Raw genomic sequence first — 71,910 nt, forward strand, 5'->3', positions numbered from 1 at the left:
GTGGACATTGAGGATTTGTACTTGACTGTGTATGAGCTTAAAGTGTGTTGGGTGGATCATGGTAGTATGTTAAAGAAGACTATAGCTCACACTGTCAGCCTGTGATCATGGAGCTCATTACACGTTCGACTGCTCTACCTATTGATCCACTGGGAAAGACAGGAAGAGGGAGAAGAGGCAGAGAGGAGAGAGAGACAGAGAAAGAGAGACACAGAGAGAGAGAGCAAGAGACAGCGAAAGAGAGAGAGACAGAGAGAGAGGGGGGGTACCAGATGAAGGGAGCAGTGGGAGCTGTGGGAGGGAGTGCACACTGTGCAATTGTGAGTGTTAATTTCATTCTGAAAGTGTGCAAATGGACCTGAAAAACGTCTCTCCGGTCCATTCAGAGTTACAATAACACTCAGCATTTTACTGTGCAGGGGCTTTCCTGATATGCTGGATGACTCATTCAGGGTTTCAGAGTCTTACACTAGGATCCCCACCCCCACATCTACACTAATCTAAAGCAGCAATATATACCGTCTACAGAACGGGTGACCAAATGGATGGACCCATCCATCCATGGATGGATGGAGGATAGATGGACGGACGGACGGATGGACATGCAAATCTACTGATGTAACCTACAGTAGATGTACTTTTCTTGGACACCACCATGCACAAAAGTCATCTTGAAGTTACATTGATGTTGTTCCCCTGGGTATAAGTTTTCTCTATTTTGTAAAATAAAGCTTGTCTAACAAGTAACAACAGACTAATAGAATAGCCAAGATGTTGCTCTTAGAAAGTGTACTGCTGCTTCCTGCTTGATAGGGGGATGTATGTATATACATTCAGAAAACCATTTGTTAAATAGTACTGTAATGTTGATAGAATCCACAGATGCTCTGTGTTGAATTAAATTCTCACATTCCCTTGAATTACTCTGAATTGATGTCTTTGTCATGTAGTAGCCTGATTTATTCACACTTATTCATATATTTAACAAATGCTGATGTGTCAGTAAATGTGTTTTTTGCAAACATAAATTAAGGAATGTATGAATGAATTAAATACGGTGTTAATTTATCCACCGTAACTCACACATTTGTACATTCAGAGTTAAATGAACTCTGAAGATATTTTGCCTACTGTAAGGATAACAAAGCATAAAGGGAAGTGACATAGGTGTTCAATGATAAAAACAGGATAACTTAACATCACTGTCTTAAAACCGGGAAAGCATCTGTATCATTTTTAGATGTTTGCGTTGGCTATTCAAAAATAGCAGATCTGCAAGCTCACATTGCATCACTTTGTGCCACGCTGCGAGCTTGTACATCTGCTACATTTTTTAAAGATTGAGAACTACTGATTTAGATGGCATTTGTAGAATTGGCCTCAGCTGGTGGGTTAAGATAAAGAACAATTACAAAAAGTAATAAAATTACAACTTAATTAACAACTTTATCGAACCCCATCATGGAACCTACCTGGTCTGCCAGCCTTGGAGCATGTTAGTGTACTTGCTCAGTACTCCTTCCAGATGCCGCTTACTGCGGACCTGGTGCTGCTGCTGTGTGGGGCTCGACCCTACGCTGCCGCTGCCTCCTCCTCCCGCCCCGGCGGAGGTCCCCCCCCTCCGGTACCCACCTGCAGCCGCCGCGCTGCCTGTGGAGTCTGGAGCCGGACTCTGATGTGACGGAGCCGGACTCTGATGTGACAGCGCGCCGTGCAGGTTCCCGTGACGGTTGGAACGATTCATACCTGCTGCTGGCTGCTCAGGAGGAGGCTGATGCTGCTGCTGTTTACGAGCAATCGATTATCTTTATCAGATCTTCAGTGGCAAACTAGAATATTAGGGCAAGCTTAATGGAAGACGACGATTTCCAAGATCAGTGTTCATTCAATGCAGATCTTCAGCAGTAGTGGTGGTGGTGGTGCAGCATGGGGGACATTAACATTATCACCACCACACTGACAAGCAAGAAACAAATCGTCTGGTCTGTGACTCTCTGTGCCTGGCAGAGCAGAGAGAGTACGTTTCCAGGCTACTAACAGCTTGGTGCTGGAGGAGTGTTGACAGATACCAGGGATACTCCGACTCTTCTCTGCTGCGTCTCTCTCTCTCTCTCTCTCTCTCTCTCTCTCTCTCTCTCTCTCTCTCTCTCTCTCTCTCTCTCTCTCTCTCTCTCTCTCTCTCTCTCTCTCTCTCTCTCTCTCTCTCTCTCTCTCTGACGTTATTGCGTTTTTGTTTTGGAAATCCCGGGATGGTCACTCCCCCACCCCCTCCCCCCTCAGTGAGGATACACCCCCTCATAGCAGCAGGCAGGCAGGCAGGAGGAATGCAGTAGATTCTATCATGGTGTGGTCTGTACTATTAGCACAATGTAGGTCCTGTCTGTCCCACACTTGTATCTCCTTACCTTTAAATCAGCGTTATTATGGTAAAGGAACAGAAACATGTTGCCTTTGTCTGGGGAGTGGGAAGCCACTTCAGTTCACACTCACAGGCTCATCAATTAAGCTCCACCAATTAGCCAAACACCTGCAGTTACATCAACTGAAGTTTAAAAAAAGAGAGAGAGACAGTAGGGGGGAGAGAGAGAGAGAGAGAGAGAAAATACTTATTAATGTATTGCTACAAAATGTACAAATAGCAACATTGCTGCTAGCTACAACAACGAATAACGCGGCCCAAACTGGTTACATAAGTATGTGGTACATGGTATGAATGAATCGACATTAAATGACTACAATTCCCAACATTTTAGTGCGACGCTTTTGGTGACGTCATATTCAATAGACGATCATCCTGCTTGCCGCTTGTCATGTAGCACCGCTCTCTGCTTCTGCCTCTCCATCTCTATCAGTTCCTAATATATTGTATTGTGTGTACATTACAGTAGTTTAGACTTACTACTCGTTGTTCTAACTGTACATCCACTGCATTCCCCGGGAAACGATGGCCTCTCCGTTGAAAGTGTGCATAGTGGGCTCTGGGAACTGGTGAGATGTCAAGTGTTTTTGGCACAATGCTGTGAGGATGTGCACTATTGCATTGAATGGAATCCTTTTGAAAAGCCAGTCAGTCGTCGTGGCTTTCATGAGGTTATGTCGTAGCTACATCTTTTGCCTGTGTGTTCATGTATAATTATCTCAGCAAAGTAGGCTAAATGCACCATTTACGAAATTAAAGGGATAGTTCACCCCCCCCAAAAAATCATTTTTTCTATCGATTAGTCACCCCATGGAGACTTGAATTCATGGATGTTCTTTTGTTTTGTCGGATTCCTAAACCAATCATTTGATGAATAATTTGATTAATTCAAGTCTCCATGGGGTGACTAATCGATAGGAAAAAAAGTCATTTTGGGGGTGAACTATCCCTTTAATCCAATTCAGCTAATTAGGTTACTACAGTTATCTTAATGTCTAGACATCTTGTCGTGACTACGGTAGCCTAATCAAATTAAACTGTAATAAAGGCTCGAAAATGATAATATGTAGGATAATCTAAATATTTATTCTAGAACAGAGGATCTGTGGATGAATGAAATCTTATGGATGAATGAAATCTTATGACCCCCCCCCCACCCCCAACTATTTACTGTGCATGTCTTTATTTGTTATTACTACTCGTATATATGATGTTTTTGCATATTACTGTATATTATTGTTTGTCTTTACTCTATAAATGTCCCGATTAATTGAATACACAGGACCTTAATGGAAACAAGCCCTGGGCTCATTTGGGTTATCCTTTTAGCATTCTTTTTTATAAATCTGTGCCACCATGCCTTTTTTTTTGGGAAACTGTTAATAAAGTATTTCAATCAATCAATCAAAAAAAAAAAAAAAACATTCACACACAGCACCTATAGTGTGGCTATTTGTATAATGCCTTTGGGCTTAATTCATGCATAGAGAGCATGCATGCAGTATGCAGGCAGGGAGGCCACAATAAAAATAAAAATAGATGGTACTTTTGTTGCAGGGGCTCAGCCATTGCTAGGATTATTGGCAATAACGCCCGGTCCATGCAGCGCTTTGCAACCACAGTGAAGATGTGGGTGTTTGAAGAGGACATCAATGGCAGGAAGCTCTCTGACATCATCAACACTGATCATGAGAATGTCAAGTACCTGCCGGGATACAAACTACCAGAAAATGTGGTAAGTGTCTGCCGTCCATCATACTAGGGCTACAACAGTTAATCGAACCAATCAATTTGGGGTTCTCAACCTTTTCTGGATCAGGGCCCACTTGAAAATCTCAAAAGATTGGTAGAGGTTTCGGTTGTGTAGTTACCTTTCCATGACGTAACTGCAAAGGTGGACAAGAAGTCAAAAATAATTGCTCCATTTATTAGAAATTGATCATTCTAAATATGCTCGTCATTGACTTACATTGTATGATGAAACAGCGTCACTCTTTTAGCCCGTAAACGAACATATACAAAGTTGATTCAGACAATATAGAACATCACCAAACCCAGTACTGTTTTTTTTTTTTTTTTATAAAAATGTTAACTTCCTGTTCCTGGATCCGGTTCTTCAAATAGTAAAATCAACAGGAAGTTGACACTTGAGATCTGTCTATCCTGTTCATTATTTTGACCTTTTTGAGATACTCTGTTGACTTGCTTCAGTAATTACTGCATTACTTGTGAGTATGTAAAAAACAAAAACTAATAAACAAAACGTTTAAAAAATAAATTGAAAAAAAACAGTACTGGGTTTGGTGATGTTCTATATTCAGCTTTGTTTGTGTTCGTTTACGGGCTAAAATAGTGACTTTAAAGAGCTGTTTCACTGTACAATGTAAGTCAATGAGGAGCATATTTTGAATGATCAATTTCTAATCAATGGATTTATTTTTGCAATTATTTTTGATTTCTTGTCAACCTTTGGAGTTACATCATGGCAAGGTAACTACACAACACAAACCTAAAGTGGTCTTTCCCTTTAAGTGTTTTGTCAATTATTTGGCCCCGGGCCTCAGGTTGAGGACCAGTGAGTTAGAGGAAGTCACCATTGTCCCCTCCATGTCTCCTTCACCCCACCCTCCTCTAGGTTGCCATCCCCAAGCTGAGTGACGCTGCAGCAGAAGCTGACCTGCTGGTGTTTGTCGTCCCGCACCAGTTCATCAGGAAACTGTGTGACGAGATGGTGGGCTGTGTTTCCTCCACGGCCCGCGGGATCACACTCATAAAGGTTAGCACACCACCTTATCTCGGGGTCACCCAGGGGTCTATACTTGGTCCCCTTCTTTTTTTCACCCCTCTACACCAAATCTCTTTGCAGAAAATAACAGATCTACAAGCTCACAATGCGACACATTGTGAGCTTGTAGATCTGCTATTTTCGCCTAATTCTGCGGAATGTTCATCTATTATGGCGTGCCCAGAATAGGGACTCTACCAGCTAGGGTTCAAGTGGTTGAGCATTAATATGTTTTTTTTTATCAAAATGTGGTTTTCAGTTAGCCACTCACTGAAAACTGGTGTGACGTAGTGCATGCAACTCAGGCAACGTCACTCCAATCAAATCCTCCTGAAAGAAATGCATAAACACCTGTGTGTGTGTGTGTGTGTGTGTGTGTGTGTGTGTGTGTGTGTGTGTGTGTGTGTGTGTGTGTGTGTGTGTGTGTGTGTGTGTGAGTGTGAGTGTGAGTGATGCTGCTGCGCGAATTTCCTCTATGAGAGAGGACACAAAACCTTTATGGGGCTGCTTGATTGCTCATCCGTGCATGCGTGTCACGGTGGAGTTGAACCGACCTTATTGATGCGCACATTAGAAGCAGGTATACGCAATTGCCGATATAACAACGTATATGACAGCCGTTTATCCATTCATCCTGTCTTCTCCACATCAGGCTGTTTACACTACGCTTAATGTTTGCACAGAACATATTCTGTAATTGCCTACATCGTGTTGTCGACATAACATTATGGCAAATACTAGGTTACTATATTACATTTTACAATTTAACTTGGTCATTCCAGATATATTAAACAAAATGTTAACATATGTGAACAAATAAAAACCACAGTTGAAGATGTTATTGTAATCAGTGTAAACTAGAGGTTCTCCTCTGGAGACATTGTTGCAGGGGCGTGGAGCATGTTGATTCTAGGGGTGTGTCATAGTGTCACATTAATGAGGGCTTGATTCTACAGGCATGGCATATTGGCATAATTAATAGGTCCTGGAACGCTAAATGAGGGAAAAGATAAAGCCAAGTTTGAGGTACTATAAAACAGCTTTATGAACGTTTTTGGATTCATCTTTTTTTGACATGAACATTAATTGATCAGAGATTGATTTTGAGGATTTAAACCACACTTTTGGGTGTGGACTGTGACTTAAAAGGCTTTTTTTGTTTTTATTGTTACAAAACAAAAACCTACAAAACAGTTTGAGATCTGCGATAGTTGGTTTAAGTCATTCCCAGAGAAAAAGCTATTTAGTTGTCCAATTTGGTTCTTACAGAACGACTTCACCCATTTTCAATCTTTCTTCATATAATTGGTCCTCACTAATGCTCATGATAAAATGGTACCATATTGTAATGAGCATTAGTGAAGTCAATTATATGAAGATAGGTTGAAAATGGGTGAAGGTGTCCTTTTTAATGAATTCTGCCTAAGGGCCCACATTTATCTGTCTCCAGTGTCTGGAATCCAGGTACATTAAACACAGAGAAGTAATACTCATTTTGGGGACCTTTTAATTATAACAGCCTGAGACTAATTTTGGCACCTAACCCTTATGAGTGATTCATGCTTGATCCATTGCCTCCATATGGATGGCATGGTACTTGGTAGCATAGGCCATTAGGTAGTGGGTGAGGCAGAGGATTGGGAAATCTAATATTTGACCAACTAGAAAATAATAGCTGGAATTTACAATCATGGAGGACAACGTTATTATGTTCATAACAGCCATTCTATGCACTGGCCGCACAACAATAGCACACAGCTAATAATGCGCTGTGCAAAACACTGTAAAAGTAGACTGACTTCTAAAGTTAAATGTGTAGTCATATCAGGAAATTGAGCTTTAATCTCACCAGGATGAAGTAACTGATCCTCATGAAATACAATGAATTGATTTAACTACACAGTAGCCTTGGGTACTCATGCGTTGTTTTTTTTAACCACGCAGTAGCCTCAGATAGGCTAAATAAAGAACAACCTAGGTCTACTGTTCAAAATTAAAGAATACAACATATTAATCAGAGCACTTGAATTCATGAATGATTCCCTGTCAGGGGTATACGCGTAGAAACAGCTGGTGCAGCATGCAGCTCTCTCTCTTCCAGTGTTGCTCTTCTGTCCGTGGGTTGCTATAGTGGGAAAAGAATGGAATTGGGGCCGAAAGTTCAATTTACAACCACAAAAAGCAAGCAGGCTAAGAAAGAAACTGAACTAACCGACCTAAGGGGCGTCTGTTTGTCGTTCGATCTCCGCTATGTTTCAGTAGCCTACTGTACTTTTCTGTATCATCTGGAGTGAGGCGCACACACCACTCTTGTATGGCAGTGGTTCTCAAACATTTTCATGTCAAGGACCCACATCTGGGCATTTTGTGCCAGGGACTCTCAGAAGAGAAGTTTTCCATCATTTCTTTTTCTTATTTTCAAAAAGGTTTTGTGTAAACTTTTTAATACATTTTTTCAAAAACAAATTCAAAAACGTTCAAAAATTGCGGATCTACAGGCTCGCAATTCGGCTATTTTTGAATATCTTAAGTATGAAATAAAGTAATTAAACTGATTGTAGTGTTATATTAACTAATTTAGCTGGGGACCCATTGGAACCCTGTCAAAGGACCCCTGGGGGTCCCTGGACAGCACTTTGAGAACCACTGCTGTGTAGAATTCAGGACCATGGACAGCGCAGTGCTGTCCATGGTCCTGAATTCCATACAGTACACATTTTTCACCTGATTTTCACCAGGTGGTTGCAGCAACAATAACACAATAGTACCATCAACCAGGCATACATTATTATCAGTATCGATGTGCACAGCACAGTGGCCTTTTAGTTAACTCATTCAGTGCCCAGCTTATTTATGGAATTTTGGCTCAGAGTGCCACAGCCAAAATTCATTGTAAAAAAAAAGTGCTTAGGAAGCGAGATACAGCCTTTTTAAGTTATAGGTTAAACAAGGAGTGGATGGAGCAGCAAATCTTCAAATCATCATATCTTGGGTTCTGAACATGTTTTTCCAAAAAAAAACAAAAAAACTTTTATTTTTATTTTTTTTAATTTATTTTTAATTTTTTTATGACGGATTTGACGGATTGTGGCGCACGCGGTGTCAGGCCACGTGACGGATTTGACGGATTGTGGCACAGAATGAGTTAAGTGTATCTGCCTAGAGACTAAGAGGTCGGGTTTCAATCTCTGGCCAAGTCATACCAACGAAGAAGACTATACTAATGGTACCCAATGCCTCCTTGCTTGGCACTCATCATCAAGGGTTGGAGTAATTAGGGGGAAGTCCCTACAAGATACTAGCATCGTGTCAAGGAGTTGTACGTACTTGTACATCAAGCTGTCTCATGCTCCAGAAACATGAGATAGGTTCCTGACCTATGGACAGGGGTGCACATAACTTTTTTGGTCTAGTTCTCAGGGGAGCACCTGGATATGTTACTTGGTGCTCAACAAATAAAGGAATTAATTAATTTAAAAAAAAAATCTGCGACACGTCTCGCAGGATGGATAAAAGAGCGATACATGGATAACTTATAGTAAAACAACATTTATTTATAGATCAAGATGAATTAACAAATTATGGTGTGTGTGTGTTAGTCTGTAGAATCAAAATAATTACTTAATGGGGCTTGCTTCTTGGACATTTTGACGAGTGCCTGTAATGCAGCCAGCAGCTTGCTGTGTGCGACTGACTGTCAGGATTCGAGGCCACACTCATACATTCACGTGCAGCATGCGTCCCCTCCCCCTCCGCCTCCACCCCATGGGTGTGTATGGGGCGCACATGGGGCGGACACGTGCTTCACCGTGAATGTGTGAGTGTGGCTTCAGGAAGTAAATTCCTGTCCCAGCGGTCACAGCTGTTGGTACGCGATAGCGCCTCCCTTTGTTTGATGTGCCGCGCAGCATGCATTTTGACGACGCATGCGCACTTGCGCACCAGTTATGTGCACCCCTGCCTATGGACCACATGGCCTGGGAACCGTCAGTTTCCAAGTCTACTTACTTCATGTGCACAATAGACAGCAATACATTTAGGGAAGGCCTTATGTATGCTGGCCCTGCATGGTAGTTCTAGAAACTCACAGGCCTGGCGGTCCGTATGAAGCCATCTTTACATTTGCAACAGAAGAAAGCTATTTCATCCTCTATAGCGCACACTGCTGTCTGTAACAGAATGGAACAATTGGAACCATGAACGGTTAAGGCACCCACATACGGAGGCTGCTGGACAAAGCATAAATCAGGCCTTAATTTAAGAAACATTGTTTCTGACTCAAACACCTGCAGAATCACTCTAACTCTCTGCTTTGCTTTAATTACTGCATTAATTGGATTTCAGCAAACCCCTCATGCCATAATGAAAAAGACAGAATGATGTAGAGGTTAACTATGTGATTACACTAGGGCACCATTCTGTACTGTGGGTAACATTGACATGGTTCTGCACCTAATTCCATCAGTGTAATAATTCCTGAGAAACTCCCCAAACAGGCTAGGTTGTTTTAAAACTATTACTATTGTTACTATAGCAGTAATTATACTGTACTACCGATCATTTAATTATTGCCAGCTCCGGGTTATGGAGTACCATCTGGATTGAAGAACAGCGCCCCTTGGCACTAGCTGTGCGCAACTCTCCTGCCTTAAATGAAATGACTGGTATAATAATATCCTACATTATGACATGGATGTTTGAATTTCTGTGCCATTGTGATACTTCACATTATTGTCATTAGCTGCCCGTTAGGGCCATTAATGGCAGTATTTTGTGTTTCCCTCCTTGTTACACTTAAGCCCTACTTCGCCGTACAACAAATAGTGAAAATAGCCTACCTACAAGCTCACAAGCCGTCGTGATACGATGCATTGTGAGCTTGTACATCTGCTAAAGTATTTAAGGTATTTTTGAAACATATTTTTTTCTGCCCACAATGACATGGCCAAAATAGGGACACATGTTGAAAGAGGTTAAATAGGCAGGCTTGGTCACCTTACATCTGCCACCTGCTTCTAGATTCTAGAATGTAGAATGTCAATTATAGAATTCTATACATTCGAGATTCTAGAGTCAGTAGAGTTTTAGTGTCACACACAGTCCAAATACATTTTCAGTCACAGACTGTTCTTATTTCCGCCAGTAAAAACTGGTATATTCTTTGCTGAACCGATAAGATCTATAAATAGAGATGAATGTTGAGTTTGTTCAGTACACTGCAGTTTTCTATTCCCTAAGGTGTGTCAGCACAGCTGGTTACCATATGGGCTGTAATATTGTGTAAGGCATTCCCTCTGGGATGTTTATGTGATTATGGGATTTTATTCGACAAAATGCTCGATTTTGTGATGACTCTTATAAAGAATGTGAGGCAGTTTGTATTTTCACAGTATAAGTATGACAGCATGGGGAAGGCAAAAGTAAGACTATTTACTTTGGAGAAAGTGCAATGCTTAGATGAATTGTATTAAAATGTAAAACCTACACATCAAAAAGAGTGTACAAATGGACACATAAGGGGCCATCTTTATACTGCAATTCTTTGAAAGTAATTGAAAATCGTGATTTCATGTTTTACAATAATGGAATTGTGAAATATGGCAATTAATTGAAACCATTAAACCAAACATATGGGACTGATAAACACAATGAGCAACAAAGACATTAGAAAAATTATAACATATTTTCCTGCCAAAATGTATCATAATCAATAATCGTGCAGTTTTAGGCAAAATAATCAAGATGATCATTTTAGCCATAAAAGTACGGTAATTATATTATATTATATTATTATGGAAAACACAGTTCGAGTAACGGTAAAAAAGCAAAAGGAAGTGAATCTCCACCATCTAAAATGGTGTTGTTAGTAGAACGTCTATTTAGCTAATACGCCATGTCTCAGGCCTTGATACTGTCCAATTTTAGTTATTATGTAAGAGACCTTGGGTACTCCGGGCCATAAACCCCATTGATATAACATAATAGTACACTAATGGATGGACTGCTTCTGCTCTGGTCATTTGGGCTTGTTTGGGGTGTTATTACCAAGAAGCAGAATGCAGCTTAGATGAAAGCATGACAACACAGAGCTTGACTCTTACTGTGTGTGTTACTTTAGTTTAGTTTTATTATTATTATATTTTTGGATACCTTTTTCATCCCGCAGGGGAACTTCAGTTTTCTGGCCACAGAGAAGCACAGAGAGGGGAGCAGTTAGGGGTTTAGTAATCTCTCAAGACAGATTCTGCTAACAGCAGAATCTGTGGTGGCCCCAGAGGCAAAAACAAAGATTTTCTTTTTTTTTATCGAATGGGTTCCCAGATTAGGGATTAAGTGTGTTGCTCAGGGACCCTTTGACACATTGCTAAGGCTTGGAATCGAACCTGGGACCTCCGGCTTTCCAGGCGGGCTCTCTAACCATTAGCCCCCATAGTTGAAATGCAGCAAATATCTTGTAGATTGGTTATTTTCAAATAGTTGACATAGGTTACATTTTTATGCTACTGTATATTAACAATTTAGCTTTGGACCCCCTGGAACCCCCTCACAGGACCTCTGGGGTTCCCCGGACTCCACTTTGAGAACCACTGATGTAATTGACTGCACCTCTTCCTGTCATTATCTGACTCATTGTCTCATTCCCTGTTTGTTTGTTTGCTCTGCTCTCTGACTCACACTTCTTCTCTCTCCTCTCAGGGTATAGACGAGGGTCCGGAAGGCCTGAAGCTCATCTCTGACATCATCAGAGAGAAAATGGCCATTGACGTCAGTGTCCTCATGGGGGCCAACATTGCCAACGAAGTGGCTGACGAGAAGTTCTGTGAGACTACCATTGGTGAGATACTGCATGGTGGATGTATATATACTAATGTACATGAATTTATTCATATGTACATTATGTTAATGTACGATGTATGTATGTAGCTAAATGTGTGGATGGGTGACTGGATATACTGTATGTATTCATGTCTGAAGTGAGGCATGTGTGTACAAGATGTGGAAATTATTTTCCTATCTGGATTTTTTTTATAGGACCACAATGGAAACAAGTCCCCTGGACTTTTTTGTGCTATCCTTTTAGCCTAAATGTCTGACCTTGTGCTGTTTACATTTCTGTCTAATAAAGTATTAAATCAATCAATCAAGTCACTGACCAGTGATCTAATTAAACTAGACAGACACCGGCCTACTCGGGAACGATGCAAGTCAGTAATGATGCAAGTTGGAAATGCACGCCCCACCCAATTATGCAATACCTGTTGTCAGAGTATCCTTTGTACCCATCAGTCTGTGTGTGCCCCTTTTACGCCCATATATGGAGTTCTGTGTCAAGCATGCCAAAATGTGGAGTCTAGGACAGTCTATGACGTCATATTGATGACATCAGCAGCTTGGAAATATAACCATTATTTTGAATGTATGGGGATAAAGGACGCTAAACATATTACAGTCAAATGTAAACTGAGTGCAGGACAGAAAACATTGTCCACATCGAGTAACAGCAATGCTAATCTCCTGAAGCACCTAACTAAAGTACATTATTATAAAACTAGTCGCCAAAGACCCCTCCGTCTCTACCACCGGCAGTGACCCAGATGGAGCTACTCCATCTAAACAGCCGATTGTTTTTTAAATCGCCAGAACATGTCACCCAGACTCAACTAAACAGATTGATTGCCAGGTATGATGTTGAGGACATGCTTCCTATCGCAACGGTTGAGTCTGTTGCCTTCAGAGAACTAATCAGCTAAATCCCAGTGAAAGCAGCAGGGCCACTACAGTGCAGAAAGACGTTTAATTATTCCACTACATTTCATAATGACAATTGCTACAATGGTCTTTTCTCTCACTGTGACACAGAGCAACACTAAAACTGTGTGTGTGTGTGTGTGTGTGTGTGTGTGTGTGTGTGTGTGTGTGTGTGTGTGTGTGTGTGTGTGTGTGTGTGTGTGTGTGTGTGTGTGTGTGTGTGTGTGTGTGTGTGTGTGTGTGTATTTTCTTTTTAAGTAACTAGTTACTAGGCTATCGGAATAACACTAATGTTGTGTGCATATAGCACATTACAGGTGGATTGCGGTCGGAGTACTTAAGTTAATTTACCTGTTTTGGAGCTCAGAGCATACCTAGAGCCAGAGATCAGATGAAAGTGACGATAACACACAACCTGACTGTGTTTTTGTTTGTGTTTGTGTGTGCATGTCTTAGAGAGTAGATAAACCCCTGGACTGACTGAGACATTCTAGAGAGACAGGGTATATGTAATATCAGCGTGCCAGAGGATTGAGTGTGTTTGGCAGTGGTGGTAATGTACACACCCAGAGAGAGGCTAATGTTCCTGAATGTGAAATGTGGTGCTTTTAGGAAGCAAGGTTGTGGAGAACGGGCTGTTGTTTAAGGAGCTGCTGCAGACTCCCAACTTCAGAATCACAGTAGTGGATGATGCTGACACAGTAGAGCTGTGTGGAGCACTCAAGGTAAGGAGTGTCTCATTGTACCTTTTTAGAATTAGGGAAAATATGAACATAGCTGTTTTTAAATATGACCCACCTATACCCATATACTTAACCAGTGTCCCCCAGGTGTCTATAATGTGTCCCCTCCCTTTTACCGTCTACGCCAAAGATCTTGGCCAGAAATAGCCGAACTGCGACACATTTTGAGCTTGTAGATGTTGAATGTTCGCCCGAGAATAGGGCTGCTTGGGTTCATTTGGTCAAGTAGCATAAATTGTACCTTTTTTGTTCTATGCCTTTCACATAAATGGCAGCATTGTTTGAGAACCACTGTACCACATATGAATCTGTCCATCTCCTTCCGGCCTTATTTGGTACTCCTCCTCATCAGAACATTGTGGCGGTGGGTGCTGGCTTCTGTGACGGGTTGCGGTGCGGAGACAACACCAAGGCAGCCGTGATTCGTCTGGGGTTGATGGAGATGATCGCCTTCGCCAAGCTCTTCTCTAAGGATGGCGTCGTCTCCTCGGCCACCTTCCTGGAGAGCTGCGGCGTGGCAGACCTCATCACCACCTGCTACGGCGGACGCAACCGACGGGTTGCTGAGGCCTTCGCCAAGACTGGAAAGGTAGGAGATGTTGGATGCCATGAATGACTGGATAATCTGGGATGGACACAGTAGCCGTTACAAAACCTATAGGATCACATTCAACGAGGACTTTGGGCTGTTGATATGAGTTTATTATTAGAAGGACAGTAGCCAGTAGCCAGTATAGCAATGTCTGCTAATCATTCTGGTGTCCACAAACAAGTTAGAATATTAATATTAATAAATGTAAACATTGTTAGCAGGTCAAGTGGAAGTGGTAGAATTGGAACTCATTATCGTGCTGCCAAGACCTTGTCTATTTTTCTGTATTACTTTATCTATATTGTACTAGGACGCATGCTGGTGGTGGTAAGGGGAATGCTGCAATTGGTAGGGTTACACAAATGGAAGGAATAACCGTTAGTAAGGTATTGCTCTGTTGGCTATTATCGTTCACTGCCATGTTGGCTATTTTTATTTGCTGCCACATCTTGAGAAAATGCTGCTACCTGTGTTCTTAATATTGAGCATACGTTGCTGTGTAGGTAATTGCTTGTCTGGTAAATCTGTGATGATGCCATGACCCTAAAATATGTCTTTGATAATAATTACACTGTATGTGGAATGGACATACGCAATTTAACCACTTAAAAACTATACTTTGTTGACCGGTGTCCCCCAGGGGTCTATACTAGTTCCCCTCCTTTTACCCTCTACACCAAATCTCTTCGCTGGAAAAATTGATTTGTTTGCCCTAGAATAGGGACGCTAGGCTTCATGGGTTAATCCATTGATTTATTTTCTTTCCGGTGTGTTTATGACCCTGGCCTGTTTGTCCCACCCATTGTCAGAGCATAGAGGAGCTGGAGAAGGAGATGTTGAACGGTCAGAAGCTCCAGGGTCCTGCTACCTCCAATGAAGTCCACCACATCCTCAAACAGAAGGGCCTTGTCGACAAGTCAGTATTGATGAGTCTCTCTCTCTCTTTAAAATAAATGAATAAATACATTCATTAACTTTCTTAATCCCAGTGACATTGTAGGGGTTCCCAAGTGGAAACCACCATTGTGTGTTTAAGAAATGGTGGTTATTATGGGGGTGGCTGACTGTTCCACTGAGTTTCAGCCTCACTTTTACATAACCTCGTCTTTCCATAACGTTTTAATAGTCTTTTGTTTGCCCTCAAATTGCACCATTGACACCATCTTCCATTTCTTTATAGGTTTCCTCTTTTCACAGCGGTGTATCAGATTTGTTTTGAGGGGAAACCTGTCCAAGAGATGATCTCCTGCCTGCAGAGCCACCCCGAGCACATGTGAGCAGGTTTCTGGAGGTCCAGACGGAGGCTGCCATGGAGATCCATACAGAGTTGTTGTTTCCCCTAAAATATCTCAGCAGTAACACTTGTTTTCTATTACTGTAGCTTTTACTGTCAGAGCCTCACATCTAAAAAAAAACTCAAAGTCAGCTTTTTAGAACGACTGCCTTATTTTTTGACTTACACAGGTTGAGTAAAAATAAAAGAGATAAATCCAAAATCACAAACATTGAAATAAGGGGATTTGGCAGAGATGACTTTACCAGCTTACAGTGGATGAAAAATGGTCTTACACATGAGATGAATGAGGAATTCATATCTATTTGGATGTCCTGACAGACCCTCCTAACACTGAGAATGAATCCAAAGCATTTGCAGTGCATAGAAGTGTAACATCGCAGAGTTATTGTGCTACACATTCTATTTGCAAGAGTGCCACTGCGCTCTGTCTGGTGTGTTATCCTTAGAAACTTACATCAGTGCATTTAATTGCATTACATCGATTGCTCTTAATTCAATTACAAAAAAATTTGGCCATCCGGCCTTCATCAGTGTAAAATGTTTTGTTGTTGAATTAATAGCAATTGAAAATGAGAGAAATCTGAGTGTGACCCTCTTTTAATGCATTATTGTGCTACTCAGCCATGAACTGAAATGTTACTGGCTCTTTAGTCTTGCGTTGTCAGACGGTCGGAGAACTCCACGTAGTTGCTAGAACAGCGGCGAAAACAGCCACTAACAAACCTACGCCTAATTCTTTGGACACCAATCCTGTCACCGCCCTAATATGCATTTTTGATTATTTCTGCAATGCAGTTTTTTCACACCCAGATTTCGCAACCAAAGCTTAGGAGATTGTCCTCAGTCTCTATTAGGCGAAGCATTTGGACACTGAGTCTACAGGCTAGTTAACCCAATGCAAGCAATTGTCTTCCAAATCTACTGACATCTGCAGATAGATTAACCCAACAATACAGCTTCTATCTAAATTTGAGTGGTAAAAAGTGGTTTTACTAATAAGATATTTGGGAGAAACAGGAAATCTGCTGTGTTTCTTTCCATCTGATATTATTATCAGATGGTTATGTTTTAAAGCTATCAGAACCAATGTACATGCTCACCAACCCGTTTATTACAGGAGCTGCCCCAGCTCTTATCTGGTGCACATAGTCTCCTGTGTGACACACTTACCCTTAAAAGTTTACAATACCAATACACAGTGACAGCTCTGAGATGTTTTTGATGAGATAATTGTAAAACAAAAAGACAATGCTGAAGGACTATGATATTCCTCCACCACATCTAGTAGAAGATTGCCACGTTGTGCAGCGCTAAACATTAAGCTGTACAGATTGATTTTATGGCTGTACAGTATATCACATCAACAACATCTTATCTACCGCCATTATTTTAAAAACTGTTTACTCCTTCCTGTAGCACCACCCACAGAGTGAATTTCTTAAAGATCTCATTTTAAAATGTCCCAAATGGCACTTTACTTTGATAAAAGATAACAATATAGCATTGTGTTTGGCATTTTACAGTTGCTTTGACAGACTACAGTCTAAAGCCTTGTACCGTGGATTTTTCCTATTCTCCATTTTGTTTTTTAGTTTTCTACTCAAATATACCATTTCTGTCAATGACAATCTGGGGAAATAGTCTACCATACTGTATGTAAGTTTTACTGTCACAATCAAAACATGGTTTTGGTGACCAAAATCTTAATAGAAGATTGTGTCTGTGTATAGTCAGTCATTATTCAGTTCCTCACATCTCAGTGGATACATGTCCATTAACTACAGTGTTGTTTACTTGCCTTGTACCAGCCAGCAGGACTCAAACATGACCCCATAGGTGGACACCAGCATCGCTGTGATGCACTTTTTAATATTCTTTTGGTACAATGGACAATTCAGATTAAACCACTTTCAACCCGTTTTTCCGTATTTTGGGAACTTTCAAAAATAGTGAAAATGGCAGATCTGCAAGCTCACAATGCAGCGCATCACGAGGTTCGCAAAGCATTGTGAGCTTGCAAGTCCCTAATTGCCGTACAATTATGTATAAAATAGGGTTAAGTGGTTATGTGATTTATTTCACAAGAGTTTGTACATTCATGTTCACTCAGGTAATCATAGTTTTCTTTCCCACATCCAATAAAGCACTTATTGTGGTAAATGCACTCTGTAAATGTTCACTTAATACAAAGTTTGATAGTCTGACCAATTGTACTGATTTTTTTCCTTCATCATTTTTCTCAATTGTCATGTTTTTTCAGTACATGAGTAAATACAATCTGTATTTACATGACATTTATAATGCCTTTCTAACATCCAGTTTAACTATGGTATTAAAATTCACTGTTTGTTAGATCCTCTGTTTTAGACTGCCGTGTGTTGCCAAGCAAAAAATTATAAATGGGTGACATGACTCCACTTTTTAAGTATAAAAGAACATTTATTTGGGTCATACAGTTTTCACAGAACACAGTGATCTTGAAGAATTGGTTGTCAACAGTAGTTGCCGAAATCTTCGGACTTTATGTTCAATTCTGACTTTTTTTTGCTACTTTCACTATTCAGTGTATGAACTAACCTACCATATTGGCATATTCCAGTTTGCTTACAAATGTTTTGTATTATGTAATATCTGTCACACTCCACCCTCAGTATAGCTGATTAAGTAAGTGAGGATGTACCATCACTTAGTGTTTTAATTATACAATTACAGCCAAAGGTGGTAGACATATTTTAGGGAATGTCACTCGATTCCAATTTTGCCTTTTAATTTTCTTCTGAATGTATCCTTTTATATATAACCACGTTGCTCGCCGGAAATCCTTTTCAGCAGGCGACATGGTTGTACGACAAAGTATAATTTCATCTTTAGCAGTCAACTGGTCCTTGGTTTCCTGTGCTTGGAAAAGGGTTACATATTCATGTCTTTAACAATTATTTCTGTTTAAACGGACGTCTCTCTGGGTGTGTGTTTTAGGAAAGTGATTCTGTTTTATGTATGAAATACTTGAACCAGAGTTTGCCTCTTAATAAACCTATGATACAGTATAAGTCCAATTCATCGGTGTGAGAGCATGATTTAAGTGGCAAATTGCAATACTGAACCTCAGGTATATTTACACTAAATTCTATGCATTCACAAAAAGTCACAAATGATGTTTCCATCTCGTCCAATAGGCTTAATGATTTATATTTCAAATAGTAACATCAAAAATGTCATCTAAAATGCATACAACAAAAACACTATAAACGCTACAAAATCAATATACAATTGAAATACATTTGCAGTGACAAGAATGCATTGCTTCAACTTAAACATTTTTAAAGCTCCGTTGTCGAAGCTAATACATATTCATACGTTCAATGAATTGTTGAATGTATCAATTAATGTATAAAAACTCACTCATGAATATTCTAGACTACAGTTGCAAACATCACCATGACAGTTCCACTGGTACCTTAGATGAACTAATATACTGATCCAGACACCAGGAACAGGACCTTAACATGTAGGAGAAATAATGTTCCTTAAGAGACAACACACACTCATTGTGCTACATCCCCAACTTAAGAACTGAACGAGCTGTAATGATTTGTAAGCTTAATGAATTTCAAAAGCGTGTCCTCTTTCCCAGAGTGCAAGCCAAGAACAAAAGAAGCCCATCAGTTCCACCGTCTGTAGAGTTTTTTCTCAACTCCATATCCTACCAGTAACACTCAGTCCTCTTCCTCGTCATCTCCGAAGGACAGAAGGCTGCGGTTTTTCACTTTCTTTCCAGACTTCTCCTCTTTCTTCTCATCTTTCTTCTCATCCTTCTTCTCCTCTTTCTTCTCTTTCTTCTCCTCCTTCTCCTCATCATCATCATCCTCCTCCTCCTCCTTACTCAGTTCCACGCTCTTCTTCTTTTTGCTGGAACTAGCAGTGATGCCCTGGAACTTGTCGGAGGAGGATCGCTTTGCTGGCTTCTTAAACAGGATCTTGCCATCGGCAGGAGCTTCATCATCTGAGGACAGACAAACACAGAGATGTCATTGTTCCTCAGAATATTTTTTTTTATTTAAATTCTAAGAATTTGTAAGATTGTCAATGTGCACATGCATGTAATTTAAGATGCTACTAATGTATGAACTTAAGAATCTTGTAACGACAAATGTTATGCATGTCAGATGCCGTGTCATCTGCACTAGGTTCTATAGACTAGGGACTGAAGTATAAGTCCCTTAGGTCTTGCAAACGTCAACGTCAATATAAGACTTGAATGTTGAATTGCATTGATACATGTAAAATGAAGGTTCAACCTGAATGAATGAGTCTTACCTTTCTCTTCTTTGCCGTCCTTTACCCCTTTAATCTTTTTCACTTCATCAGCACTAAGGTCTCCCTTCTTCAGAACAACAACCTGTGGTAACTCATCCTCACGGTCACTCCCACTGTCATCATCATCTAATGTTGGCATCACCGCACGCTACAACGGAACCATGAAACAGATGGAAACAATTAATTGAAAGGAAAGAATATATATATATATATATAAATATATTCAGTTTTCTGGCACCACACTGAGGTCAAATGATGTAGTCTACAGACCAATAGCCCTGATACATGACTGTCATATTATATAATATGACAGTCGACTAGGATATGAAGATAATAAAAAAAGGTTCTCTTCTCACTTATTTGCTTGGGAATTGTCATTTAAAGCATCTACTGTACATCAGTGGTTCTCAACCTTTTCAGGCCGCGACCCCCTAAAATAATCATATTTGAACTGGGGACCCCCTCAAAATAATCATATTTGAGTTGAAGCATTACATTTAGTTTGACTTGGTTTCACAGATAAGTATTGTGAAAATAGCTGATCTACAAGCTCACAATGCCTCGTAACAGCTATTTTCACAATCTTTGCCTCTTTCTTAATGATTTGATAATTTGGCCAAATTTGTCTTCTTTAAAAAAAGGCTTAAATGTCACCTCGATGTCATCTGGGGACCCCACCCCCCCTGGGGGACTCGACCCACAGGTTGAGAACCACTGCTGTTCATAACAGGGTCACTCACCTAGTCTGTCTGACATATTCTATATTAAGTGAGTGACACCATCTCAAACTGTGTGACCATACATTATAAGTGTGTGTGTACTCTATGTGTGTGTGTGTGTGTGTGTGTGTGTGTGTGTGTGTGTGTGTGTGTGTGTGTGTGTGTGTGTTTCTCTTAGCTCCCGTAACCCTACCATGTACACAAGGCTGCAAGGCATGTTCCCAATGATAAAACATCACACATATAACAACACGTTTCACTCATTAGCATCACAGTGTGCTATTGACCACAGACGGTAGCAGTTATAAAGGTTGACTGTTCACTGAGCCTTCACACAGTTAGCTCCAGTTGAATGAATGGTGTCGTGTTGCTAATGCTAACAGTGTAAATGAATGGTGTCGTGTTGCTAATAGCGTTAGCACACATACCTTGGTGTCAACTGTTGGCCCTTCTTTGTAACCGACGTCGTTTTTGAACTTCTTTAGGAAGGAGGGTTCCGACGGTTTTATCCATGACACGTCTGTTTTCTTATTGTTCTTGTTCATTGTGTAAGTGCAGGAAAAAACAACCCAACGTAATAATACACGTTAAATTAAATGTAGCTCAAAAGGTGCTCAAACCAAACCCCCAAACAACAAAAACCAAGAGTCATCGGTATGCGCCGCCCCGCCCCCCCTTCGCCAGTGTTGCCAGATTTTGTTGCCAGATAGGAACAAGCAACCGGGTCTATGAAACCGAGCCCAAAAGAAGCGACGCTATTTGAAAATAGCCGATCTATAATTGCTCTCAAGTTCAACACGTCACGATGCAACACGTTATGGGCTTGTAGATCTGCTATTTTCCAAAAAAAAAAGGAGAAAATATTGGAGGGAGACATTGTTTTATTTGTTGAGTTGTTGAACACATTCATTTGGGGGTCCTTGTCCTTCACTTGAACATGTTTGAGAAACACAACATGTAAACAACATTTAGGAACCAAGCCCAAATAAGCAACAATTATAATTTAGCAAGAAGCCCAAAAAAACGCAAGCCGCAGTTACCAATATTTACGAACAACTTTACAGAAAAACAAGCCCGAAGTCGCTTATAATAAACCGACATGGCAACCCTGGTCGCAAGTCATGTGCGTCATAATTTCATGTTATCATTGGTGAAACAGGAAGGGAAATGTTGGTACACCAGCAATAATAATGTCATTATTTACATGGGTTGTTTAGTAAAGTGAATAGTAGTTTCTTTTTGTCAACCTCCAATATGATTTCTGGGACTTTTTGCGCGTTATTGGCCGGCTTTCTGGGCGCTGTGGCCTCTTCTTCAGCCAAACTATCTCTTGGGCCAGAGTACCTGAGAGACATGTGTGTCACAGGGCTGAGGAGATGGGGGGGTGATGGTCAGTATGGTGAAGACACTCCATGTGACTGGGTGAGTACCATTCAGTGGTGGGAAAAGTACTCACATGTTTTACTTAAGTTAAAGTATCAATACTGCAATATAGAAATACTCTGTTACAAGTAAGTCCGGAATTAAAAGTGTACTTGAGTAAAAGTACAAAGGTATTGGCATGAACTTAAAGTACCAAAAGTAAAAGTACTCATAATGCAGAATTTCCCATTTCAAGTTTTCAAATGTATGAACATCTTTTGAAAATAGCAGATCTACAAGCTCTAGATCGGCTATTTTCAATTTCAATTTGTTTGCACCTGTGCAATTCCACAATTGTGCATGCATGAATAAGTGTAAAACTTCCTATGATCTATAGCAGGGTTAGGCAACATTGGCACAGCAGGGAGGGTGAGCACTGTGAGAGGAGTTTTGTCATTTTATTTTAAAAGATGTAGTCAGTTAAATTAAGTCCCCTCACATCTGTATGCAAAATACATCCTTCATTCACTCTCTGAACTCTGACTGGGGAGGAAATCTGGAAGATAAGTGGGATAAATATATTGGAGTCAAATGATCATTACATTTGATGTGAAAGCAAATATTTCAAAAGAGGGAAAACCAAATAAAGGTTATGTATAGGTCATCGAAAGATGTTGCATCGTAATGCAACTTAATGTTTTGGCAGGCACACTCAAGAAAATAAAAACATTGCACTTCATGTCAAAAAGGTCGCCGCTGACCCCTGATCTATAGAATCACAGAGAACAATAAGAGGAAGGGGATGCTGATAAATTATTTAGCAAATTAAATCATTATTCAATGATTGTCTTGTAGATTTAGTCAAACTGTTGAGATGGATTGTGTAAATGTCACCTAAAAATAATCATCAACCCTTTAATGCACTAGTCTAAAGTATGTGAGACCTGACTTTGGGGGTTCAGCTGTTTTTAACTTCAAACTTTTCGTTTTGCCAGCTCCATATACCTCTCAGGTTGGTGTGTGGAGGCATGTTGTTCACCTGTAACGCTGTGATGTGGACGCTCTTCTCCAAGGCACTTCGCTACTCATCATCTTCGGCCAGAGCCACAGTAACCACCACAGCAGCCAACTTCATCTCCTCTGTAGGTTCAGTCTGGGTGGAATGCAGTAATAGGCAGTAGGGCATCTAGCAGACATTCACTGTAATTCAGGGGTTTCATTTTGGTTTCATAAGCTGGGTAGATTTCACAGGCAGTCAGAAGACCGAGCAAAAGAACAAATACTCTTTTCACTTTATGACGCCTCACCTATTTACCATGTGTTTATCTATTTCTGTGTTCAGGCAATACTGGGGAAGGTGATTTTTGGAGAGACACATGCCGTTCTATGGTGGGTAGGGATTTCTCTCACTCTCACAGGCTTGTTGGTGCTCCATGGAGCTACACCTCAGACCTCCCCGCTGGAGGAAGACAAGAAGGAGAAGTGATGCAGACTCGACTGGTCAACTCAATAACACCCTGTCCGCTCCTTTTAATGCAATATCTCTGGGAAATTGGTTCTGTTCATGTTATCAGATGTTTTAAATTATATTTCATTGTACTTCCACTGTCATACATGCTTGCCTTGTATTGGCATGCACAATATGATCTGTTCCAGACACTACTGATCCACATTAAGCTGAATGTGGTGATAGCGAATGGATCAGTAATAATGTATTTCTATGCATACAGTATGTACTGTACCAGCTCACCGTTTACCTCATGCTGGGGGACAGAACTGATACGACTTCACAATAACGTTATTACAAGTCTTAATCTATTAATGCACCATTTTTGTGAAATATGGCAATGTTTCTATGCAAAGACTAATTAGCACAATCTGACCAGTCATTGGCCAAAGCTGTAATATTCACAATTCAGAGGAACTAGACAAAACAGCCAACTGTTAAGATGTACATTTTAATGTAAATAATGAACTGTAAAATATAAAATTGTATAAATGTTTACACCGTTTCTAAAAAATAATTGTGTGGCTCCAGCGATGAGAAAAAATTACCTTCATTTTATAAGCATTAAAATGAAAACCACAATTAATAAAGTTCATTTTATTGTAACATGAAAATGACAAGGTATGAGTGGTCCCAATAAATCCAGCATCCAGTTAAAGGTTAAAAGCCCTTTTTGCAGGAGCTGTTTTCCATCTTACTCCATAACACAACACTCTCCATCATATCAGCAGTCAAATATCCATGTACAGTATGTCAAATGAAGACAAAGAACAATGGTAATTTGAAAGATGAATCAAAGCTGGCATGGTGAGCAGTTTAAAAAGAATTAAGACAATACCATGATAGTTAATTCCTTAATGACAGAATTAACATCATTATTAAATGGATGGATTACTTTACCAGTATGCTGTGGTTACAATTTGCTCCTCTATATAGTTAAGGCACACTGTGAGTCAAACTGTAACATTTACACAAGGTGCAGACGTAGTATTGGTTGAAAAATGATTTCTCATCAATTAGTGCTGCGTTAACATTTCTGTTAGTGGTATTCACCTGAGAGGACAGCCCATGATGGCGATCAAAATCCAAAACATTATCCAAAGACTTTGGTTCTGTAGGAAAAGGGCCCTAAAGTAAATCCCTCAACCAGATAGTACATTTTGTTAATACAGTGAACTGAGAAGATTGGTTTGGCATTGTGAATTACTTGAGCTTAAAGTATGAGATAATTTCCCACATGTGACTGGTATCTATAATACTTCAGTGCCAGTAATCCAATCCACAATAGTCAACAGTCTCCACAGGGAGATCAAAACCTCATGTGGCAAACTCCTTGTGAAAACAAAATAGTCAGATTTTTGGGTATCTAAACAGAAAATTCAGATTTCATGTAGTTTTCCTCTATTTGGACGAACGAATGTACAGGTCCAATCTGCCGCCATTGTTTGGATTTTTGGCCTAATTCAATAAAGGCTACAGAATGTAGAGAGTTTGAATGGCTTGTATTAGAGCGATACAGTAATTTTAGATATAATTACCACCAGTGACTTTCAAAAGGGTGAATTAATAATACCTAGCAAATTTAAAGTCTTGTAGTGTTTTTCCACACCGTTTCAACATGAATGGCAGTGAATGATGTTTAAAAAATGTAGGTGAAGGTGTACTAAAATATACACTGCATACACTTACTGTATGTACACAACCTTGTTAAAGACAGGGGCAATCTCTGATAATGGCTATGAGTCAAAATGAGACTGGTATATATTTTTCAAAGCCAGATCAGTGTGTCTAAAGTGTCACCAGCCGACAGCTGAAAAACAGCCAGCTTGAAGAAATGTCTTCCCGATTGGCACTAGTTGAGCGGGATCTCAATGACATCTTCCTCAATGATCTCACCTTGGGGGACAGGGTCATGATCAGGGGGGTTCTTCTTACAGCTGAGCCCAGAGAAAGGGCTGCACCAGGATAACGATAACCGCCCACCAAACGCTGCCTCCATGGCCTCCCAACATGGAACCTTACCCCACCTCCCAGTCTCTCCTTTCAGACGCTCTATTCCCTGTTGAAGACAGAATGACAAGATTAAGGATGAAGAGGAGCTAAAAAATGTAATGGACATTTGTGATCCACGTGCAGTAATGACAATGGAAACAATAATGTGTCAAAAAAGTACATTACTTTGTTGATTTGTAATGGGCTACTTTCTTTGATGCAAATAGTTTAGGCGTCCAAGGACGTAAAGTTTACTTTAAAGGAAAAATGCTTTTTAATCCACGATTTATTTCATTTGCTTCAAAAAAAGTGCCAGAGATTCAATAATATAGTTCACATGCACCACAAAGTGAAGAACAGTAGCCTATGGGGATAGCACATAGACAACAAGGTGAGAAATACTGTGCACATGCATCATGCCATTATTCACACAACTCACTCACTGATCTAATGTTTGGTTGAATCTAGAGCAAACTGTAAAATGAAAAGCTTGAGTTGAATTACTCTGGCCTACAAACTGAGGTGTGCGTGCTTTTGAAATGTGTTACGTTAAGCTTGATGGAACAGCCAGTGACCTCTGCTGCAAGCTTACCTCTGTCCATTTACCAGGGCAACACGTCTGACTCAAGACTGTCTGACTCAAGAGTTGTCTGCTTCAGAGGCTATTGCCACATTGAGTAACCAACCAAAGCAAATGCATGAGTGCAGACAAGCCATCATATTAAAAAAAACTAAATCAGATCTCAGACCATATACGTAATGACCAATAAAGAAACTGAAAAAGACAAAGAGCTAACAATGGATGGATAGAAGATGTGGAAGACAGACCGATATGACTGCTAAAATACCCAAATATCTTTAAAAAAAAAAAAAATCATTACCATGCTGTTATAATAAACTGCAATAATAATGGGTTGAACAAAATATAGTCATAACAGAATTAGGCAGAATTGTGACATTACATTTCACTATGCTCACCTAACAAATTATGACCCCCCCCCCCCCCCAAACATATACATACACAAACACACAGAAAAAGGTTGCATTGCAACTGAGAAATATTTATTCTCTGCGCTTGTGCTGAAATACTTTCAAAATATGTAGAAAGACTTAAAATCTCAGTTAAAAAAACAATATCTTTAACATCGTTCTCACCAGCAATACAGTACTTAACATTAGCATACCAGCAACCTTTCACCTACGTCACTAACGCCAGGATTCCACCAGGCACGGATCTTTGCGCCGCGCCGCGGTTTTGTTCCATTCACCGCACAGCTTGAAGCCCTGCCGGAAGCCTTTCAGAAGCGGAGCTTCAGTAGCACGGAAAAGATTTTCCACATCGAGTTTGCCTTTGATAATGACCATTAATTATTAAAATGGTTAATTTGATGTCATCATTTAGTTTGGAAATAAAATTGTTAAAAAGCAGCCATGTGAACAGTTCATTTGAGTGGGCCATCGAGAACTCTCACAGACTAGATGGCCAGGGGCCATATCTTGTTTTAACTACTTAAACCCTATGCTTCATTGACCAGAGTCCCCAGGGCTCTATACCAAGTCCACTACTTTTTCCCTCTACACCAAATCTCTTCGACAAAAATAGCTGATCCAATATTTTCGCGGAATGTTTGCCCATAAATAGGTAGGCTAAGGTTCAAGTAGTTAAATTAGGACTGGGATATCATATATTGCACCTACAGTCATTTACATTATTGCCGGCACAATGAAAACATAAAAAAGTGTTCTGAACCTGAAGTGTGCCATGTCAGCTGCTGTCACATGAGCCAATTTATTTCATCATTAACTAAATTGACCATTAATTGACAGCACTGAATAAAAGTATTAGATTTATGTCCCGTTTACTACTTCACATGACATCATACACCATTTCTGACGTGCAGCATCAGATTACTCCTGCAGTTCTGTTATTGAATAAATGGGAGAAAGCGAGTCCCGGATGAACTTGACTGCAGTTGCACGCAGGAGAAATAGACTAGGTGCATATTTTTTTCAGAGCAGAGCTCTGTGACACGTGGGAAGCATGTCCGGTGGAATAACAAGCATTGTCTTGAAAGATCCGACGACCGGTGGCCAGAACACGACAAAATCTCACCCAGTGGAATCCAGGTGTAAGCCTTCCTTCAGCTATACCATGCATTCAAATAACACAAATAGTAAACAGAGAACAGAATAACAAAATGCATACCCTTGAAGAGAGAGCAGCTCACACAGGATAAAGTCATAAAACAATAGATAAAAAAGTGCAAGATAGCCATGTTGTAAATATGGAGTGAATGGTGAAAATGGACTGTTAAAAGTTAAATGTCTTTAGTGTTTGGTTAGAGCAGACACAGTCCAGCAATCCTGTTATCCCATAGTCAGAATTTATATTTTATATACTATTATTTCCTTTTGCTCCAACATCCGCCACCAAATCAATATTTTATAGAACAGTGTTATTAAGAACAGTGTTATTATCTGAGGAACTTCATGTCAGCTTTTCCAAGCAAATTTATGATTTAAAGACGTACATTTGGCACACGCGGACAACATCAAAACAACACAATGTAATTAGACTGCTCATTAGTCTACAACATCTGTCCGTTTAGGTGACAAGTGTTCATGCAGACACAGCGATAGTGTTACTGTAGGAGGCAACTTTCTTTCCAACCAAGGAAAACAAATGTTGAAACTTCCTTGTCAAAAGAGTCACGAAGCACAATACATTTCTGACAACTGCATTTCACGGTTCTTGATAAAAAGATGAAAAGAGCTTGATAATCACCTTTCAATTGCACTGGATAGAACCCTTTGAAATACCACAATCATGATCAACAACAAGTATGTTATTTGCCACGGCCAAAGTGAAATGACAATTGATTAGATTGATTCTGCTTCGTGACATGAATTAAAAAAAAACACCCTTGTTTGTACTGTAAAATATCTGTTCCCTCCAACAACGAGCAAGTTTGTGTCAAGCATGTATCATAAAGGAATCAGAGACAATGTTCCAGACTTGAGCAAAAGACTTCAAATATTTAAAAGGGTAATGTGTCATTTGTATCCACTAGAGGGTGCTTGTGTTCTCTTGTTCAACTAAAAACTTATTATGTAACATTTCTTCCTCGTTACTATCATAAAATAACCTGGAAATATCTACTGGAAATATTTAAAATAACGTTTGAAATAAGTTCCTCAACACAAATATACCACATGCCTGAGGTCGTCTGTTTTGAAAAAGTCAGTCAAACAACTGCCTGTGACAGGCGTTGTTTTTTTTTTGCCTTGTGCAGGGTAAGAACTCTTACATTTTAAATATTTGAAACCATTTACAATTTGTCTGTTGTTCCTGTCTGTAACATTCAATAGAAAAGGTAGTGTCTGACTGGCACATGGAAGACTTCAGAAAAAAAGAGCATAAATCAGGAGGAAAGAAAAGGCTTCAGTTATCACAAACAGAAATAAAAAATGTAGCTTGGGAAAATCCCCCAGCATATTTATCAGAGTTTACAAGCAGGATTCACAAGTTTGAAGTGTTTCTTTTTCTCTGCAACTCAGGTCATTCAAAGGCATAAAAAAGGAAAAAAAAGAAAGGGCGCACTTGCTTGGCAACACAAAAAGCAGGTGAGAAGCTGTCCATGGTTAGTGTGGGACTTACAGTACAATCATGTTCAGCACTGGGAATAAGGTACTGCCAGGTTTTTCATATGTTGAGCTGAGTAGGACAGGAGGGTAGTGGGGCATGGAAGTGTGTGGAGAAAGCTCTGCTCTCCCCCTTCTCAGTTTGGGTTTGAAGCAGCTGGTTGGTTCCCTGTGCTGAGTTCTCACACCACATACTGGTATGTCTCAGCCTTCCCATGGTCAGGGGTGTTGAAGGGACTAAACCATAATATGGAGAAGGGATGTCCAAATACCGCTCTCATGTTCATCCACTTAGTTTTTTTAGCCCATCTTCTCTCTTCCTTTTTCAACTGCTCTATGCCCTGAAAACGAGAGACAACCAAACTTCAGTGGATGTGCGTTCGTGAGCAGATCAGCGATCACAGGCCACATGAGTTACGGAGCTGCTTTCGTTTTCTGGTATTTAACAACTGTTCAAATGCCTATCCTCACCAAAGTATTTAATTGAGGTAATAACAAAACCGATGACAGCAACTATGAGACCACAAACCCACATCATTCAGTTAACTAATTTATCCATAATGATTTATAATAAAATGCCATTATATTGCTCTGTATTCTATTTCACACTCCCCGTTTTCAAGTTGATGAGCAACTTGACAGAAATCACCCTAGAGTTGCAGACAAAAAGAAATTAGAAGCAGGAAGAAAAGCGAGTTAGTTCATTGTAGTTTAGTGAGCTTAGCTTTAAGAATGGAGAGGTTTTCACAGATACTGGAGGAAATACTACACAGTCACACTAGTATCTCATATTATTTCAGGATGTCATCAAACATTATAGAGAAAATACTGATTCCTTCTCAGACAGATACATGGACACATCTCCTTGTACAAGTCAAACACAATATCTTTTGGTTTGTAAAATACATTACGCAATACAAGGGTGAGCAAAGCATGGAATCTGTAGCTGATTCCATAATCACTGCATTCAAGCATTAGCGAGGGTCAGTCAGTAGGCCTAAGCCTACAGGATAGATCTGAAGCCAGTACCAAGCCTGTCCTGTTCAGGGAGACGGAAGAAGACATGTTGGCTCAATGAAGGAAGTACCTAGCCCCTGGTATGTCACAGTCTCTGCAGTTTGTTAGATTACAAATGTGCAATCTAACAGGATGTAAAAGGTAGCTGCCAAAGTAAAGGAAAATCATCAGAGTGCTCATTGTGTATAGTAATAGGTACTGGCAACTCTCAACGACATTCTGTGAACTGAAGGGTTTTCTCAATACCCTGAATCTGTTGATACTGGACAAATCCACTGGCTCTGCAGAGAAAGAGGCTTGGGCAGGCAGCAGAGGAGAAAAGTTGTCAGTATCGAATGAAAATAAAAATGCATTCTCAGACTTTTAACAAGATGCATGCATGCACATGACTGGATGCAATTTGTCATCACTTTGTCTCTGGCATCGTGCACAGGGTCCTGTCTTTCCCTCAGTGACGCCTAGAAAGCAGCCATCATGCATTGTGCAAGAGCATTGTAGGCGGGAGCTGCCTTTGACACTGCTGCTGCGTTCGACACTGTAGAGACCATACTGGAACAGACAGGAAAACTGGATTGGACTTTCTGGCACAGTCCTTAATTGGTTTGAATCGTGTCTCCAACTGAGGGACAATTTTGTCTCCATTGGCAACTACACATCGGAGTGAAACACCATCACATGTGGAGTTCCACAAAGTTCAATACCTCTTCTAATCAACCTTTACAGGCAAAGAAAATCACTTGCCATAATTATGGAGATGACACTCAAATTGACATAGCTCTCTCAACAAATGATTATGGTTGACTGGATTACTTCAATTTAACAAAGACAAAACTGATCATCGTCTTGGTTATCTTGGTGTAATTATGAATTCACAGATCAAAATTGTATTACCCACATCAATTCAATAACAAAGTCAGCTGATTATGATCTTGAATTCTGTGATTAATGTCAAAATAAGAATTAGAAAAATGTACCCATGCTTTTATCTCTAACGGGTTAGACTACTGTACTGGTCTTCTCTCAGTCTCCTCAAAGACATCATCAGACAGATACAGCTCATTCAGGAAGGATGCAGCTGAAGGAGTTCCAACTAGAGCTAAGAAATCTGAACACATTTCGCCACCACTCGATGTTTTAGGGCCAAAATACATCTCTGCCTTACTTAACCCTAGAGAAGTCTGACGTTGTCGCCCAGTCTAGTCACTAGACTAACTAACACAAGGAATTATTAAACTAACAGTTCTGAGTTTTTTTTTTTATCTCCACCAGGCTGTACAGCCGAAGGCTGGAGATTATATATATGTTTCACCCCTGTCCATCTGTGTGTGCCGGTGTGTCTGTGAGCAACTAATTTCCGGCACTGCTCGACCAATCGGTGTGAAACTTTGCACGCACACTCCCAGTAAGCTAAGAAGAACCTTTTTCAAATCGGCCTCATGGTGGCACTATAACAGCCAAAAATGTGTTCCCTGGATTCCTAGGCTCATGACTCAACAGGCCAGCAGTTTCACATCCACCCATATGGGGCACGACAAATGCCACAAGTCACTATTTGTTGCAGAAACATGGTGAGCATTTGTGCCCACCAAATTAGGCACAAATGCTCTCGTGCGTCAAGTGACAATGACAAGGTTTTCATACTCCATATCGTTTGCCTGTAATTACATTCAAAATGTGACCGGGCGCCGGAGAACAGCATATCGCTTCAGCGCAGGTTCCAATCATCCCCAAATTGGAATCCCATGTTGAGGGGACTCTATAGAGTACATCTCCAAAGGTCCTTTCACTTCTGCCCCTAGGGGCTGCCAAACACAAATAGTTGCACCGTCTGTCGTACAAACTATACAGTATTTCCCCGGCTTCATCCCATGATTGACAAAGCGCTTGGTAGGCAACGGCAACCCGGCCTAGTGGAGAACTGTTCTCCGAAGAGCGCACTGTTTTTTCTCACTTTTTTCCCACTATTGTTTGGAATTAATGTTGTTGCTGTCAGGCAGAAACCTTGCATCTCCCCATTTCAACGTTTTATATGTTATCATAAATTAATGTTGTTGTTTTTGAAGAATTTCGGAAGTGAAAGTTTTTAAGCCTGTCTGTGGGGTTATACATATTTTACCAATAAAAATTATGAAGAGCTTGTGACTAAATAATAACTACATTGGATCCATTGGAACACAGGTTCTTCAATTTCATGAAAAGTAATGGTTTCGGACATACAAGGTTTCCAACCGGCCGTGACGATATGAACGGTGCTATAAAAACACAAAACTACTTTTCTAGTCATAAATCTTTTTTTTAACTTTCATAATTGTTTACTTTTTTAAACCCCCGTCTAGGACATTCTATAGTCAAGGAAGTGTCTCACTGTCAAGTAAGTGGAAGAAAGAAAGGGCTTATAGGAGATGCCTTGGCAGTGGGAAGTGCCATAGATGTTTCTCCGCCATCAGTCAGTGATTTCATTACTCTTGTCAGAATGGTGTTAAACATCCCTCTACCAGCACTCTAGAAATCAAGGGATTATTAGAACAAAACATCGGTGGTAGCACATGGTGCCCTGGCACACTATCAACAGTTTAATCTTAGTGTTCTGCATTTTGGCAGTCACCTTTACCTTAAACAACATAAGTGAAAATTCACTCACGTCAATGTCATTTAATTAGTAAAGTTAGTTGAGTGATTGTGTTAAAGGGATAGTTCACCCCAAAAAATACTTATTTTCTATCGATTACACCCCATGAAGCCTTGAATTCATGGAGACGTTTTTGTCGCAGTTCCTAAGCCTCAATGGTGACTCTTTGAGTCTCCGCCGGTCATCAAATTATTGGCTTAGGAATGCGACAAAAACTGAAAAATCTCCATGAATTTAAGGCTCCATGGGGTGAGTAATCGATAGGAAAAAAGTCATTTGGGGGGTGAACTATCCCTTTAAGAAATGTACCTCAGGTAGCACACACAGAAGTATTACTGCGCTGTTAACCACTTAGATCCTCTATACTAGACCAGACCTGAGTTGCACTGTACGTGGTGCGCTCTTTTTTCGATCTACACCAAATCTCTTTTACAAAAATAGCAGTTTTACAAGCCCACAAAGTGACACGTTGTGAGCTTGAAAATCAGCAATTATTCTCCCCAGAATAAGGGTGCTGAGGTTCAAGTGGTTAAATTACCAACACAGGTGACAGGTTGTAGATGCACCATTAAAGAAGCAAAAGCGGCAGCAGTGGGGAGCAGTTCTGGAGGGCTGAGCCATAAAAGAGGCTTAGAGAAGAGGAGCAAAAAGGGAGAGAAGAGGAGCAAAACGGGGGAGAAAAAGCAGGAGGAACCTGGCCGAGCACTATGTATACTGGGGTCAACTTACGGTCTCATCGGTACAGATGGAATGGACCTGGGTGCCGAACATCACAGAGGTGAAGATGAGGAAGAGGAGGGCCTCAAAGCACAGGAGGATGAGGAGGATGACTGTTGCTGGAGGAGAGAAGGAACTGCACTCTGGGAGATGGGAGGGAAGGAGGGGGAGGTGAAGAGGCAAAGCAGAGGAGCATATGAGGAGGTGTGCCACACAGCACTCTAAGTAACTCCCATTGACCAGATTCCACATGGCGGCCAATTTGCTCTTACTTCATACCGAAGTATGTGGAAATGAAGTAAGAACAAAATGGCCGCTGTGTGAATATGGTCAATTCACCGTCACTATGGTATGTAGGCAACAAACGATTTGAGGCAACCACGTCAACACGTAAGACCACTGACCAGCTGTAATTTGCCAATTATACTCTTGTTCCTGATCTGATCTAAACCACATTTTATAAAGTGGTCCACTTCGTAAGCCGTTATTACTCATTACCGTTGCCTCAAAGGGTTAGTTATACTGCACTTATTTTAGGATAGGGAGAGGGATACTGTGATTACAGGTTCCAGTTCCGGACAGCTTTATGCTGACGATTTGAGCAGGTCTGATAAGCTCGTGACTACAGAATTACACGGACCAGTCCAATTGAAATAAGACTTTCTTACAAGGTTATGCATCTGATACATTGAGCATGGCTGCCTGGGATTTCAATGAAATGAGCTTGGATCTAGTGTTTGTATTTCAGAATTACACTTGTTTTGTTCAGTCAACATTTCATAGCAGCCATTTGGGAGATCAAGGATGATTACAGAGATATTGGGTAGTGCCACCTTTATCTAACAGAGAAATGCAAAAGCAGGGTCTATGGGGCAAAGCAGAAGCACAGATATCTCCATTACAAATGGACAGAGGTAGTGGTTCTAAAAAGATAGAAACTCTAATGACAACACTTTAAACACACAGTAAAGACAACAGTCTTAAGGGCTTGACATACAGTACTTCTTTCATTGTGCACAATGTTGTGCATTTAAGTACAAATCATTACTATGATAGATCCTGATGCAAAACCCATTCCCTTCCAAATATTTGCAACGTAGTGCCTAAGCTAAATTGATAATAATATTGAATATTGACTGGAATTGAAGACAGCAGACTGGATTTTAGCCCCAAAATATGACACAAACACTGCACAATACATCACATGAACTTCTCAATAAGAAAGTCAAACTGATCTCTCAAACAAACTAAGGGAGGCTACAATTATACTACCGACTATAAATCATTTATCCACGTCTGTTTCCATATCACAAACCTGGTTCGTACAACATGTCATAGACAGGAAACTGTTAAAACAAAATATAAACACAAAGTCAACAGGACATTCAAGCATTATGCAGAGAAAAAGACAGATGAGAGGGGGGTGGGGGGTGAGAGACAGAGAGAGAAAGACATACAGCAGAGAGATGGTATATTATGTAAGGACACCATCAAAGCGCAATTAAAGCCTGACTGTCTGTCTCACTTCAGAACAAAGCTCTTCCATTCTTACTCAGCTGCTGGATACGACTGACCTTCAGACAGCTATAGATAACGTGTAAAACTAAAAATAATGTTTTTTTTTAATTACATATCGACTTGAGGCAGAGGATAGTAGAGTTTCACTGAGATGGCTGTTGCCTTTTGGAAACCAAGAGTAGACTGATACTGTTGATCAATGACCACTCTGTGTTGAGGACTTAAAGAAGCCATGCAACAACAACTTACTTGTCCAATCATCTTCAAAGCAGTAGAGGAAATGGAAGACCACCATCACCAAAGAGTGGAGGGAGATGAGTGCAATGTACATCTGGAAGAAAGTACAAAGAGACATGAGCTCTCTGATCTATTACCATTTGAAGTACTGTTAATTTTCTAGGTAATTCTTTGCAGAGGTGAAGCAGCCATGCAGAAGAAACGAGAGCGCAGTCCATGGTGGCTACGTGTGGTCACCTCCACCTTGACTGCGGCTGGAAAATGATTTGTGCTTGGGATCCATTGCAATGATTTGGCCATTCTTGCAAGATAATTAACTAGTAATTAACTAGTTCAGTACATTTTGCAGATAACTCACAACAACAGCAGAATGTGTGTGTGTGTGTGTGTGTGTGTGTGTGTGTGTGTGTGTGTGTGTGTGTGTGTGTGTGTGTGTGTGTGTGTGTGTGTGTGTGTGTGTGTGTGTGTGTGTCAATTATCTGTGGCCAGCCTAAAGGTAATACACTTACTGTGAAAAGCACAAAGTACTTCTGGTTGGTCTCCCCAACACAGTTGTTAACCCACGGACAGTGGTGGTCCATCTTTCGTATGCAGCGTTTACAAACACTGTTAGGAAGCAGAGAGAGTGAATGTTGTGATGCCACGTGTTGTTAGCCTGCAACACTGTCGTACTACAGAGTATAAATTCATCTTCATGGTGGCACAAGGACAAAGACTAATAGAACGCTAAGGACACTAAGCAACTGTAGTCCAAACAGATTCATACACTACACTCAGTGTGCCATACTGCAGGGACATCCATTTCTAGTTCACACACACCATTTAAAAAAAAAACTTAACTGAAACAAAACACTAGCTCTAGGCAAAAACTAAAAATGTTCCACTATGCACCCCTTCACCTCACCTGCAGTGGTGAGCTCGGTCAGGTTTGATGCTGCAGCATTTGGGACACTTGTAGACCACCTGTCCCGGTTTCAGCTGAAGGCTCTCGATGTACTCTTTAGTAGCGTTCCCTTTCGGCACGGCCCCCTATAGCAGGACAGATGAAAATATGGCAGGTGACTCCAGGTTACACTGTAGCCCATTAATCATTACAAAAAAATAACTTGGTCAGCAGAGGCAAACGCACTTGTAAGTAAATAGTAATTGCGGTGTTGGGCTGTTATGCATTAGATGAGGTTTCTGGACAATATTAACCAACGCTATGAACAAGCAACGGCCCTGAACTTGACTGTGAGCTAGCCTTCAGATTCTGCACAAACTTAACATCACCAAAGATTCCCCTTGCTGTGTGCTTCACTCGTGCGCGCATCGCTCACGCATACATGCCAGTAAACATATCACAAAGTGCTACTCACTGGGTCAGTGCACATGGCCCTGAAGTGCGAGGCCAGGGCAAGGAAGGCCAGGCTGTTGAACAGCGTCCCATTCACGATGCTGTATGTCAGGTTCTTGGAGGGGAGCAGCATTACAAACAGCACCACAAACTCGGCGTAGAACACCAGCATCCAGGTGATGACGGCGCACACGATGCCACAGGCGTCCCTGATGAACCACATGGCCGACGACGAGGAGGCAGTGATGATTTCTTTGGAGATGGGGATGCGCTGCTCAGACTGTAGAAAGCCGCTGTTGGCCCCAGTGTGTAGGCCTGTCACAATTATTACATAATGGCCTGATCGCAATTATTTGAGATAATAGCAATTACTTTTTTGCATAATCGACAGAAACAGAGTTGTTTCAGTCATCTGTATAAATTCATCTGTTGAAAAATGTACATACAATTTCAAAAATAACGAAAAAGGCAGATCTGCAAGCTCATGGCTAAGTACATCTGCTATTTCCAGATTTGTTTTGTGTTAAATTAATAAATATAGCCTACTTTGGCCATAGTACATTATTTATTTTGGCTATTGGTACCGGTCAGTCAGTCAGTTCTTTTTTGTATATTGAAGTTACAAAGCCTAAAACGCAAAGAGAAATGTATTTTTAAATTATTTGTTGAAATGCCAAAAACACAATTAAAATCGTTAATCGCAATTAGTAAAATGTCATGATCATGACAGTCCTACCAGTGTGACCGCGGCCATGCTCCACATCCCTGCACCTGTGCACCGGGCTCTTCATACTTCATCCACACCAGGTAATGCCGCTGCCACTGAACCAGCTGTGCCTTCAGCCTACAGTCACCGCATCGCTGAGAGACAAGAGGAGGAAATGTGTGTCCGTTTTAGATCTCAGGCGGTGAATATTACAAAGGTCCTATAACCACACCTGGCGTCCCTATTCTGTGCATGTCAGGCGAAACCTTTCAAAAATAGCAACAAAAAAAAACTGCCTATCAACAAGCTTGCAACGCATCACTACGCGCTTGTAGATCAGCTATGATAAAGTATACAGTATAAGGCTTAAGTGGTTTAATGAGGCATAACCTGAGGTTTGGTGTACGTTGTGCTATCATGACTTGGTTCAGTTTTAAGTGTACTTAAAATTAAGTATTGTGACATGTAGGGATGGGAGTCATGGGAAGATATGAAAATCCCTATTTCGGGGGGGAACGTTTGCCAAAAATAGATATATTTGAATATAATATATAAGTGAAATTTTTTACTCAAATCTTTGCTTCCTGAGGTCCCTGGAACAAAATATATTGAGGCAGGGGTCCACAGCCAAATACATATAATTTTGGGGGTCCTTGACACAAAAACGTTTGAGCACCACTGATATAGCAACATAGGGTTTTTCAGATTTAGAAGACGTCTTAATGGGTTAAACTACAGTACACACAAACACTCTGGGGCTAATATGTGTAAGAATTCCAGCAACAATGTCTGCATCTCATGATGGCACACAGACACCAGAGGTTGTCAGACTGGTCCATATGCAGTGCCTATAGGCAGTCTGTCAAGAGGTAGACCGCAGCAGTAACAGCAGCACATCATGCAACATTACACCCAAGTATGACAAGTTATCATCATTATAGCTTACCCCATTACGAACCTCTCGCGGTTCCACTGCGAGCTCTACCGGAATCGATGGAACAGCCGCAAAGGGTCCGTGGATTACCTTTTTCGCCACATCGTATCCAAAAACTAATGGTAGTTCCCAAACTGTACAGATGTTTGAGGATGTTCCGGAACCCTAACTTTTTGGACCGGCACAAAACAACCGCTTAAATCGCTTATTTAGTCAGCCTGTGGCCATGTTTCACATTCAACCCGGAAAAAAACCCTACGTCAGATGCCAGTACTGCTCCCGGTTCGGCTACAATGGGAAAACATGGCCACAGGCTGACTAAATAAGCGTTTTGTTTCGTGCCAGACCAAAAAGTTAGGGTTCCGGACCATACCTCTAACATCTGTACAGTTTGGAAACTACCATTAGTTTTTGGATATGATGTGGTGAAAAGGGTAATCCACGGACCCTTTGCAGCCGTTCCACCGATTCCGGTAGAGCTCGCAGTGGAACCTCGTCTCGGAGCTGTATAGCGGAGTGAGAGGTTCGTAATGGGGCTACATTATAGCTTGTAGATCTGTTCTTTTTCCAGTAAGCGACACCGTCGTCTGATGGGAGTCAGTGGCTCTCAGCCTGTGGGTCAGTACCCCACATGATTTTTTTTTTTAGGGGGGGGGACGTGGGGTCCGCAGATGACAATGATGTGACAATGTAAGGACTTCTAAGACCTTTTAAGACCTTTTTAATTTTCACAATATTTAAATGCAATGCCTCAACTCTCCTTCATTCCAAGTGTTTGTCAAGGTGGGTCCCCAGTTCAAATAAGATTATTTTGGGGGGTGGGTCCCCAGTTCAAATATGATTATTTTGTGGTGGGTCCCCAGTTCAAATATGATTATGTTGGGGGGTCCCCAGTTCAAATATGATTATGTTGGGGGGTCCCCAGTTCAAATATCATTATTTTTGAGGGGTGGGTCCCCAGTTCAAATATGATTTTTTTTTTGGGGGGGTCCCCAGTTCAAATATGATTATTTTGTGGTGGGTCCCCAGTTCAAATATGATTATCTTGGGGGGTCCCCAGTTCAAATAAGATTATTTTGGGGGGGTCACGGCTTGAAAAGGTTGAGAACCAGTGTTATAAATGAAGGTTCATGCTGCCCCTGCAGTCTGCAGTGTGACTCAGTGCACGGATGGATGGATGGATGCTATACTAGCCACGTCAACCCAAGCCAAGCATCTAAAAAAATCACCAACACGTTGAGTTGGTTACGGCCAATTAGCGTAGCTAATTAGCTTTATTAGCCAAGTAGATTGGCTGTTAAATAAAATGGGTCATATCAAATAAATAAATACAAATATAAAATCTCGCCGAAACCAAAGCGAGCAGCATTAGCTTTTTTTCCTTTTTTTTTTTTTAGCTTAGCACAACTGCTAACGTTGCGTTGAGCAGCAACCTCACCTGTTTCCACGTTCGGGTCGGTCTATGTGCGCTTAAAATGCACAGCGAGTTGCCCGGCGGTGCTTGACCGTCTTGATAACAGCCTGGTTATATTATTAATGCATTGTTATTATTGTTAAAAACGGAAGCGTCCTCGTTGTTCCGTGTTTTAATGGTGGTGGTGGTAACCCTAGCAGAGCCCCGCCCCGCCCCCTACCTAAAAACAACATGACGTATGAGGAAATGGATGGGGGAGGAAAGAAAGACACACACCACCCAACACTACACCTCACACAAGTTCTAATGGTCTGAAGACATGAAAATACAACTCTACTGTAGACTTTTATTTAACTGTTTTGATGAATTGAGTACAAAAGACCCCCAGTGGAAACAAGCCATAGGCTTTCTTGTTTTTAAAATCCTCTTAGCAGACCTTGTATTGAACTGTACTTTCCTGTACTTTTTTTTGCAAACTACTAATAAAGTATTCAATCAATCAATCAGTGGGTGTCCACTGATTGATTGATTGAATACTAAAATAAATAGAATAAAAGCAGGGTTTTTGCTTCAGAGTGCAACACACATGGCCATTTACACCTGGGTAAAACTGAATCCGTTCTCCGCCTCGGGTCCAAAATAAACCTCTGCCAGGCCGACGGCTTCACAGTAAAAGTGTGTGACAATGTGATCACAAGAAAAGAGGAAATTACCTACCTGGGTCGCATTTTAAAGGCAAATCTTTCCAGTGAAAAAATGTCAGCTAAAGTAATCAAAAAAGTCAACCAAAGAACAAGATTTTTGTACAGGATCTCCTCACTGGTCAGTAGGACTACATTGAGGACACTGGCAGGAGCACTAATCCAATGTCACTTATACTATGCATGCACCTCTTGGTACCATAGCACCACAAAGGCCTTAAAAACAAGACTCCAGACATATCCCAAAACAAACTGGTCAGGCTACTGCTTGGCCTCACACCTACTACAGCTCATCTAACCCCTGCTCATTTTGCAAGGGTGGGATGGCTCAGGGTAGAGGACAGAGTACAGAAACTTGAAATGGGCCCGGTCTACAAGATACACTACACCACAAAGACACCCATGTACCTGTCAAACTACTTCAAAAACGTCAAAGACGTCCACAATCACAACACCAGAGGGAGCGCCACAAATCACGTTCAACACAGATTTGGCTCAAACAAGGGGTTAAATTCATTCTACTGCTATGCCACCAAAATGTGGAATGCCCTACCAACAGTCATACAAAAGTGTAAATCCTTACTCTCCTTCAAAACCGCTCTAGAGCACTTACAGGTGGATCCAATTCGGAACTGGCCCCTGTAAAAAGTCAAAGCCTATCACCAGAATTCATGTTGCTCTAATAATTGGATGGATCCTTGTTCACCACTAGGGCGCACTGTTATACAGAGGTTCTTTGTCTCTGCACTGTAGCTGAGGTACTCTTTTCTGAGGTTAGTGAGCATCTAAACCTTTTGTGGAACATTCTAGATGACACTGAAAAATCAGCATTGTCTACTTGAATATCTAATATAATACAGGTATGGATTGTCTCTTAAATTGCCATTATAGTCCTGTTCATCTGGCACCATAATCAGAAAATAATTCCTGTATGTCTTACATACTTACATATAAGAGAATAGGCCTATAACACTAACAATATTACACACAATCATGCAAGCCTTTACTTTACCATATTTTAAACATGATTTATTGCCATGAACAATATACTCTTTATATGAACTTTTACCAAAACTGCCTTTTTATTTTTATCTCAGTATTCCAGGCTAGACCTTTTCTCTCCCAGGGTGATACTGGAAGACAATGCATACACCTGGATTGGCTGTAGTGCACTACTCTGACCTTCCAAAGAAAGCTAGTGGTCAGCTGCAGTTATGTCAAAAAGTTGCTGACAAGGTATTGGTAACACCAGAGAGAGTATATTCATTCCCATTTTACTGCACTGGCTGGCAGTCAGGTTTAGAATGGATTTATGTGCTTTTATTAGATAATAAAATCTTGTCTCCTGAACTACCTCCAAAATAGGCTATGCTCCTGGTAGAGAGATCTACCAGGAGCATAGCCTATTTTGGAGGTAGTTCAGGAGACGAGATTTTAAGGCCAGACCGCACCAATGCAACATCGGTGTGGACTAGCTTTAAGACTAAAACCAACATATGGAGAGAGTTTTGCTTTCAATTAATATACACCCACTGACTCTGGAACAGTCTGCTGGTGGAGTGCACTTGAAATCTTTAAATAGTGGAAGATTAAACTCAAGACCCACCTGTTACTTGCTTTTACCAAGGAACTATTTTACTGTTGTCATTATCTCCACCAGGTTAAAGTTTGAGATTATGTTTGTTTGTTTTTAAGATATCTTTGGGCCTTTTTATGCCTTATTTTAAATTTGAATCAAACAACACAGAACTTATGCGATTTAACTTTTAGGGGGTGCCACAAATGCTACTTTTAATGTTAGTGTTGGAGAAACATGATTTCTTTAACAAACTTTGAGACAAACGATCTCAGGAGTCATGAGAGGAGTGACAATGAGCGTCAATCATTTTGCTGGTAATTGGCTTCCAAAATGTGTGGGAGGGGCCTATTTCTCAACACCCAACCCCAAATTGGATGTTGAGGGTTCTCTATATAAAATGCACCTCCAAAAGCACTTTCAATTTCACCACAAAATGCAAAAAGTTGCATCATATGTCACATAAATTCTATTTCCGCAGACGGTTGTGCCAAAAATAGAGAACAATGTTGAGTGTTGTTGTTTCTTGCCATGCTCTGATCCAAGGTGAGAGGGTAACCTTTTTCTGTCAGGTGCCTTCCTGAGCACCTTCAGAGGCTTGATATGAACCTCCAATAGAAGGCTCTCGTATGAATGTGTTAAAAAGTACTGTAGGCTGCTGCTGCATCTTTCCCCAGATGAATAAAGGTTTGAAATAAATACATTTTGATCACAGTGGATGACACATGCCTTCACCACCATCCGTGTACATGTGAAAACTACAGCCCTAGAACCCCGTTCAGATATAGATAGAAAGATATCACTGAAAGGCCTTCTGCTGACATCATGGAAAAAAGAAGGAAACATACAAGTGGACAGAACAACAAGCCTTGGTACCACTCAAGGGTAGGATAACAGTGCACCCTCTCTCGTAATACACTTGAATACAGTCCTGCCCCCATAACTCTCTAGAACACATAATGTTCCACAAGGAAGACCAATCTACTGGAACATTTTTTTAAAGGCTTGAACAAGACGGTCGATTCATCTAAACAAATAGAGGTGAGGTATTAATTTATGCTCTCTTTTGCTGTATCTCATGAAGGACTCAGATGAAACACTTGCCCCTGAGTGGAGCCGCATACATGATTAATATTATTCTCTCACTGATACTCAATGTTGGTGTACATTTAGTAAACACCCATGAAGAGATATTTTAGGACAAGTATTGAGAGCAAAAAAAGGGAGTCCCGCACAGGCGCACACTGTCTTCACTTACAAAAATGTATAGGGATGCAAGGTTCCAGTCACAAGGACCTTCATCAGGCATAAAGAAGCAAACAGCCAGTATATATGACAACTCTCAGAGAGGCGAGGGCCAATCAAAGCACCACGCCAATCCATTACCATGGATTCCGTCTCCGTAGGTGTGCAAAAGGACCTTTTCTTCTAGGACAAGTGTTAAAAAAGTTGAGGATCCAGGGTTAAAATGAATGGACCTAGAACAGAGGTCGATAGTATTGATAAGGTTTAAAAGCTGGAAAGCCATCCATTACCCTCCATATAATCTCTCAAGACAGTTCAGCACTACTGCCTTAGAAACATTTCCCCCCCTTTTCTTTTACCGAATGGGTTCCCAGATTGCCCTCCATATACAGTACCTCTATTTTTAGAGATACTTCACAGGATGATTCAGATGGCTTTGAGTGTGTCTCCTTGTCACCCTCCACTTAGGGACGGTGGTTATGTTTGAAGGGAGTCTGCATCGTTTGTCATCATCACTACTCTTGCATGCATGACGGATCTTAACAGTGCCAGCAGGAAACTAGATGTAAATGTAGAAATGGGAAGCACTACTATGTTGGGTGCCACACAGTTAACACAGCCGCATATAGCCTTTACATGTATTGCCATGTCGTTCAACGAATAACTTGCAGGGATCCAATTAGTCTGAGCCAAAGAAAGTAAAGCTGATTCAACATGCAAGCAACGAACAGCGAACAGCGACCAATATGTTATGCACGTCCTCGGGGGAAAACAGATTCTATCTGATCAGCCCCCTGTTGCTGTGAATAGTAATCCTCTGAAAATGCATAAAGGGGAAGAAGGCACACATCTGGATGAAATATAGGGGAGCAGTAAGCTTAGTGTAGCTAAAGCAGGGGAAACCAGTTGATCTTTCCTGTCAGACTCCTATCAACTTGTGGAATAATGTTTCTCAAATTATATCTACATCTAATTTGATCAAACTATTAAAAAGATCCTTAAAGAAGTGTTGACATGCAAACCCAAAATAACCAATACAGTATAAGCCTTTTTTTAATCTTTGACTTATTCATTAAATTCAAATCATGTTGTTAATTGTTAGAATAATTTAGCAGGACTTCTGACCAACTGTTGGAATCATACCACACAGTTCCTGTCACTCTGACAAGTCATTAAGTAATTTGAATGTCTTTTAAAGGTGCTGTAAGTGATTTTATTTTTAAATTCTGGTGGTAATCATTGCTATAGAGTGTTTATTCAGTAATACTGGTATCCTATAGTTCCAAATGTATGTTTTAGGAATAGCAAGTTGTTTAGACAGATATTAAAGGGATAGTTCACCCCCAAAATGACTTTTTTCCTATCGATTAGTCACCCCATGAAGACTTGAATTCAGGGATATCTTTTCGTTTTTGTCGCATTCCTAAGCCAATACTTTGATGACCGGCAACGGTTCCGGTAGGAGACATAAAGAGTGACTCCTTTGTGTCTCCTACATGAACCACTGATTTGATGACCGGCGGACTCAATTTCCCCCATGTCTTTTATGTCTGGCTATAGACCACACCGGAGTACCGGAGTCCCCTACTAAATTATTGGTTTAGGAATGTGACAAAAACAAAACAAATCTCCATGAATTCAAGGCTTCATTGGGTGTGTAATTGCTAGAAAAGAAAAAAAATGGGGTGAACTACTCCTTTAACCCAGCTACCATCAGTTGTCATTTCGTGCAGCCGTTTCCCATAAACAGACAAATATAAACAGAAAAACTAACAACAATTTGACGAAGAAGAGGATGGGGGAAATAAATAAGCTGACTCTGTGTGACTCAGTGTCTGTTTGATATCATTCCACAGGTGAATCCATTCAGAGCAATCTGTGCAAAAACAGAGGAGGCAAAAGGGACAGAAAGTTTGCAGTTCAACTTGTGCCCAGAAAGAGCTTCTGGATAGCACCTACAGTATGTACCCTGGTGAAAAATGAACAATTCTAAGGGCCCATTTCTCCTGTGAAACATCAAATGAGAAGAAGGAATGAAAAATGGCTTAAACTTCGAACCCATTGCTTTTGTCATTCTAATAATCGAATGAGAAGCGAAGCACATATCCATGGTCAAAAATCCCAAGTACGTGCTACCACAGCCAGCATCTACTGTCTCAAAGCAGAGCACGATGGAAAAGGAAATATTTGTCTCAGCAAGAAGGAACTGCAGATTGCTAGTTAATAATCCATAATTACTAGCAAAGCCTTTGAATTAAGTAACATATAACAGTGTTTCTACAGACTAGCAAGTACTGTTGTCCAGAAACAAGTCTTCTTCCATAAATAGGAGTTACGTGAAGATTTTAAGATAATTAAAATGGACAAAGTCAAAAATGGAGATGAATAAATCTTAGCAGATTGAGACCATTTTTTACTAATACAACGCTGAGTATGTGGTTGAAAGTCATGCAGGCCAAACAGATTTTCTGAGAGACACTTTGCAATCATCAACATTTTGGGAACCTATTGATGACTAGTTCATAATAATAATAATAATACATAAATAAAACAATAGCAGTGTGTCCTTTCCCTTTCAATAGCCACATGTGTGGAACTCCTCCTTGTCTAACAATGAACACACTGTCAACAACCCCTGTGACTGCAAACCAGTCAGACTGCCCGGAGGTGCAGGTTCCCTTCTATCTCTTCTTCACCATCGGAGTAGCAAGTGTAGTGGAGAACCTTCTGGTTGTGGTGGCGGTGATCTGCAACAGGAACCTCCACTCCCCCATGTACTGCTTCATCTGCAGCCTGGCAGCCTTCAACACTATCGCCAGCCTTGTCAAAACCTGGGAAAACCTCATGCTGGTGTTAGCCGAAGTGGAACTCATGAGAAAACAGGGGCCATCAGAGCTGCAAATGGATGATGTGATGGACTCACTGCTTTTAATGTCATTCATAGGATCTATTTTCAGCTTCTTGACAATTGCCATTGACCGGTATGTAACAACCCTTTAAGCTATTGTCTTTTAAGCAGAATTAGATTATTTCTTTGAACTCATCTGTCTTTGACTCTTGCAGAGTCTTGCAGACAGTAATGGACATGGAACACTTAGCTATATGTAGCAGAGTGGCTCAGAGCCTCTGCCTGAAGACCAAAAACAAACAAAAGGTTACTTTGAGTACTTTAAGCCTGATTTATACTTAGTTGCAGGTGTCACACACAGCAGATCTAGTATAAGTATAAATCAAGCTCCCGGCTCACCGTGCAACAATGTATAAATCAAGCAGTGCCACCAAGTTGCCCAACAGATAACCATCCTATAAATCGCATAATGATAGTGATAATTGTGATCAATCACACTTTATTTTAAAGTTTAAATATGCTTATTCCAGGTACATCACCATCTTCCATGCACTGCGCTACCACAATATTATGACCATGCGGCGTGCTGGAGCCATCTTGGGCATCATATGGACAACGTGTGGGGTATTGGCCATCCTCATGATATGGTACTTTGACAACCTTGTCATTATGATCTTCTTCGTGGTCCTCTTCCTCATCTCCTTGGTGCTCATTGGCTTCTTCTACATCTACATGTTCATGTTGGCGCGCCTCCATGCACGGAAGATCGCCGCGCTCGGAGGCAGCGGCACACATCGGCGACGTCAGCTGTGGGGTAGCAGCATGAGAGGGGTCATGACCCTCACCATTTTATTTGGAGTGTTTGTGATATGCTGGGCCCCGTTCTTTGGCCACCTCATCATTATGATGGTGTGTCCTGAGAACCCGTATTGCGAGTGTTACCGCTCTCTGTTTCAACTGCACCTGTTGCTGATGATGAGCCACGCCCTCATTGACCCGGCCATCTACGCCTTCCGCAGCGCTGAACTAAGACATACCTTCAGGAAGTTGCTCCTTTGTTATGACTGGAGGCGGAGCTGTTAGCATCTGATATTGTTTTTTCTACAATGGCAGGGGACGAGTAAAACCCAGTCGATACTTTGTCGCACGACAATGGTGTCGCGGGAATTAGCCGACCTACAAGCTCACAACGCATCTTGGATGCGGCGCGTTGTGAGCTTGAAGGTCTGCTATTCTCAGCTGTTCTCGGTGCGTGACACCATCGCGTGACGGAGTATAAATTAGGCTTTATGAATAATGAATGAGTCAAGTGTCGGCGTGTTTGGAGTCATCTAATCACATTGCTGGAGACATCCAATCACATCTGCTTTTCATTTTGACCTTATTTGACATTATCTTTCTGTATGGATGTCAAAGTTTCTGGACCAAAAATATATTCATCTAACCGCAAAATAGTTTATAATTGATTCCCATCCTATCTGCATGAAACCCGATGGCGCTGAGTCAACAGCACAACAGCTACTTGCTCAGCTACTGCCTCACTCAGGCGCTCCCTTTCCTGTTGGCATGCCTGCGTTGTTTGGATTGAGATTCTTCCCCTGCCATGCCCTTCCCCTCTGTGTGTGTGTGTGTGTGTGTGTGTGTGTGTGTGTGTGTGTGTGTGTGTGTGTGTGTGTGTGTGTGTGTGTGTGTGTGTGTGTGTGTGTGTGTGTGTGTGTGTGTGTGTGTGTGTGTGTGTGTGTGTGAGAGAGAGAGAGAGAGAGAGAGAGAGAGAGAGAGAGAGAGAGAGAGAGAGAGAGAGAGAGAGAGAAACAGAGAGAGAGAGAGAGAGAGAGAGAGAGAGAGAGAGAGAGAGAGAGAGAGAGAGAGAGAGAGAGAGCGAGAGAGAGAGAGAGTACAAGTGCTCTTCTTTCTGGCCAAGACCAAATCAACCAAATCCAACCGACCTTTCTCTGTAATCCCACCTAGATTCAATTTATATTCATATCAATCCATAGCCCCTCATGTCATCTCTTCAAATCCATTTTGAAATGAGAAGGATTGCATATGTCCATCAACACTATGCAATTGTCAAGATACGTTTGCCATTTACACCTTAGATAATAATTCATGGTGTCACAGGGCACAATATCATATTCGTATACCACAGACTTATCCTGGTAAACCCTTCCGGTCGTGGAATTCAATTTCATTTTCATTCAGCAGATGACAATGAAATTGAATTCCACGACCGGGAGGGTTTACCAGGCTACCATAGACTGACCTGACCCCCACAGCATTGTCAAGAACAAGTAATTATTTCAACTTCATACAATTTTAAAATATTATTTATTTTGATAATTAAGTCAATATTATTTCAACTTTTATTCAATATTTCTCTAAAACATTAAATGCACAAAGATGCTTCACTTACCCAAATGATAAAATTTCCAATGATGCACATTGTTTTAAAAAGATTTACTGTTAATTCCTGACATAAAAAATGTTATTTTTATATCAATTTGTTATATCAATTAAAGTTAATAGTTTTTGTATGAATGATAATGTCAACATTTAACAAGTTTAAATCATATCTCCTGTTGAATTGAAAGGGGAAACGGTGTAATTTTCAGTAGTTATTACACTTTTATTTTAATTTAATCAACTAACATTCAAAATATAATTTCTGATATCTAATTAGAATTGAATTATAACCAGTTGTAATTTATTTTACTAAATTACGAATGTATATTTTAGCTAGCGAAAATTTCACCGCAACCCAAAAGAACTTTGATGCAAACTTGAACTGAAAGGCAAAGGACTGAACTTGGCAGAGCTAAGCAGACAGCGGTCTGTTTTACCTGACTAGCCAAGGGGGCACCATTGTTGAAATGTTATGATTGTGAGGTAGCATTAACGATAATCAAGAGGTCTTGATTGAATTTGAATTTGAATGGGATCTAAACGTATGCAATGATGGTAATGAAGTAGGCATTAATATATAATTTTATACTGTACATTATTGTGTTGAAGTGAATATATTATGGATATCATAGTAGATAGATAGTAGATATCCCTGTATTAATTTTCTCCCTCATCACTCTCAACAAGGTTGGAGATCTGTTGATATAGACCAAAATAAATATGGAATGAAATGTACTATATTCACCATGTATCAGGCAACCCTTTAACTTTTTGTTTTTATTTACATAATTCTTTGACACAAGTCTTTCCAGCTGAAGCTCACAGAAAGTTTTACAATTATATTTATACATGCCTTCACATATAATTCACTACATTATTGGACAGGTTATACATATTCTGCCATATACTGTACATAGTATGATTGGGTTTACAGTTATTTGTAGAGTGGACTTCCATTCTGCACGTTTATGTGTCTAATTGTGTATTCTCTGTTTGTCTTAGATTAATGAATAACTAAATGTTTAACATCTATAATACTCATTATTCAGTGTCTGTAATTATTCATGTCTCCGATGTTTGTAATGCAAAAAGCAATACATAACTTGTATAAGTGCTAGGAAACAAGTGAAAAACCTTGTCAACATCCAATCAAATATTTACAACAACCAAGAAGGGGTAGGCTCGAAGCAAATCGAAAACAATGATCTGGTAATAATTTTTTATTACCAGATCATGACAAATTACAAATCTTGTGAATATTTTTTTTAGGCAAGCTAGCTAGCTAACGGTTGTTTCTATAATAGTTTATGTTGCTTCCCATGTTCACATACTTTTAAGGGCAACTGTGTTATTCTTTACAGCCAGAAAAACTTGTGGAATGAAACAAATCCCAATGAGTCAGCATTTCCACATGGAGTATGTGGTGGTAATGTTGTATTTGTTGTATCCACCTTTTTACATAATTATTTCTAAATCTTACACTTGAAAGCACACTCCCCGCCAACTATGATGGATGCTGAGGTAATTCAACAAAACAAAACCACTTTAATACAGACAGACAGACAGACAGACAGACACAGACACACACACACACACACACACACACACACACACACACACACACACACACACACACACACACACACACACACACACACACACACACACACACACACACACACACACACACACACACAGTCAATATACATGTATGGTGGTGGCAATGAAAGTGATACTTACCAAACAACATACAGTCCTTTTTTGCTTGCACCACAAATAACTACCTTTTTCAGTACTTCCCTGACAGAGCGCAGACGTTGGCACATGCGTTCCTCAAACTGTAACAACAAATGATCTCCTTAAACGTCTTCCTCATCTCCTGACTCCGGAAAGCGTAGATCAGCGGGTCGATCACAGAGTTACACATGATGAGGATGAGGTACATGTTGAAGTGGGACATGAAGCACACACAGTAGAGGTTGTGGGGACAGGAGATCATCAGGATCAGGTGGAGGAAGAAAGGAGCCCAGCAGACGATGAAGATCCCCAGCAGGATGGTCAGAGTGATGGCGCCCTTCATGCTGGCCCGCTGGTGGATGGAGTTGCACCCGGGCAGGGCGGCGATGCGCTTGACGTGCGACCGCGCCAACATGAACATGTGGCTATAAAGGGACGCCATGAGCAGCAGCATGGCGAAGAACATTGAGACCAGGCAGATGATGACGGGGGTAGAATCTGAGTAGATGATGAAGACTATCCCGCAGCCCGTGCAGAAGAGCCAAATCCCACCGATGATGCACCCGGCTCTCCTCACCGTCATTATGTTGTGGTACCTCAGCGCATAGAAGATAGTCACATACCTAAACACAACAAAAACATTGTTAGTACAGTATGTGATATAATAATGATATGTTATTCCCAGTCAGTTTTTGTGGTGACTCAGTATTTTGTACTTTAGTTTAGTTTTTCAAGCCTTAATTTGATAGCGACAGTTGATAGCGCCAACGGAGAGAGGCGGAAAATGGTAGGAGGAAAGATTGGGAAGGCAAAGGCCAAAGGGTGGCAAAGGGCCTCGCACCCGAGCCAGCTGCGGCAAGGACTGAATCTTGATATGGTATGTGCTCTACCAGGTGAGGTACAATATACTTTGATAAACACTTCCCCTATTGTCAATATTAAGTATACATCAGATTCATTCGCATTTTCAACAACATTGCAAGGCATAACCACTATGGTGTAGTAATCGAGCACTCAAAAATACTACTATCATGCATTTCGTTTAATTGTGACTGAATGCAACCATCTGTATAGCGGTTTCTTTTTTTTTTTTTTTTTTTTTTTTTTTTTTTTTTTTTTGCATTTTATTGCTTTATTGGAGAGGGACAGTGAAAGTATGACGACAGGAAGAATGGGGAGAGAGATGGGGGAAGACATGCAGCAAAGGCCGTCGGGAACGGGACGCGAACCCGCGGCACGCTGCTATTAAGGATTTTCAACCAGGGTGCCTAGACCGCGACGCCACGGTCTAGGCCTGTATAGCGGTTTCTTATCTTACTAGTTACATATCACGCCTCTGCTATCATACAACCCTGCTGTATTTGGCATATTGATATATACTGTACAATCATATGCATTGTTCTGCGTTTGTTTATAGATACTATACATGTTTAGTTTTTCCACCTATATTTATTCCTAGTCTGAACTGCCTTTACATAGAACGGTTCATACATTGTGACTCTTCTATTGAAGTGTATCTGTCTATCTAATCTATTTAGGGATGTTTGAAAATTAACAACATGTTTTGGGGGAGATTTATTTGGGTAAAATTGTTCTGGGGATTTGTTTAGTTTTTTCATGAAATGACCATCCAGGTTACAATAACAGCATTGCATTGGCTTATAAACTGGTTTTCAGAAATAAACAAAGACAATAGCATGCACATCTTTTACACTTTTTATCAAAAGTCCCTAAAATTCGATTTTGAATTACTTCCTGTAAACCAAAATAGAGAATAAATAAATATTACACCCATACCAGGTATTCTCTAAAATATAGTTACTATGGGCAGGGTTTGGATGACAATATAGTCTTTGCAGAATTTTGTTTAAAAAAAAATATATATATATATACTATACAGTATTTATCTATTATGTGTACACATGTTCTCTATGACCAACATGACAGAGTTACAAACAGACCATTTACAGTAATTCATGCATTCTTCCATCCGTCTATCTCTCCACCATCAGTACCTGTCAACGGCAATGGCCAGCAAGCTACACATGGAAGCAACCACAGAGATGCAGATCATGGAGTCAAACATATTGTCCATCTGCCTGATGAAGTGGTCTTCTACCACAAGCTGTCTGTTGTTGAGGAGGTAAATGATAATGGTCTCCCAGGCGTTGGACACACTAACCAGCATGTCAGCCACTGCCAGACTGCAAGACCAAGACAAATTAGTAGGTACTGTAACTGTAGTTTATTTTGCATGCATTGCATTTAAATGTTTCCCTGTGTGCATTGATGTGTCTGTTGATTATTATTGTAGAAGGTAGAAGGTAGATCTTTATTAATTGTCTCCTGGGGGCAATTGGTTGGGTAGCAGTTTCACAGTAAAAACAGTACACACAAAAAGTCCCATAAAAACACACAAGTCAATTGGATCTATTGCAACAGACAAAGAAATGAATGGTTCCAATTAGTGCTATATATATATAAAATAAATAACAGTCAAAACTAAAGTATTTTTTTTTTATTTGATTATAACGCAAAGTTAAAGCCATCGGTAACTGTTACCAAGGTTACGACGCCCAGCATGAGATCGCCTAATTTGGCACAATGCCAGCGTGACATCACATCTCTAGATAAATACTGGCCTCAATGTTCCAGAACGCGGGAATGCATAGGTCAGGATTTAGAAGTGTTATCAGGTCTAATGGGTTAAGGAATAATAAACTAATATACTAATATCTTCATTGCAGTAACAGACATTGTTGGGTGGTCGAGCTGATTACCTTTTCCTGTTTGAGTGTTTAGTAGTAAAATGGCTGAGGGTATGAAAGATTTTGTCTAATATGTATATGAAATGGATACCTGAAGGCAAAATCCTAAACTCTAGGTGAAGGGGGTCGGTGCTGGTGGGTTGATTATGATTATTATTGTTTCAGATTAGCGTGCCCCCAGTGCATACATGAATAATACCAGGGTCAATACATTTGATGTTTTCCTTTCATCACAAAAGAATGTCAAAAACATGTAGAGTACCTGCACACAAAAAAGTACATGGGCGAGTGGAGATTCTTGTTTTTCACAATGGCTATGATGACCAGGATGTTCTCCAGCAGAGAGATGATGCCAAGAATTAGGAAGACCTAATACAAGAGAGTAGAGCAGAGTAGAGTAAGTAAAGTATTAAGCTAAGTAAAGAGTAGAATTTTGGCTTCGGCAATCCTTGCTAAATTTTTATATTGTGATTTCTGGCCATTCAAAATCGGTGATACAAGATCTGGCGGCGGTACGGTAATATGGTAAACTAGAAAATGTGCTCCTCGGAGCACAGGTCTCCGCCAGTACTGTTCCTGATTAATCCTGTCTTACCTATTTATATTACAAATTGTCACGTGTCACTTGACCAATGTTAGCTTGGCTGATGGAAGCTCACTTCAAAAAATATAAATGATTTTTTGAAGTGACACACCTATTTATAGGTTTCTATTTCGTCATGCGTCTCGCTAGCCAATCAAAGCACACCCTTTCAACATATTGTCACATGTCACGTGAAGCTTGACCAATGTTAGCTTGGCGGACACACGGAAGGACGGAGACGAAAACATACTCTCCACCTCTGGCGGAGACAATAAATAATCACACCCAGTGTGAAGTGAGCGGTGATATTTATGAGTTATTAATTTCATCATTCATCTCGGTAGCCAATCACAGCACGTCCTGCGAAGTGAAGTGCTTACATTTTTTACATTATTATTAATTTCATCATGCGTCTCGCTAGCCAATCACATCGCGTCTGCAAAGTTTGAAGTTAATTTCATCATGTGTCTCGCTAGCTAATCACAGCACTTCACACTGGGTGTGATTTTTTTTTAGCCTATGGGCGTGTTTTCCAGCATGGCGTCACAGCGAAAGACAAATTTTCACGACGGAAAGAAAAACTTTCACCACGGATGGGTCCTAAACCCTCTTATAGGAGCGGTTGCACCGCTCAAAAATATACTGTGCACAAGGTTAGAGGAATTATGGTAATGCGGAAGGCATTGCATCTGTTTTGGTTTTGAGACGGAGTTGGACTTGTTTGAAGAGGTGGAGAGATTTATTTGAGAATTGAAAGTTGACCTGTTCTTGAGCAAGTTTAATAAGAAGACCATTATTGGAGTAAATAAACTTCCGTCTTCTTTTACAGGGTGAATAACGTCACAACACAGAGCTCTGTGAAATCTATTCCAGCATGGATGACTGGCTTTTTCTTTTTGTCAAAGAAAAATGCAATCTCATGTATATTTGGGAATATTATGGGTTTCACCCAGATGCTAAAGGTGAAATATAAAAACGATCAATTTTGATATCAATTTCTCCTCTATTCAAACAACAGCTACCTTTTAAAGGTTTGTGTCTATGCTTGGTCCAACAATATCACATCATCATGTTCTGTTCAACAATAACTTATCTTTAATATCACAATCCGAATCATATACATTCGTTAATAACTACTCATATGGAGAGCAGAGCAACATTTTGGCAGATGGCAAACTAATATGTGTATATACGCCCTCATTACTTGTGCTGCAGGGCTCCGCGACCGGACAGTACACCTTATCTAAGGTGTAAATGGCATACGTATCTTGACAATTGGCATAGTGTTGATGGATATATGCAATCCTTCTCATTTCAAAAAAGGATTTGAAAAGATGACATGAGGGCCTATGGATTGATATAAATTTAAATTGAATTTAGATGGGATTACAGAGAAAGGTTGGTTAGATTTGGTTGATTTGCAACTGCAACCGCACACGCACACGCACACACAGCACACAGAGTAGTACAAACCTCTGTGGCGATGTGGACCTGCTCACATGCTGTGGGCTTTAATGTGCTGGACTTGCCCGGCAACAACGAGGGGGGAAGAGTGTAGTTTTGGTGATAGTTGTAACCCAGGGTGGAGTTACTGAACAGTGACCCCTGCTGGTAGGAGGATTCGTCTGACGTGTTCATCGTCTCTGCTGTTCTGGTTCAAAAGCGTTGGAGGCAGGATCACTGCAGGTCTACTGCTGTGGGTTGCATTTTACTGCAGGCTGCCTGGAAGGTCAGAGAATGGAAGTCAAACACAGTATTATGATAGGCAAGAAGGTTTAAAATAGAATGACACAGGATTCTTGATACATGATGGTGGTATGGGAGACTAAACGTCTGAATCTTAATTCTTTGTAGATCAGAAAGATTTGACTGAATAAGTGAATGGGGGAAGGGTACATGTTGGGAGCATGGGAGAACTATTTTATATACTATGACAATGTGCTTTTTGTCAATTGTCACAAAATGAAAATCAATAAAGAAAAATGGGGGGGGACGGGGACGATATGAATAGATCTTTTCATGATTGTCTAAAAACAGGCAATTTGATTTTTCTGTACTAATCAGACAATCTGGAAAGCATTGGATCTGCGCCTGAAGGGTTTATAAATCAGATAGTCTCATCCTTTATTTGTCTAAATGCAGTCTATGATTGTGTTTGTTATTTTGATCTATAATGGAACAGACATTCTCTATGACTGTGTTTGCCATTTTGATCTATAATGGATGATATAAAATGGATGATACATGTCTCCAACAAGTCCGTTTCAAGTTGATACTTTCAACATTAGTATTAGTTTCAACAGAAAAGACATGAGAGAATATTATATTGAGCATCTGTTGAAGAAAGGGGACCATGAAAGGCACAGCAATCTGCACTTCAAACAGTGAGTCACCCATGAACGTGAGGCGCAACTAAATTATTTATCCAACCTCCCTGAAGAATATTAAGATTATGCCTGGGACGATATATAATTGCAATTCACAGTACTGTCCCGATAACCATCAATACAATGATTTAAATTATCAAAATAGCACAAAAACATATGGAATAATTTTTCCTTATTTTGTTATGAAAAACAAATATTTTTGATTGCATCACAGCATATAGTTTTTCTTGTGAACATCCTTTTTAGTGGAGAGAAAAACAAGGACAGATTCTTCGGCAACACCCAGCAGGCAATCACAATTAGAGAGAGAAATAATCCATTAATCTAAATAATCTGCCTATCAACCTGATGTCCAAGCATCAATTTAAAAAAGGTCATCATAATATATAATACATAAAGTCATTCTGCATAAATAAAGGATTTCTTTAAAAAATATATAATTCTTCCAAGTTTCGTAAAAAACGGCAAAAAAGCGTTGGAAGTAGAAGAAGGAGGAGAAAACTGAAGAAGACTAAAACATATAATAGGCTGCCTACGCACTTCTCACGCCCCTTAATTCTCTCTGCCTGCTTGGTGGACATAACTAAATCAATAGGACTGTACATTAATGAGCTATACAGCGTTGTAAAGTCACTCTTGAGGATATTCACGCTCATGTTAGGATATTCACGGTCGCTCATGTGAGGATATTCACCGCGATAAAAAAAGTAATTAGGGTTGTTATTATTAGATAAGGCTAGTTCGGTTACACCTGGGCAGCTCTGATGTTTAGAAGGTTCATGCAATGATGAGGTGAGTCTACAGGAATTATATCATAAAACAGGGACTAGTGCATATGATCCAAAGGGCAGTGTTTAAAACTGTTTTAATAACAGTATGTCCCAGAAAGATGCCCTTGGTGGAAGAAAAACCTTTTTGGACTAGATAGTGGATATTCAGCTGTCAGACCCATAATGTAATGGTTATAGCTTGCAGCTGCTTCAGTAGAGATACACTGTACAGCAGGGGTTTTCAACAAGGGGTCCGGGACCCCTTGTTGGTCCTCAGAGTTACTACAGGGGGGCCAGTAAATCTTTGTGTGATATGATGTGTATGATGTGTGAAATTTTCGCTGCTTTATTTACCCAGGGTAGTAGCTGAGCACAATGCTCATTTTCAGCAACGCCCTGCACATAGACACACACATTAAAACCTGGGAGCTGACCAGTACAACCACAGTCTTATATACTGTTGGCCTCTAAGCAGCTCCACTGGAGCAGTTGGGGGTTCAGTGCCTTGCTCAAGGGCACTTCAGCGGTGTTGGGGGAGGGGTGAGTGGTGACCATTCACTTCCCCGCCCAGATTTTTCCTGCCGATCCGGGGAACCAAACCGGGAACCTTCCGGCAACAATTGCGCACCTTTAACCTTTAGGCCACCGCTGCACGCAGGCAGGCTCTATTAGATCAGTGGTAAGAAATTCAGCACTTCTTTGCGCAGGAGACCCAAATCCGGGATAGAACAGGAAAGTTATTTAGTGCCGCTTTAATTAGTTTAAGTTAAGGTTAGGCACAGTGTGGTTTCATGGATTTGGTACGGGATAATGAATTCAATTTAGTTAGGTTTGGCCTGCTTCTGGTGTGGTTATGGTTAGGGGAAGAATCTGACCATCTTAATAGCTGTTCCTTTGCCAATGAAATGCAATGGCTGAATATCCACTGCCTCTGGAGTATTTCCCTATCAGCTGACTGGTCAGAATGATGTCTGACATTAAGCTTGTTTTGAGTAAAAATTAAAATAGGTCTGGGAGAGGCATTGAGGTAATCTATGTTAGTGGAGACAACATCTGACTGGAGCGATGACTTTGAACTCTGCTGGTGTTTCTCAAACCTTTCAGCATCTGATCATAAAAACAAAGAAAAGCCGTGATGATGATACAAAATGATCAAACATGTGAGTTCAAATCATGCATCCTATTAAGCACTTAAACCATATACCATTATACTTGGCTGACTGCAGTCCCCCGGGGGTCTATACTAGGCACCCTCCTTTTTTCACTGATCTCTTCACCGAAAACAGCCGATCTACTAATCTCACAATGCATCGCAACATGCGCTTGTAGATGGGTGATTTTTGAGGAACTTTCAGTTCACAAATAGAGACACTAGGCTAGGGTTCAAGTGGTTAAAGGCTACCCCAACACATATTTGTCATAGAGGTGATCTTGAGAATATGATGGTGAAACAGAAATATATAACTTTGTGTTCTGGCAAAGATATAGATTTATTTGCCCCAGGGTGCGCCCTGGTTGAAAGCCTGGCTGGAGGTACTAAGAAATGAACGAAAAAAACAGGAACGAGAAAGAGGAAACACACGGAAAGGAAAGGAAATTGACAAATGAAATGTATCGCATACCCAATTAACAAAATGTCATTATCCAAACTCCATTACGGAGAGTCATTATCAATTGAATACATAATTAAAATCTACTGCAGGCCTGACTGACAAACTTTTTTAGAATAAGCACTTTACCGATTTGTCATTACACAACATGAGCAAGGCTTTCGCCCACCTATGAGACGACAGGTGCGTAAGAGAAGACCAAGGGCCGATCAACACACAAGAAAACCTCCCGCACACTGTCAACAAATACACAAATAAAGTGTTAATGGGAAACACAACGCTTCCGTCTGGAGACCTTCATCAGGTTATCTGAAACCTTGTGTTTTCCATTAAACCCTTTTTTTCTTTTTCTTTTTTGCATTTCATTACACAATACACCTTTGGAATACAATTCAATAACTGCTTAACTACCTCTGAATTTCAAAATTATTAGAACATTTTCCATATCTTTCATATCTTTTCATCGACAAGATTGTGAGCTTATAGAAACATTTTAGAAGATTTTCACCTGTAATGACATGCCCAAAATAAGGACGCAGCGACATGGAGCAAATCCATAATATTTTAACCATATATATTATGGATTTGCTCCATGTTAAAACTGTGATAACGTTGAAAAATATTGCTGTTGTGAGTATAACAGTTTAATTTAATTTATGATGTAGGAAAAAACGGGGGGGGGGGGGGGGGGCATTCAAAACATACAACCTTATGTTATGATCCCAGACAGTGGAGTAAACATTTAAACAAATATTCTAAAACATACAGACGTTTCATCTAGACTTAGTTTGCACACAGTTAGTTTTACATATTTAAGCATATTGGCTATATGCACTTTATTAGTAGCCAACAGTTCATTGTGTTACAATTTCTTATCTATTACCATTTATTACCATATACATATACAGTGAAGAACAGTTAACCCATTTAGACCTTGAACACCTATTTGTTGTTATACGTTTCAATCCGGGAACACCCTTGTGTAACATTAGCTGTTGATATATATATATATATATATATATAGCAACATATGTTTTTCAGAAAACTTAGGTCAGGATTTAGAATCGGCCTCAGGTCTTAATGGGTTAATGAGGGTCTGTCTTGTTATGCGGAAAAACATGTCTATTTATGTCCTCCTGCTTGAGAACATCTTCCTGAGGCCAAATATGATCTCATACAGTATGACTGGAGGGGAGAGACACTGTTATAACTTATGACAGATACCAGCGTGATTTCTATATTTCTATCTATACAGTACCTCAGTTGACCTGTGTCCCCAGGCCCAGGGGTCAATACTTGGTTCCCCTCCTTTTTCTCTCTACACCAAATCTCTTTGCGAGAAAAGATCCAATTGACAAGCTCACAACGCGGCACATTGCGATGCATTGTGAGCTTTAGATCTGCTATTTAATGTTCGCCTGTTTTCACCAATGCCTTTGCCTATCGTGTGTGAGTGTGTGTGTGTGTGTGTGCGTGTGCGTGTGCGTGTGCGTGTGCGTGTGCGTGTGCGTGTGCGCACGCGCGTGTGTGTGTGTGTGTGTGTGTGTCTGTCTGTCTGTGAACAAAATAATGTGATGGATGGGCATAATTTAATGAAAATTTACTTTTCGGTTAAAAAGGTCAAAAGTCAAGGTCACACAGTCAATGTTAAAATAGAGAACGGATGGGGAAATTGTCATGACTCTTGGTGGAAATGATTTGGAGTCAAAGGTCAAGGTAATAATGAATCAAATGTAAAATGACATAGTTGGCCCTATCTCAGGGTCAAAGCGATGTAGAACAAGAGATTTTCTAAGGATTTTATTTTTTTACATAGGAGACTGTAGACTAGAGATAAAGGAAAGCTATGGCAGCGAGAGACAATGTAACACATTAGTGAAGTTGGATCGAACTCAGATCCTCACGAGGATCTCAAGGAGCATATCGTCGTTGTCGGGGGGAAACCTTGTATGTCCAAAAACAAGTTATTATTTTTTAAACGATTTAAAATGCGAGCCGTTGTGAGCTTGTAGATCAGCTATTTTAACCCATTGTACTGTAACTTCAAACTCCATTTTAACCATGTTAGATTCATCGGAAACACCCGTCCTCGGTTCTGGTGACTGATATAATTGTCCTTCTAATACGTGAGGAGACCGTGTTTTTAAATTACTTTTTTCATTTATTTTTAATATTTGTTTTGGAAAATGAAAAAGTAAATACAATTAAAAAAATTAATAAAATAAATGAAATAAGTCATTGACAAAACAACAGCCCCCTCACTTATTAGTAGGGCAGGATGAGTCACCAGAACCAAGGACGGGTGTTTTTGATGAATGTAACATGTTAAAAATTGAGTTATAATGGGTTTGTATAGGAAGGGGGCGTGTCTGATAAAATGAATATCAGATATCTAAATACTGAGTCAAGCAACTTATAAACTGTCTGGGGGGCTCACAAAAGCCTGAGTAGACGATAAAATGACCCAAAATTGTTTTGAAAGTGAAATATCCATTTAAGGATATATTAATCTCGCTATTACATACTGTACTTACAAAGGTGTAACAACACAATATAGAGATAAAACATTACATTTGTGCACGTTTACTATTAGACCCTTGTAAGTACATTATCTAATTGGTTTAAGTTTTATAGGTTCATACACTGGATTAAAACCATTTCAAAGTATTAATTCAATCTGGCAACAAGATGAAAAGAGGAATGATAAAAAATGCCTTGAGTGCAAACGATTAAGTGTACTGTAAGTCCTGGTTACTCTGACCCTGACAAACCTTTTTGAATCAGTGCAGCCGGATGCGCTGAAAATACCCTACACCAACCAAGCTTTTCACATCATGTCAATACTGCAATTCTTTACTGGACCATATGCAACGTAATCACCCTCTTATATAGTAGCTTGATGATATGTGAGAGTGGTTTTAGATTTATCTACAACAATACAGTAATCAATAATTAGTACAAATGGGTTTCTCATTACCAGAGGTAAAAGGGAGATTAGGGATGACTAATTCTCAAATGGATTGTCATGCTCATGTATCCACATGGTCATTAAAAGCTTTCCAAACCTACCTGACTGAGCTAATGTTGACTAAACATTGCACGGTTTTTAGGGTTTAGGTTTACGTCATGGACATTTATTTTTTCTCCAGGGACTACTTCTGGCAATATTATTCCAATCCATCCATCATTTAAAAAAAATGATATTATTAAAGCCAGGGGCTTAAAGTCATGCTGTGTAACATTCATTTAGTTGTCTTTTTGACAACGCCTCTCGTAGCGAGTTTCCAGTGTCCCATGAGGCCTGGTGTGAAATATGGGATCACTTCCTGTTCACTTCCTTTTCCAGTCATTCAATAAAATCAGTCAACAATAATGTGGGAACACAACCTGACTGAAATCAGAAAGGGTCACATTAGTCTGCTTACTTAGACAACAATATCTCCCTCCACACAACTGATTCAAGTTGATGATCAGTGCTTATTATCAAGCGCTGAAGTCACTTAACAAGCACCATTTACTTGCCAATAGAGACATCAGGAACAGCAGCCAGTAAGAATGAAACACAGGACAGGAGTTAGACTAGCTCTGGTCCATAGCCTAGACAGTGGAGTTCCTCTCCCCTTAAGGCTATGGTACCGATGAGCCAATACGACTGCACCACAGGCTACATAACCTGTCGTTGGGAGTAAAAATAAGAAATACACATTCGCAACTCACCAAAACAAAGACGGTTTTATGGAGTTGAAAGCCAACTGTACTAAGTGGGAGCACTCTGAGCCTCCCCCCCCCCCCCCGTCTGTCCGTCCGTCCGTCACGTCTAAAATACACTTTTTGGCCAAAATGTAAAATAATCCACCGGATGGAAAGACACTTCCTGATTCAGAGATGTTTTTGCGGAACAGCGACTCTAGCGTTGCAGAGCCGAATAACACCCAATGAGACGTTATCTCAAGGTGTAATGCGGTCCTCTGACCTGTGTGGCAGTAGTGAGTTGGCACTGTGATGGCGCGGCCGAAGATTAAAAAAATCACACCCAGTGTCAAGTGAGCGATACTATTTATGAGTTATTAATTTCATCATGCATCTCCGTAGCCAATCACAGCACGTCCTGCGAAGTGACATGCTTACATGTTTTACATTATTATTAATTTCATCATGTGTCTCGCAAGCCAATCACAGCACATAACACTGGGTGTGATTTTTTTTTTAGCCTATGGGCGTGTTTTCCACAGCATGGCGTCACAGCGAAAGACACATTTTCACGACGGAAAGAAAAACTTTCACCACGGATGGGTCCTAAACCCTCTTATAGGAGCGGTTGCACCGCTCAAAAACAAAGAAGTAGTGTCTCCGTTCGGTGGATTATTTTACATTTTGGCCAAAAAGTGTATCTTAGACGTGAGGGGGGCTCAGAGTGCTCCCTCTTAGTAGAGTTGGCTTTCAACTCCATAAAACCGTGTTTGTTTTGGCGAGTAGCGAATGTGTATTTCTTATTTTTACTCCTGACGACAGGTTATGTAGCCTGTGGTGCGGTCGTATTGGCTCATCGGTACCATAGCCTTAAGGGGAGAGGAACCACTGTCTAGGGACTCTAGGCTATGCAGTGGACCAGAGCTAGATTTAGACTACTGCTAAGAGAAAGTGTCAAGACAAGAGCCATTGATCATTACTTTCAATCAGCTGTGTAGAGGGAGATCTTGTTGGGTAAGTAGGCAGACCCAATATGACCCTCATTGATTTCAGTCATGTTGTGTTCCCACATTATTATTGACAGACAGGGTTCGCTCAAATGAATTGAATGACTGACAACAGGAAGTGATGCCCAGAATTCACACACACACACGCACGCACGCACGCACGCACGCACGCACGCACGCACGCACGCACGCACGCACGCACGCACGCACGCACACACACACACACACACACACACACACACACACACACACACACACACACACACACACACACACACACACACACACACACACACACACACACACACACACACACACACACACACACACACACACACACCCTTTTCCAAAGTAAGCTCCCTAGGAAACTTGTGGAGCTCAAAACGGAATGCTGCAGCATCCAAGGTTATTTTGAACCAAAAAATTATGGCACAATAAATGTCACTGTGTTGCATTACATATCTCAAGCATGTTTCAAGTCTCTGCCAGTACATTTTTATACCTTACTGAAATGTATGGAATCCAATTGGTTCCACAAAAATCTAACAAAGCTATGGAAAATGGTCAGCAGTAATGCCAAGTATACCATGTGGGCTAAACGTGTCAGCTAGACCACTGTTACAGCCCTTTAAAGAATACTGTAAGTAAGACAAGACTATCTGGTCCAGAAGAAATATCTGCATGTTGAAAAGTAGGCTCCCAATATTTAATTTGTTTAACTAGAACACTTCAGGACCTTCATTGTCCAATGAAGGTCCACATGACCGAAATGTCATGTCATGAAAATGTTATCAAAAGCAAATTAAATTATTTTTCACTGTGCAGATATTTCTAGCATTTGTAATTATTTTCCTTTTAACTGCACCTGAACCAATGTGCTGACTAGTTTTTTCTAATACAATTCTTTAACAGAGAGGCTAATAAGAAAGCACCATTGCTTGGATCAGTCAAACGTGGTTCTTTAATTAGAGCAGCTAGTGCTTTGCTTCTAACGGACAAGAAAATACACGTAGCCACTTGTTCCTCACAATATTTGCAAGATGTACAGTATATGTTTCACACTGACACCACTTTAGATCTATCATGGGGTGGTTTGTGGTACTGTGGCAATTTCTCACATTCTTTGTGGTGGGTTTCCCACCAAAATCCATGCATCACAATCAACGTAATCTCTCAAGACAGATTCAGAGCTCCGCGATGAAAGGAAAAACCTTTTTCCCCTTTTTTTTGACGATGGGTTCCCAGATTGCAATCAACATAACTACCATGGCATCTACATGCAGGCTACAAGTGATTATCACTTATCTCAGTGTGGCGTCTTATCACTGGTGTACATCAGGTACTTAACCGTGTTCTCTATAGGGATTCAGAATGTTCTGCCAGTGGTTCTGTGTTCAGTGAAGTGATTGTGTTCATGCACTCACACCCCCTGGCCCGCTTCAATCACAGATCCCTGGAGATTTCAGGTCTAATCCTCTGATTTTGTCTCTCTCATGCACTAAATCGTTTTCCATTTCTCTCTCTCCCTTTGACAAATTCGCAGCAGGAATTGATTGATAACTGGGCTGCAATAGGCATAAACACGAAAACAAATGAAAAACCTTGTGCAGAGCATGTGAGCTATGTCCCAGAGGGATCAAGCAGAAATAACAATGTAACCTTATTAAATCTAAATGCATCAAAGACTCAAAGGAATAATCCACCCTTACACAAATGTGACTTATTTTGTTCCTGCCCTCTTACGACAGTTCTGTCTACATTCGTGAACATTAACAAGCTTTCTCCAAAAGTAAAATAAAAAACTAGACTATTCTTATGGGTTATATATATATATATATATATATATATATATATATATATATATATATATATATATATATATATATATATATATATGCCCCCTCCCTCAAGCCAACTGACCTAAACTGATTGGACTGTACTGGAGTGGACATGATGTAATTGCACTTTTGAAATGCACTAAAGCACTTTACTAAAACTGTGCTGGTAACTTTTTTTTAAAGGATTGCACAATGGCATTTTACTTATATGAGCTGTATATGAGCTATATATATATATATATATATATATATATATATATATATATATATATATATATATATATATATATATATATATATATATATATATATATATACGTGTATACAAATAATTTCATCACACAAACAACAAAAGAGAAAGAAAGAAGAAAATAACAAATAAACTCCAAATTACTAGTTACGTAGTTTCAGAGCTGCCGTAGCCGTACACGATTAGCTGATGGCAGTTCAATCGTTTTCCATCCAAATGAATAGGCTGGGCCAAGCTCGGTGTCATCTTTATTTATATTATTTACACTTTACAGTCAAATCCGTAAAAAAACTTAGATCTGGATTAAGGACTTATATCACAGCCGACTATGAGATTCTTGTCAGGTTGATTAGTGCGATGGCATTTCCAATTTAATCCGAGTGCCAATGGTGTAATAAGGCAGGAGGACTAATCATGCCAAATGAGATTGCACCTGAGTTATAAAGAAAGACTGACGAGTTTCAGGTAGGACATGATTCATTGAAACATGGTGTGAGAGACAGTGGAATACAGGTTCCATGTGAGGGAGTGGATTTTCTGGGAATACTCGCTGGACAGAGACAATATTAAGGATTAAGGAGTTTAGTTTGGTTTATTCTGCACACTCTGAAGAGCCAAACGTAGCTCTAGCGTAAGATCAGTTTTAACAGAGTCTAATCGAGAAAATGTTCTATCTTTTATTCAATAAAACTTTTCGTTTTGCAACAACTTGATGTCTCCTTTATTGAACAACAGACCGGAGCTGTCTGAGCTGGAGGGAGTGGACGCCAACCTACAGTGGGGCATCACATCAGCAAAGTCATGATACGGTAATGGTGAGGGGTGAGGTACTCCCTGAAGTTCATATCTGTGTTGGGAAATGTCAAGCTATTTTAATCTGTGTTGTTTGGTAACGGTTAACGTCAGCACAAATCAACGTTGGTAGGCAACAATTCCTGTTGTGTGTGACTTCAGACCAGAGCTCGATCAGCGAGAGAGAGAGGGAGGGAAAGGGAGAGGGAGGGACAGCTGAATGAGGGCGAGAGGAAGAGGGGAGAGGGAGAGGGAGGGAGGGAGGGAGGGAGAGGGAGAATGAGAAGGGATGGGAGGGACTGGGAGGGAGACTGAGAGGGGGCGGGTGACGGGAGAAAGAGATAGATAGATTAATTAGATAGACCTTTATTGATCCCACCAGGGAAGGACTGAGGGAGGGAGAGAGGGTGGGAGAGGGAGAGAGAGAGTATATTTCACCCATGCAATAACCGCTGGATACCAAAACCTGAACACACTTATTGACAGCGCAATAACCCTGTGAACACCGGTTAAGCTGATAACGTGGCTTAGACAACAAACTAGCAATTCCAACACAGTGTGCTGGCCTGATCTTTAACACCAACGTGAAGTCAGTCCTAGGACCACTGTAAACACCACAAACTAAATCCAGTCATTCGTCGACACCTGTCTGCAACGAATCCTCCAGATCCGCTGGCCTAACACCATCAGCAACAAAGAACTGTGGCAACGCACCAACCAAAAAACAGCAGAGGAAGAGATCCTCCAAAGGCGTTGGAGATGGATAGGCCATACTCTCCGTAAACCAGTCTCAGGGCGGATTCACACTGCGGCCTTGGAACCAGCTTTGAGGCTGGTAGGAAGGAATACCTGGGAAGGAATTGGTAAAGCGTGTGCACTTTGTGAGAAGTTTTATAAGGTTTTCAATAGGGGGCGAGCCTAACTTGTTTGCAATGTTTTTTTTAAATCTATACCCTTACCTAATACCATTCCAAAAATCTAAAACTTCTCACAAAGTACACTTATAATAGATGCTAGCTTTACCAATTCCTTCCCAGGTATTCCTTCCAACCAGCCTCAAGGCTGGTTCAAGGCCGCAGTGTGAATCCGCCCTCAAACACCACAAGGCAGTCTTCTGACAACCGGTACTGAAGCGAGCATTTCCGGCCAGAATGTCTTTTTCATTAAATGCTTAAATACAATCTATCCTTAGATTAAAACCATAACGTTTATACACATATCTGAAAACGTATGAAACTGTGGGTCCAGAAATTTAGATATTCAACTTATCAGTGCTTTGCAGAAACATACAAAGCCAACATTTTACTCTGGGTTGAGTATAAAATAGAATAGAATAGAATAGAATAGAATAGAATAGAATAGAATAGAGTAGAATAGAATAGAATAGAATAGAATAGAGAAGGAAATTAACGTGGATGGGTGTCTTAACTACTTGAACCCTAGCTTAGCGTATCTGTTCTGGGCCGAACATTCCGTGAAAATATTTAGTGAAGAGCAAAAAACGTAGGGCCCTAGTATAGAGCCCTGAGGCTCTATATACAACTATGTTTTGTGCAGGTGGAGAGAGACAGAGGCCCACTGAGAAAATGACCTGTAGCTGTACCCAACCGGGGGCCTGTTTCAGTATATCAAAGAGACATTATGTAGACATCCAGTGTTTGGACTTTGAACTCGATCCTCCCTGAAATAATTGGCTACTGTAGGCTTTATTCACGCTTCACTTCATGAATCTGCAGTTTTGTATTTTTTTTTGTATGTTTTTTGAGAGAGAGAGAGTCGAGGCTGGTGATCTTCATCTATTTCAACAATAATTATCCCAGTATCCTACTATGGTGGGAATTTGGCCCAGAACAGAGAATTGTAAATACGCTCATGCCCCAAGGGGCCGCCGAGACTTATCACACGTTATTCACACAGAGTTCAGCACAGCACAGTGAATTAACCATTAAAACCGGGAAAGCATCTGTGTCATTTTAGATTTTAGCTAAATATAAATCAACATACATTTTTCATAAAACTCTTAGGATTTAGAAGGCATTTCGTTGCTGTCGGGCAGAAACTTCTTATCTCCATATTCTAACTTTTTGTGTTTCTTCGTAAATTAACGCTCTACTTGATCATACTACAGCGTGACACAAAAGCATTAAAAGTAGCAGATCCACAAGCTCGAAACGTGGCCTGAAGCGACGAGTTTTGAGCTTGTCGATCCGCTACTTTTGCAGTTTTTTTATTTGAATCCTGAAAAGTAACAGTTTTGGACATATGAGGTTTCCACCCGACAGAGATGATTTGTAGAATCGGCCTCCGGTCTTAATGGGTTATGGGTGGCTGGGACTTAAATTTGTCAAATGGGATAGTAAGTAGAAACTACAGGGTTTATTTTCTTGTCTAATGAGTAAAAATAACTTTTTTTGCTGAGCCCTATAATCAAAATTGCATGGCCTCATTGGCGTGACATCGCGTAGGTGGTCGGGCCAAACATCAGACAGAACGTTGATCAATGCATGAGATGAGGTCAATTACATAAGGCCTTAAAATATTCATATAGCTAGGCCTAGTATATTGCACAAACCTTTGATAGAATCATGAATATGAGGAAGTACTCAACATAAGTAAAAACAAATGATGTTTCTATTTTTTGGAGTTTTTACTTTGTCCCATCCACCCAAACAGAGTGGGTGAATGGGACAGCATGATTTTGGATGATTTGGACAGTGCTAAAATGATCACCCTTGCAGCAGAGAAGCAACTTTGGCTGCCAGCTCCTGAGATTACACTCCCACCCTGAGACTTGCCCTTCCCCAGGTTCCTCATTTTAACCAGCACTCATCTCATTCTCGCTTCAATAAATCAATTACATTTCAGTAGAGGTGTGACCGTGTGTGGTCTTACTTGCGGAATTGGTCCTGTGGAGAAGATAATGTAGGTCTTCACCTACAAGGACTGTGTTTTTGGTCTAATGGTTTGGAGGTCATGTTTGCCTGAATCCAATGTGAGAACCAAGAGTTCCCAGATTACAATTCGGAAGCTAGCTTCCGAGTTGTAAATTGAGGCTATAGGAAGTGACACCCCTGCTGGTGTCAGAAGCAATTAGGCTCCATTCAAGCAGATGGGTTTTTGTCAAACTTTACACTTGATTTTATTACCTTAATAAACATTGTCATAAATACTATGTTGGACAGAAACTAACAGCCTTAATTCATAGCCTAATGATGAACAGGAAAATGACATGTGATTGTAAAATGATATCAAAGTATGAATTAAACTGTGCAATAGGCTACATATGCTTATTCTAGCCCGAATAAATCATTGATAAGATGTGCCGTAGCCTGTTCCAGAGTCCCAATCACCCAAAGGTCCTGTTGACTTGTCCCAATCACCCACATGTTATGAAACAAAAGCTTTTAGGTCGGTTTACAAGTCTAGGCCACGCCTCCTTGGAATATGATATAACCTTCTTGCCTCAAAGTATTCAGTATTGCAGAAATGTAATCATGTGTTGGGATAATTATTTGTAATTTATGTCAAGAAAGCCTATAAAAATTGGGAATTCAAAAACTGTTCCAAATAGCAATCATCCTATTTACCTGGTGAACTTTAACACCCCCCAACAATAATTAGCCCCAATGATGGGAACTGGGCCCAAACAGAGAAGAATTGTAAATAATGTAAATAATCATTCCCCAAGGGACCGTTTACACCCAGACTGATCACACATTATTCATGCAGAGTTCAGAACAGCATGAATCACCCAATGTACCAGAGAGAGAGACCTAATTAGGTTGCATCTTCAGTGAAGAAGACAGCCAAAACAATTTTGGTTAAGTCCTTTTCAATTACATCAGTTTAAGATGCTCTACATTATAGTCTTATGAAACCTCTCTGCTGTAACCTGCCACTCAGTCATGTTGACATATATAAGGCTCAATGGATAACTGGACCTATAGTTGATCTAAAAGCAACAGAAAATATTAACATGTGATCCAATTAGCCCAGTGGTGTAAAGTAACTAAGTACATTTACTCAAGTACTGTACTTGAGTACAATTTTGAGGTGTTTTTTTACTTTACTGGAGTATTTCCAATTTTCACTACTTTTATTTCTACTCCACTACATCCTCAGAGGCAAATATTATGCTTTTACTCCACTACAATTATTTGAAAACTTTAGTTACTAGTTACTTACTTACTGTAGATTTTGATTATTATTACAAAACATACACCCACTTCAGCCTTATACATTTCGGCCAATTGAAAATAGCCGATCTACAAGCTCACAATGCATGGATGATGTGAGGCATTGTGAGCTTAGATCTACTATTTTCAAAAGATTGTTATACAGTTGAAAACTTGAAACGGGACATTCTGCATAATGAGTACTTTCTACTTTTGGTATTTTAAGTACATTTTGACACCAATACCTTTGTACTTTTACTCAAGTACATTTTGAATTCCGGACTTTTACTTGTAAGTATTTCTGCATTGCAGTATTGATACTTTTACTCAAGTAAAACAATTGAGTACTTTTTCTACCACTGCATGTGATCCAATTAGCCTAGGTAGGCGTGAATACATTAGAAGAGACGCTGTCAAAGGTGCCACCAACCAGCAGCCGACATAATTAATTAAGCTCAACTCGCAAGAATTCAATATGCAAGTCACACACACGACAACGTGAAAATAAATAAATAGCGTGATACAAAAGGATTTTTTTGCGGCATGATTTAAATGGGTAATTGCTGGTCTAATTATGGGTGTGTTGTGGAGGAAATTGACTGAAAAGATAGTAGAAAAATGACAGTAAAAACCTGTGAAATACTGAGCGAGGCACAAACACTGTCTGAGAATTGCCTACAGCAGTGGTTTTCAACCATTTTCATATCAAGGTCCATCTATTCGGCATTTGAGCCACGGACCACCATTTGATGACATAGACTCTCAAAACCAAAACTTAGCATATTTTGTTAAGAGATTTTGTCCACAATTCCATGCTGTATTGATGTGGTAGGCTACAGAGAGATGACAGACTGAGACAAACGTTGATCAAAATAACAATTATTTAATTAAGTAGCCTAATGCAGATGTTTAACAATAATTTAACTCTTGAGAAACTCTTGTTTCACCAACCTGAAACACTGGCCTATAGGTTACAGGGATAACAGTTAACAGATAGCCTATTCATGGTCTATTTCACGCGACGCGTTCACACGCAATTCATGATCTATCGATACTGTGTGCTGTCAGAAAGGATACAGTAGACTAGTGTTACTGTAGGTCTAATGGACAGCATGGTGAGCGTCGGGCGATCAGAGAGTTTCAATCAGCTGGACGAACCGCTATGTTGCAACAACACATATGACAGCAGGCACAAGACGTAGTGACTAAATAGTCTAATTATTATTATTAATATATTAGGTTATTATGCCCTTATACTTTTTATTTAATTTTTTTTCATAGTGGTGGCTTTAATAATTATAAATACATAAATAATAATAAACACATTGCCCATAATTCAGTCAAAGATTACAAAATGATTCATTTTAAAAGATAGCCTACAATTCATCTATTATTAGCCTAAGCTTAATCAAATGATATAGCTGCTCTGTTTGGTGCACACGGTCTGTTAAGAGAGTTTGAAGAAAAACGACAGGAACAGCTATATGAGATGATAAATGAGGTGATGTTAAAATGAGTAGATATATCCTACTGTCTGTATGTCTTACCTGTCGAGGCTCAAGCAGGGATCCTTCCTTTCACGTGGGTAGGCTAGTTGTCCTTTTGCAATGTGTGTGCTTTAGATTGTTTCTCGATCAGATCAGGACCTTCCGCCAAGTAGCCTATTGGCTGCTGTCAGTCTGAACGCAGATATGACGTCTGATCCGCGGAGCGTTCGGAGCGAAGAGAGAGAGAGAGAGAGAGAGAGAGAGAGAGAGAGAGAGAGAGAGAGAGAGAGGCAGACAGACAGACAGACAGACAGACAGACAGACAGAGAGAGAGGGGAGGAGGTAGAGAGAGAGGGGGAGAGAGAGAGAGGGGGAGGGAGAGAGAGAGGGGGGGGGAGAGAGAGAGAGAGA

The 71,910-nt window shown here is 40.4% G+C and overlaps 6 protein-coding genes across 9 annotated transcripts; 3 read left to right on the forward strand and 3 right to left on the reverse strand.

The window, feature by feature from the left end:
* Positions 1-2,944: 2,944 nt before the first annotated feature.
* gpd1l (glycerol-3-phosphate dehydrogenase 1 like) lies at positions 2,945-15,565 on the forward strand (the record flags this gene model as incomplete). The annotated part of the gene is made up of 8 exons (XM_084051810.1): positions 2,945-2,988; positions 3,977-4,154; positions 5,055-5,195; positions 11,901-12,039; positions 13,566-13,678; positions 14,049-14,285; positions 15,098-15,204; positions 15,469-15,565. The coding sequence occupies 8 exons, from the start codon at positions 2,945-2,947 to the stop codon at positions 15,563-15,565; spliced, it is 1,056 nt and encodes a 351-aa protein (XP_083907936.1).
* Positions 15,566-18,758: 3,193 nt separating this feature from the next.
* kiaa1143 (KIAA1143 ortholog) lies at positions 18,759-21,261 on the reverse strand. Its single transcript, XM_084051811.1, has 3 exons — positions 21,050-21,261; positions 19,903-20,050; positions 18,759-19,588 (listed from the first exon to the last, which is right to left on the reverse strand). The coding sequence occupies exons 1-3, from the start codon at positions 21,164-21,166 to the stop codon at positions 19,302-19,304; spliced, it is 552 nt and encodes a 183-aa protein (XP_083907937.1). The 5' UTR covers positions 21,167-21,261; the 3' UTR covers positions 18,759-19,301.
* A 516-nt stretch (positions 21,262-21,777) lies between these two features.
* Positions 21,778-24,360, forward strand: LOC311041438 (transmembrane protein 42-like). Its single transcript, XM_084051812.1, has 3 exons — positions 21,778-22,043; positions 22,979-23,125; positions 23,326-24,360. The coding sequence occupies exons 1-3, from the start codon at positions 21,876-21,878 to the stop codon at positions 23,467-23,469; spliced, it is 459 nt and encodes a 152-aa protein (XP_083907938.1). The 5' UTR covers positions 21,778-21,875; the 3' UTR covers positions 23,470-24,360.
* LOC311041434 (palmitoyltransferase ZDHHC3-like) lies at positions 24,072-39,835 on the reverse strand. Of its 4 annotated transcripts, XR_014600408.1 has the most exons (9): positions 39,657-39,835; positions 37,315-37,439; positions 36,601-36,893; positions 36,147-36,271; positions 35,752-35,848; positions 35,255-35,336; positions 33,500-33,630; positions 29,141-29,465; positions 25,411-25,549 (listed from the first exon to the last, which is right to left on the reverse strand). XR_014600408.1 is itself a non-coding variant. In XM_084051807.1 (8 exons), the coding sequence occupies exons 2-8, from the start codon at positions 37,374-37,376 to the stop codon at positions 25,343-25,345; spliced, it is 975 nt and encodes a 324-aa protein (XP_083907933.1). In that variant the 5' UTR covers positions 37,377-37,439; positions 39,657-39,835; the 3' UTR covers positions 24,072-25,342. The 4 variants fall into 4 exon arrangements, 3 of the variants coding, with proteins under 3 accessions (XP_083907933.1, XP_083907932.1, XP_083907934.1); XM_084051807.1 differs by lacking the exon at positions 29,141-29,465 and having other exon boundaries at positions 24,072-25,549; positions 36,601-36,871; XM_084051806.1 differs by lacking the exon at positions 29,141-29,465 and having other exon boundaries at positions 24,072-25,549.
* Positions 39,836-45,767: 5,932 nt separating this feature from the next.
* On the forward strand, positions 45,768-47,085 carry mc2r (melanocortin 2 receptor; the record flags this gene model as incomplete). Its single annotated transcript, XM_084052315.1, has 2 exons — positions 45,768-46,135; positions 46,533-47,085. 2 exons carry the CDS (start codon positions 45,768-45,770, stop codon positions 47,083-47,085), a joined length of 921 nt encoding a protein of 306 aa, XP_083908441.1.
* Positions 47,086-50,139: 3,054 nt separating this feature from the next.
* On the reverse strand, positions 50,140-71,641 carry LOC311041433 (melanocortin receptor 5-like). Its single transcript, XM_084051805.1, has 5 exons — positions 71,560-71,641; positions 54,967-55,215; positions 53,173-53,279; positions 52,158-52,346; positions 50,140-50,765 (listed from the first exon to the last, which is right to left on the reverse strand). The coding sequence occupies exons 2-5, from the start codon at positions 55,129-55,131 to the stop codon at positions 50,195-50,197; spliced, it is 1,032 nt and encodes a 343-aa protein (XP_083907931.1). The 5' UTR covers positions 55,132-55,215; positions 71,560-71,641; the 3' UTR covers positions 50,140-50,194.
* Positions 71,642-71,910: the final 269 nt, after the last annotated feature.

Source organism: Gymnoscopelus microlampas (genome assembly GCF_963454915.1).
Source record: "Gymnoscopelus microlampas genome assembly, chromosome: 3".
Lineage (NCBI taxonomy): Eukaryota > Metazoa > Chordata > Actinopteri > Myctophiformes > Myctophidae > Gymnoscopelus > Gymnoscopelus microlampas.

Excerpts from the sequence above, each read along its gene's own strand:
- LOC311041438 (XM_084051812.1), top strand. The coding sequence starts at position 21,876 with ATGATTTCTGGGACTTTTTGCGCGTTATTGGCCGGCTTTCTGGGCGCT. Across the intron at positions 22,044-22,978 it reads AAGACACTCCATGTGACTGG|CTCCATATACCTCTCAGGTT; the intron begins GTGAGTACCATT and ends TCGTTTTGCCAG. Across the intron at positions 23,126-23,325 it reads CAGCCAACTTCATCTCCTCT|GCAATACTGGGGAAGGTGAT; the intron begins GTAGGTTCAGTC and ends TTCTGTGTTCAG.
- LOC311041434 (XM_084051806.1), bottom strand. The coding sequence starts at position 37,369 with ATGAAGAGCCCGGTGCACAGGTGCAGGGATGTGGAGCATGGCCGCGGT. Across the intron at positions 36,894-37,314 it reads GCATGGCCGCGGTCACACTG|GCCTACACACTGGGGCCAAC; the intron begins GTAGGACTGTCA and ends TAATTGTGACAG. Across the intron at positions 36,272-36,600 it reads GGGCCATGTGCACTGACCCA|GGGGCCGTGCCGAAAGGGAA; the intron begins GTGAGTAGCACT and ends GTCCTGCTATAG.
- kiaa1143 (XM_084051811.1), bottom strand. The coding sequence starts at position 21,166 with ATGAACAAGAACAATAAGAAAACAGACGTGTCATGGATAAAACCGTCG. Across the intron at positions 20,051-21,049 it reads GGCCAACAGTTGACACCAAG|CGTGCGGTGATGCCAACATT; the intron begins GTATGTGTGCTA and ends GTTCCGTTGTAG. Across the intron at positions 19,589-19,902 it reads GGACGGCAAAGAAGAGAAAG|ATGATGAAGCTCCTGCCGAT; the intron begins GTAAGACTCATT and ends GTCTGTCCTCAG.
- LOC311041433 (XM_084051805.1), bottom strand. The coding sequence starts at position 55,131 with ATGAACACGTCAGACGAATCCTCCTACCAGCAGGGGTCACTGTTCAGT. Across the intron at positions 53,280-54,966 it reads AGGTCCACATCGCCACAGAG|GTCTTCCTAATTCTTGGCAT; the intron begins GTTTGTACTACT and ends CTCTTGTATTAG. Across the intron at positions 52,347-53,172 it reads ATGTACTTTTTTGTGTGCAG|TCTGGCAGTGGCTGACATGC; the intron begins GTACTCTACATG and ends TTGGTCTTGCAG.